The following is a 71,901-nucleotide window of genomic DNA, read 5'->3' on the forward strand; positions in this document are numbered from 1 at the left end:
AAATCTTCAACCTGACACCTTATTAAATCTGATTCTTTGGAGTATTTTTTGGATATAGAGTGGCACCTCTCCCTCCCCAGCTTCGGGGCAGACAAGCCATTGTCTGTAGTTCCTTCCTAGATACTGATGTTTTTGATGCTGGCCTGCATTGGGGAGCGGCGGGGTGGGTAGGTTGGTGACTTTATCAGTTGGCATCACAAAGAAGAATGCAGACCCGCTGAGCTCCGTTTTACTGGCAGAAATGGGAAAAGGATCAAGAGAATAATACTTATTAATTGTGCCATGCTGAGTGTATATTGCTTTTTATTTGCCATCCTTTGAATTCCCTGTGATTGCAGAAATTGTAAGGCTTTCTTCTGGTGACGGATTGTATTGACACCCCTCCCTCGTGCCGTGGGCGTGAAAAGTGTTATGTAAATGATTGCTACTTCTAGGAGCTAGCAACCCCTCCACTTTAGTGAGGACACAGGAAAAGTGAATCTGGGAAGGACGTAATTCATGTCAAACATTTTTCAAATCCACAACATGCCAACCCAGTTAAGATATTCTGCTGTAAAAAAGGACTGATCAGTTTGCAACAATTCACCGCGTAATGACTTGAAACAGTTCTTGCGCATTTTATGTTTTTTTTTTTTTTCTTTTAACGTGAGTCTGTTGAGATGGTACTGCATACCTAGCTCTGTAGGAAAACCACATAGGACCGGTCTCAAAGGCGGATGCACGCCCCCTCATTTGGTGCAAGTGAGTTTTGGGTGTCTTTCAGCACCCATCTCAGTGCCTAGCGAGAGAGTCGTGCCACCCAGGAAAGTAGGAAATGCTGCCGAGGAACAACACCCACATTCCAGCAGACATTAATCCTGGAGGCTGGCAACCCTTCTCCAAATGCCTGTAAAACAGCACTCTCTGCTGGGAACCGGTGGCCAGGGAGGCAAGTCATGCACCTGAGGAGGAAGCCCAGGTCAGTGATGCACCTAAGGCCCGATGCCAAGGTGCCCAGGGCAAGCGTGGTCCTCAGGTCATTTCTGTGTCATTCAGTTATGAAAAGCTGGCTTTATTGAATTCATTTTAATTATGAGGGCTGCTCCCACCCCTTGGCAGAAGACGCTGTCAGTGGGTGCAGAGTGAGGACGGGGACCAGGAAGCAAAAGTGCCACCTCCCTTGCATCTGTCGCTCACGACTGAAATGGCACCATGGCACTCCCCTTGTTACGCTTCATGAGTTACAGTCCGAAGAACGCCAGAGGCAGGGCATTACCGGGGCCTCCTGGGTGCGCAAGGAGGAGGTGTGAGGGGAAGGAATGTGTTTACATGACACAAAGGACAATTGGTCTCATTCCCTCTTGAATGTACATTTCTTGAGGGCAAAGGGTTTTGTGTCTTCTCTGGGTTCACCCAGAACCCAGCCTGGCACATCGCCAGAGCTCAGTAAGTATTTGCTAAATGAGTAATTCTCAAATGTTGAGCTGAGCTGGTCTTTCCAATGAAGTGGCCGCTTCACTGCGAAACCCTGTGGAGAACAAAGTGGTATAAGGCTGGGTGCCTGTCCCATGGTCGTGTGCTGCCCTGGATCCCCTTGTTATTCATCCATTCATGGAACATCCATCTCTTCTGTAATATACTGTGTCTAATAGTCACTGGGGTACAATGATGAATGTCAACCAGTATTTTTGAATACCCTCCCTGAGTGGGGCTCCAGGGGTACCATGGTGACTCAGGTTGAGACCACATCCTTGGGAGGAAACACACAATGCACAAACCACAGATGGTGAGCGTCTCACACCATCTGGAAACAGAGGTGCTGGGAAAAGCTTCTCAGAGGTGGGCACATGTGGGCTGCATCTTGATGGCAGGGTAGGCATTTGTGAGGCTGGGGCGAGACCAGGGGGAGCATTCAAGATGGCTGTGTGAAGGTCTGCCATCTCCCAAAGGCAGGCTGAGCTACCCTCCAGCCGTACTTCCCCACTCCCAGCTTCCTCACCACCCAAACCCACTGATAGTATCTTTTCTTCTTACTAACTCCTTCATCATTCACTGCCAGCCAGGCTCACCCGAGGGCCTGACTCCATAGTAAATGTATGGCACAGATGTAGTTATTATTAGTAGTAATTTCTATTTATTTATTTAAATTTTTCCTTTATATTGGAGTAGAGTTGTTGACAATAGTGTGCTAGTTTCAGATGTACAGTAAAGTGACTCAGTTATACATATACCTATATCTACTCTTTTTCAGATTCTTCCCCATATAGGTTATGATATGTGTTATTATTAACCCTAGTAGATGTAGGAACTGTCCCCAGATCTTGGTGACATTATTGGTGCTGGCATGGCTTGGGGACAGCAAATCCCATTGAGCTGTCCTTGGTTGGTCTGGCTTACTTGGGGACTTGTGTAAGGGAGAAAAGGCTGGCAGGGTTAGGGCATTCTTGGGCTCTCTGTACCCATGACTTCCTACCAGGCCCCACCCAGGACCAGTGGATGGTGAGCCTGTCCACGCTGTCTAGCATAACACAGAGCTAATGTCAGTGGGGCTGCCTGGATACACTGACAGCACCTACTCTTCATTTAGAGGCGTCCAGACTCAGGCTGGAGACCCTCTGAAAGAGCAATAGAGTGGTACACTGGACCTATGGGCACCTCCACCCCCAAGTTGGTTCTGATCTAGCAGTTCTTCAGGTCTCGAGTCTGAAACGTCAGAACCCAGTCACGTGTCTTTGACCAGAGGACGCTCTTAAAATGCCACTTGAAGAATGTTGTTTGGGTACTTTTACACATCAGCTGTTAATCTATACAGGATTTTCCCCTTCCCAGGGTAAAGTGAAAGAAGAGGAAGTGAAAACAGGAGGGGGAGAATTTAGTATAGCATCTCTCGCCTTACAGATAACAACCGAAAACCCCCTAGGCGTTGAACAGAGCCTTGTACTTTCTATAGCTCACCTGCATCCATGGATTGCCTCATTTGGTTCTCAGAGCTCCCCCAGGTGGGAGGCAGGATTCTGAGCCGCCTGATTTCACTCTCATTTGCAGAGGGTAGGTGCTCCTTAGGCAGGAGGCAAGGGCTGGGGACTGGCTATCCTGATAGTAGTTCTTCAGAGCCATTCTAGAGAGGTGCTTTGGGTTTCTGAGTTTCTTCAGGGAATCTGGATTGAAGCTGATCCGTATCTGGTGGAGAAAGGTCTCTGTGACTAGGGATCTGAGCCAACAGTCCTTTGGCCAGAGCTCTTTGGCCAAACAGGACAGAAACATTGGTCTTCCTAGTGCTGAGTCACCACCATCTGCTGACCTTTCCAGCCACGGGACTCTCCTGGGTGCTGGGGATTCCCTACCTCAAAGCCCAGGGCCTCTGAGAAATTTTGATTGCATTATCTCCTACTGAGAAAGGGGTGGTCTTACCAGAGTCCAGTAGGCATGTTTTAACCTGTCTTGTTGCTTTAATAGTCTCCCATAACAACTCATTCCTATACCTCCCAGCCAGGAGGACCAAGTGGAGGCTGAGATTCAGCCTGGGTTTGGAATCAGAACCCTCCAGAGTATCCCCCCTCCACTTGAGCAACTGGCTTATTGTGTGATCAAACCCAACTTGAATCTGAAGTCAATCTCCTGACCCCAGGTTGTGGTGAAGGAAAGTGCAGGGTTTATTGCAGGGCACCAAGAAAGAAGTACAGGTGGCTAAAGCTCAAAACCCCCAAACCCCACGATGGCTTTCAAGGAAAGATTTTTAAAGAAAGGGTGAGGGAGAGGGTTGCATGGTATATGATCAACTTGTGGACATTCTGATTGGTTGGTGGTGAGATAATCAGGGATTAACATCATCAACCTTCTGGTTCCAACCAGTCTGGGGTTATGCGCTTGTGGTCAGCATGTAGTTAGCATCTTCCATCTGGTGGGGGTTTCAGTTATCTGTGAAATAGCTCAAGGACATGGCTCAGAACATGACCTATAGCCCTTGAGGAGGGACTAAGTGTCCTTGACTTTGTTTAATTGCTAAGCTAGTGTTATTTTGTCTTACTTGACTGTTTTCCTTGATTTTTGCATTTTCTCACTTCTCTAATTAAATTTGTTATTTGGGAAAGTCTAGGAGGCTGAAGTTTTTCTACAGCTGAGAGGCAGGTAGAGGACATGTTGTGGGGGGTCTTCCCAGGAAGGCCCCATTGGGTCCTGCTTGGTTATAATCCCCCCTTTTTTTTGATACTCCTCAATCTGGAAGGGTAACAGGTGTAGGACAAGAAAGGGGATGAAATTTTGGATAAGGAGGTTAACCATAAGCTTGGCAGAAGAACTCAGTTTTAGGGGAATTCAGTTTTAGTTGCTGCCCCTTTCTGTCTCTGTGCCAAACTTTCCACAGGTCCTTCCTTGCCTCCCACAGTGCCCTCTCTCTATCTCCCACTGCCCTTTCAGAACCAGCTCAGATACCACACTTCTGAAGCCTTCCCTAGTGTCTGCACACAGGAAAGTTTGTTTCCCTCCCCCGATTCATGGGACCATGCAGGTGGCCTTTGGTAGAGACAGTCAGTGCGTTTCTCTCCTCTTTCTCCAAGGGCCCAGGACCCCTCATCTCTGAGTGTGCTCCATCACAGAACTCTCAAACCGTCCGTAAGCGTTGAATGAATGGGTGGAGATCTGTCACTGGCTCCTCCACCTCTATCTACCATCTTTTCTGGAGGAAAGGCAGTTTGTTCGTGTATTTCTGAGTAAGAGGTTCGAGAGGGAGCCAGGGAGAAATGTTCAGGGTAAATCCTGCCCCTCCCCCATCCTACCCCAAGATCTAGGAGAGCAGAATCTTATCAGGATTAGGGTCAAGGGCACCCAGTCAGGGTGATTTGAAAATGACAGAGCGATTAACTGATCTGGGCAGGAGGAAGGGGGCAGAAATCTTTGCCAGCAGGGTCTGGGCCCTGGAGGAATTTGTTGGCCTGCAGACATGGGGGAAGGGAGAAGTCAGTTTCCAGATGAGGCCAGGGAGGCTCCATCCAGGTGTGTTCCAGCTTCTTCTGGCTTTCTAGGGCCAGAGATGGAGGTAAATACAAGGAGCCAGGGTGCTGGGCAACCTCCAAGGGGGCCCCCTTTGACCCTAGAACCATGTTTCCAAATGGATAAAGCTCAGGGACAGAGTCAGTTCAACCACTAGTCAAATGTCCTAGTTAATTACCTACTTCCTTCTCTTCAGTCCACGGGAAGCCTAGGGTCCTGGGATGGGCACTGGCTGGAGACAGTGTGATGGGGATTCATTGGCATCCCTGGAGTCTTGAAACTGGACGAACAGGAAGCATCCTGTTTAAAACTGAAACAATCTCACACCTTTTGTGAAGTACCAAGGAGGAGGTGGTGGAGCCTGTGGTATGTGGGAGGAGCTATGAGGTACTGGACCCACCTTCCCACCCCCTGAGCTCGGCCCTCACCCTGAGGACCCTCCCTCCTTAGTCATCTTCACACCTGCCTCAGGGATATAGCAAGTTGTCACTCAGCTTAGCTCAGCCCAGGAGCTGAATCTGTCTCCATCTCTTCATTTTGATGGCAGCCTGGGATTGTTTTCCTTCAGAGATCATCTCTTGGAAGGACACCAGCTCTTATTACATCTCCCAGCTTGCCTGGAGGCCAGCTCAGCTAATCCAGCATCTTTGGCTACTGGATTTGCTTCTGGCCTGCGAAGCAACCTCTGGCACCAGTTGGGTGGGAAGACGGACAAAATAATTAAGCCCCATGAGTTGAAAGGAGAATTAATTCCCCTGTACAGGCTTTTGTTTCTTCTCTTCCTGGGTAACTTCAGATGTGTTAATCCAGGACTGTTCTTTTTTTCTTTTGTAACAGGTTTAATTTATAGCAGCACTGTTATTTTTTTTTTAAACTACAGTTTTTCATTAGAATGTAGTCCATGTGACTTTATAACACTAAAGATATTTCCCTTGTTTATGGTGAAAATGACTTAACTATATGAAACCCAGTTTTGCCAAGAGGAATAAAAGATCACCCCTAATCTTACTACAAATTCACTGGATCCGGTTTCTGTGTTTTTCCTTCTAGTTTTTCTCTGGATGCGTATTTAATTGTATGGGAATATGACTCCAACACCGAGAAGGCAATGGCAACCCACTCCAGTACTCTTGCCTGGAAAATCCCATGGATGGAGGAGCCTGGTAGGCTGCAGTCCATGGGGTCGCAAAGAGTCGGACACGACTGAGCGACTTCACTTTCACTTTTCACTTTCATGCATTGGAGAAGGAAATGGCAACCCACTCCAGTGTTCTTGCCTGAAGAATCCCAGGGACGGGGGAGCCTGGTGGGCTGCTGTCTCTGGGGTTGCACAGAGTCGGACACGACTGAAGCAACTTAGCAGCAGCAGCAGCAGTCTGAGAGTGTTGGCTACCCAGGTGGCTCAGTGGTAAAGAATCCACTGAGGAATCCAATGCAGGAAACGTGGGTTAGATCTCTGGGTTGGGAAGGTCCCCTGGAGGAGGAAATGGCAACCCACTCCAATATTCTTGCCTGGGAAATTCCATGAACAGAGGGGCCCGGTGGGCTGCAGTACATGGGGTTGCAAAAAGTCAGACACAGCTGAGTGACTGAGACATAGGAAGCAATCTGAGAGTGTATGTATAGCCCCACCTTGCTACATGTTCTTTCTTACCAGCATTAACTCGGAAAATACTTTCAGTATCATTATTTACTTAGCCAACCTCCTCTGGCTAGAAATTTCCTGGGCTCTGTCAGTCCCTGGGGGTCAGGCAGAATGAGCTAGCTTCAGAGCAGAGTTCAAAGGACTCCAATGAGCCATCTTATGCTCCTCTGCCCCCTGGCCCTGGGCCTGACTCCTGCCAGTCAGTTACTGCCATGCTCAAGTACCCACTGAAAGGAATGCCTCACTCATTGCTCTGTAGGGAGAAGGCCTTTCCAGGGCACATTTTTGCAACGTCTTTGATTCATGCAGGTGTGCATCCGCTGGGCTCTGACCATTTGGACAGACATCTCCTTTACCAGACAAAAGGCAAGGGGCCATGTCGTGTTGGATCTTTATTACTGGTGCCCAGGACTTAGTAGCAGCAGCAGGAGGGTTCTTGGAACATAACAGATTTCAGCAGCTGTTTGTCAAGTGAATGAAAATCAAAAGAATGATTCACAGCTCACGAGGAAAAATGTAAGTCTCCAGTCCCCTGTTCTTTCCCCAGCCTGGGCTGTAGAATCTGATACATGGCTCTGCTTTAGGGCTGAGAGCTTTGACTCAGGGTAAAGAGCCTCATTATTCAACAGCTTATTTCTCCCTGCTAGGTAACCTCTGCACCTCTTTCCTTAGAATCCAGGTCTGTGTTGTCCCTTCCCCATCCCTGGACTTCAGCCATAACATAATGACCACGATCATGCCCCTACAACCAGATTTAGGTTCCCATTTATTTAATGGAGTGGCCAGTGTATCTCAGCTTGCCCAGGACTTTCCCAGTTTTAGCCCTGAAATCCCTACTCAGTCCCAAGTAAAGGGGGCCGGTTTTGTCCTAGTTCCCAGCATCCAGTTCTTAACATGTCCTGTAGAGGGCGCCAGAGGCACAGCACAGGTGCGCGATGGATGGACCGTCTGTCTGCTCTCCAAGTTGGGAGGTAATATCACTCGGACACCATCGGACAAAGGGGTTCTGCCTCCGGCCAGAGTGAGTCAGAAAACAGCCCCTCCCCGCCAAGTGTCAGGGAGCAGACCCCTGCTGGAGAAGAGGGAGTTAGGTGGTCCACAAGCCTGCTGCTGAGAGCCCTCTCTGTTTCTTGCTCCTGAGAAAGCAAATCATGGATTAATAAACTGCGGTTTAGTTTCAGGCTCTCAAGCCTCCCAGCACTAATTGTCCTGATGGCAGGACACCCAGGTTGCATGGACCCAGAACACTTTCAGCCACAGCAGAACAAACGTGTCTGTCAACTTCCACCTGGTTTACAGACCTACCTTAGGAGGGCTTCCCTGGTGGCTCAGGTGGTAAAGAATCTCTGCAACTGAGGAGACCCAGGGTCCATCCCTGGGTCAGGAAGTTCCCCTGGAGAAGGGAACTGGCCACCCACTCCAGTATTCTTGCCTGGAGAATTTCATGGAAGGAGGAGCCTGGTACGCAACTGTCCATAGGGCCAGAAAGAGTCAGACATGACTGAGCGACTAACGCTTTCACTTTCACAGGAGCTTAAGTCAGAAATCATAAAATGTACCTTCAAAGTGGGTGGTGAGAGTAAAAAAAAAAAAAAAAAATCTTGCTACAATAATTCTAGTATCAATACAAGGGGAGGTCTTCCCTGGTGGCTTAGTGGTCAAGAATCCGCCTGCCAAACCGGGGTTCAATCCCTGGTCGAGGAAGATCCCACATACCTTGGAGCAGTGGAGCCTGAGAGCCACAACTATCAAGCCTGCGCTCCAGAGCCCGGAAGCCAAGCTACTGAAGCCTATGCATCCCAGAGCCTGTGGCCTGCAACAAGGGAACTCACTGTGATGCCAAACGTGCGCAGCGCAACGGGGGAGCAGCCCCTGCTCGCTGCCACCAGAGAAAACCCTCACAGCAGTGAAGACCCAGCACAGCCAGAAATAAAATAAAGAAATAAATTATTTAAAAAAAGAACACAAGGGGAGACCTGTTCAGATCCTCCTTTTTGCATTAGCATGGCTGCAGCCAACTCAAAGCAGCTATTCTGATAAGCACGAGTTTCCCGGTGCCTCATTTGCATCAGCCCCCTGCTTCCACGTACAACGCCTATTGCTGATGTGTTGGGTTCAGCTGGGTTGCAGAGTGTTCAGGACAGATACCATCCTGGTGGGATCTTTTACCAGTCATCTCACGTGCTCCCCGTTTGTTGTGAAGTTATGTACTTTGGACGATGGTTATGGTTCATTAGGTATGCTGTGAGAACTGTTTTGTAAGGCTGAGAAAACCAACAAAATGATTTAAACACACAGAGCTGCTGTTTTTGACTTGGAATGCCCTATGTGTGGATGTTTCCATCTACACAAATATCTGGGAGATGACTAGATTATCAGTCTGTTTGTGCATGTGTGTGTGTGTCTTAGTTGCTAAGTCATGTCTAACTCTTTGTGACTCCATGGACTGTAGTCCACCAGGCTCCCTCTCCATGGAATTCTCCAGGCAGGGATACTGGAGTAGGTTGCCATTCCCTTCTCCAGGAGATCTTCCTGACCCAGGGATCGAACTCTGGTCTGCTGCTTGCGGGCAGATTCTTTACTGTCTTCTTTAAAGAGAAGTTTACTGTGTTCTTTAAAGAGAAGTTATTTTCTTCTAATCCTTTCTCCTTAAAAAATCATTTTAAGGTTTAGGAGAAAAGCATTGGTGCTTAAAAAGAGTTGAAGAGAGGAGGCCAGTTGGCAATGAATTTGTATCTCACGGGTAGAATTTTATTTATCACCCATGGTAGTGGAGTCAGACAGATCTAGGTAGGAATCCTGTCTCCACCATAAATTACCTGTGTGATCTTGGATAAGTTATTTAACTTCCCTGAACTTCAGAGTCTCCATCTTTAAAATAAGGATGATAGAATATCCTATAGTTAGGGGGTTTGGGATTGACATGTACAGACTGCTATATTTAAAGTGGATAACTGACAAGGACCTGCTGCTGCTGCTGCTAAGTCGCTTCAGTCATGTCCAACTCTGTGCGACCCTATAGACGGCAGCCCACCAGGCTTCCCCGTCCCTGGGATTCTCCAGGCAAGTATACTGGAGTGGGTTGCCATTTCCTTCTCCACCTACTGTATGGCAAAAAAAGAAAAAGATATCCTATTATCTTCTCATAAGGCTGTGGTCAGGGATAAACGAGATGATGTGTTCAAAAGTCCTAGCTCTGAGCCTGGCATCAGGTAAGCATTCAACAGTTTGAGTGGCTTGTTTTTTCTTAACTCCAAGCTGACTGTGTGGTCTATTAACCCAGCTTTGCTTTAGCTAGAATGCTATTTCAATTGATCAAGTTGTGAGTTTCTTTGGATTTAGATGCACCTATTGAACGGGTTTAGATGTTTCCAAGTTTGCTCAGGTAGTCTGTCTTGAATTATCATCATCATCAACACACCAGCTTTTATTGAGTGTTTACTACATACTTGAACCCAAAACTGCATGAAGGTCTGTGTTCTTAGCCACCCCTCCCCACTGCCTTTCAACATGGCTAATTCCATCCTTTATAGGATGGAATTTAGGAGTTTTCCTAGGTTAGATTTTACAAGTTTTTGTTTTTGGAGAGCGTATCAAACTCTAGGCTCCTGGTTGCTGGTCACAACTGGTTTTTGGATTTCTGATGACACTGGCAATGATAAGACAAGTAACGGTTTAGCCGGATGAGGTCTACTAAGTCAAGTGGCATAAAGAGAAACATGGAAAAGTACCACACGGTGGGGATGTCAAACTCTTGGCAGGGTTCAGTCCAGCTGGACTGGGAGGGGTGTTTGACTATCCTGAGGATCTGTTGCGAGGAACAATTCTTGTCCTGATGCTGAGACAGCTGGATCTTAGGTGAGTCATTTACTTCTCTTGGGCCTCAGTTTCCCCTTTTGGAAAATGAGGGGATTAAACCAAATTGCTGGTTCTCAAAACTTTGATGTGCTAGATTCCTAGGCTCCACCCTGGTAGACTCTAATTCAGTAGGCTTGGGTGGGGCCTGGCAGCCTCCCTGGGGATAATCTAATCCCCATTAATCTGAGAAATGTCCACCTAGACTGTGACTGGCATTTGACTTTAAGGCTAATGTCCCAGGAAATGCGGAGTGTCTTTTGAGGAGGAGGAAGATCCATTCAAGGGGCCCACACAGGAAGAGACAAGTGGAGTTCAGAGAGTCAGTGGGTGTGGGTGCTTAGTTGTTGTGTCTGATTCTTTGCGATCCTTTGGACTGTAGCCCATCAGGCTCTTCTGTCCACGGGGGATTTCAGGCAAGAATACTGGAGTGGGTTGCCATTTCCTTCTCCAGGGAATCTTCCTGACCCAGGGACTGAACCCTCATCTTCTGTGTCTCTTGCACTGCAGGCTGATTCTTTACTCGCTGAGCCATCAGTAACTCTGCGTAACAGACATCTGAGGTTGGTGCTTGCTAAAATCTGTGAGACTCAACCAAGGAGGTCTTCTAGAAGTTTCCCCAAGGCTCACAGATTGACAGGAAACCACAACAGGGGTAAAATGCAAACATAACACACCCTATCAGACTTGACAGCAGTTCCGTATGTAGTACAATAACTCGTATCACGGAAAAGTTTATAAGTCATTTGTTTTAAATCTGTGTGTGTATCACTGCTATGTTTAAAATAGATAACCACTAGGACCTACTGTATAGCACGGGCAACTCTGATCAATATTCTGTAATAACCTTAAATGGGAAAGGAATCTGAAAAAGAACAGATACACGTGTGTATATAACTGAATCACTTTACTATCCATCTGAAACTAACACAACATTGCTAATCAACTGAACGCCAATATAAAGTAAAAATCAGAAAAAAAATGTGTGTATATGTCTATGTATTTTTTTATTTTGGGAGTATGGAGAGTTCTGGAGGAAAAGGAGGTGAGGCTTCAAACAAGATTGCTTTTTATATGTACATCTACCTTTTATAAGAACACTGATCTCTGAGTAGATTCTCTTCTCTTGAGCCTTTTTGATTACTGCTCCACAGTGATGAAATCCCTAAGACAAATCTTCAATTTCCATAACATTTATATTGTGCTACAACTTGTGGCTAGGTTTTTTTTTTTTTTTCACAAGAAAAAATATTTGTAGGAGTTGATTGAGTCCAAGATTGTAAATATAGACTTCAATGGTAAAGTGATCAACTCTTATCTAGACTTCAGGAATTAGATAAGACTCAAAGGTATGAAAAGAACAAGGGCTACAGTAAGTGCTCAACAAATGTTGGCTTTTATTATTATTCAGCATTAGGTGATCAAGGGATTGGCATTCACTAATTTGCTCTTGAGTTACAAACTGCTATTGACCCAGGGAGAGTTTCTAAGAAAACAAAGTTCTTGACACTCCAGGGATTATAAGGGAACTATAACTTCATCACTGACTCAATGGACATGAATCTGAGCAAACTCTGGGAGACAGTGAAGGACAGGGAAGCCTTGCATGCTGCAGTCCATGGGGTTGTAAAGAGTTGGACACGACTTAGGGAGTGAATGACAACAACAAAAATCACCTCCCTTTATTACAGTTGAATCCAAAGAGCTTTATCCCACACTGCTATGTGGGATCCTTCAGGTGCTTTTATTTTTATTTATTTATTTGGCCTCTCCATGTGGCATGTGAGATCTTAGTTCCCTGACCAGGGATTGAACCCTCACACCCCCAAACTGGAAGCATGGAGTCTTAACTACTGAACTGCCAGGGAAGTCCCTTTCAGGTTACTTTAGATGACGTTCTTAAATAATGTTCTTTAAAATACTTTATATTTAAGCATAAACATAATTGTGTTTATGCTTAAATAAATATCTGTACTTAAATATATTTTTATGACAGGCAATGGTTTTGCTGATATAAAATTTTCTTGTAAAATAAATTATTCAAGTGGAATAAATAAGTTGATTCAAAGAAAGCTGTTAAGTAATCATAGTACAGGCAGTACCCAGAAATGATAAAAATTATGGCAGTGGAATGCAAATGATCAAGGCTTGAGAAGTGTTGTGTGATGAACTGAATCTGCCTGTTCCCTGTTTTGTTACATATGAAAATACTGACCCTTTTTTTAATAGAGTTTGCATGTGTTACACAGTTATAAAATTTTCATTTTGGGCGACACTGTAAGATCATCACAGAACAACCCTCCTTGCTTCAGACAGGTGGTTTCTGAGGTCTAGAGATGCTGTGCCTTGATTAAGTGCAGTACACTGCAGAGGAACTGGAGTTTGATCCTGTTAGAGAAAACGTTTTTACTTTCTGGTGGTTTAGACCTCAAGAGTAGAAGAGGGATAGTCCTTTACCCCCAGTTCATCAACAGAGACATTGGAAGAGAGACAGTGTGTTCTATGGCAGGACCTCAAGGGGCACCAGTCTTGAAATATTCCAAGGTCTTTTGGTACACCTGAAACTAACACGATATTGTCAATCAACTACACTTCAATTTAAAAAAAAGGAAAATAAGAACAACAAAAATAAATCATCCTATCAACATGAAGATGCCTAAATGCCTAAAACAGTGTTATCATATGCATTCACTTCATTTTTTTCTCTCTTTTCTTTTTCGTAGATTTATTTTCTCTTTGCTTTAGATTATTCATTGAAACCAGTGCTACTTCTCAACCACAACTGTCCACAGAAGTATTACTAATCATTTGAGATGACTCAGGAAAAAAACAACAACCCATAATCCATCTAGACTCAACTGTCTTAAGAAATCCATAGGATCATATGTCTATTCAGTTATTTAGGAAGAAAAAAAGAGAAATATTTAGAGATCTTTTATTTGGAAGAGGATTACATTGATTCTCTTTGACTTCAAGGTATAGAAGCAGAACCAGGAGGGTGAGATAATGGAAAGACAAGTTTTAGCTCAATGAGAGGAAATACTTTTAGTTAATTCAAGAAGTGAGCTGTCCTAAAAGAGGATGGACCCTACACCCTCCCCTCCCTACACCCTCCCTGCCTGACCCCCTACCCCCGCCAAGACTAGAAGTGTTCATTTTAGGTGACAATCCTAGAGGACTTGTGGGAGGGAATGGTCTTATCTAAGGGGTTGATGGGTGGGTGAGTTGGCTGACCCAAGGTCTTTGCCACTTCTGAAGGTCAAGTCTGAGGTGGCCTTCCTTGCCTTTCAAATGGCTCACATAGGGAGGTGGCCATGATCTGCAGTCACTGTCTCAGTTCTATGTAAAAAGCAATTAAATCATTTGAGAACTTTCCCTCCCTGTATGTCTTGAATACATGCAAAAAATTACATGTTTTTGTTGCTAAATGGGAAAACATGTGAACACAAGCCAGCTAATTTAACTATCTGTTATTGTGTTATATTTTAAAAATCAGGCTGTTAAATACTTGATAGTTCAGGATTTGCATCTTAATCTGGATTTTAATAATAGGCAGTAATTTTTAGAGAAGTGTCAGCCTGGGAAGTCCAAAGTTTTATCATTTCACACTTAGAAAACTGTTATTAAGAGCTTATAATTTGGACTATAAAATGCAGAATTATTATGTTAGACCAGGTGAAATTGTCATCTTGTAGATAAAAACTTACATTGGCAATTTCATACCAGTCCATCTTAAAGGAAATCGGTCCTGAATATTCATTGGAAGGACTCATGCTGAAGCTGAAACTCCAATACTTTGGCCACCTGATGCGAAGAATTGACTCATTTGAAAAGACCCTGATGCTGGGAAAGACTGAGGGCAGGAGGAGAAGGGGACAACAGAGGATGAGATGGTTGATCACTGACTCAATGGACATGAGTTTGAGTAAGCTCCAGGAGTTGGTGATGGACAGGGAAGCCTGGCATACTGCAGTCCATGGGGCCGCACAGAGTCAGACACGACTGATCGACTGAACTGAACTTAATATTAAGATGTTTATAAACAGTTTTATGATTACTAAGATCTGTAGATATTCTTGACTATATTCAGAATTTCCCCTACTGTGTTGATTAAAGAAACAACATTGTAAGCCAGATAACAATCCAGCATGATTTCTTCTAAAAAGCCTCAAGAGTTCCTTTCAGCTTGTTACAGTGTGGTTTTTTTTTTTTTTGGTAAAGACACTGAGCCCTCTAATGTGCAAATCATTAAGAAGGTAATTGTTGTTCCAGCAAGTTTTGCCCAGCAATGAGAAGCAATAGGCTAGAACTCCTGCCCTTGTTGAAGCCAGGCAGGGAGACTGTGTGTGGTAGTGCTTCGGAGCAGAAGGAAGTGATTTCTGAAGTGAGGATTTAACACAGTATAATCCCAGCTTCATTGCCTGCTCACACGAGAAGCCGCAGCTTCAATTTAATGGCAGACAATAGGAATTTCACACTGTCAGCACCAATTGTTCAAAACCTAAACTAGTCTAAAAGGGAAGGACCAAAACTAAAAATGTGGAGGGATTTAAGCTCCAGATTCTCAAATATAGTGAATCAAGTATCTTATCTTTTCCATAGGATGTTTCTATGTTAAAACGAGCTTCCTTCCAGTTACGCTCCTGAAAGCTCTGCTCTACAGAGTATGTCATTTTCATGTACTGCAGGAGAGGTACTTAAAAAGTCATGCTTGTTGATAAATGGGGAGATATGACATTTGAAACGCCTTTAAAAAAAACTGGGAGACTGTTGGGGATTCCCCTCTGCCATTTGTTGTTAAAAATGAATAAAAATGTAAGCCCTCAAACTTTATATGCATTCATACTCAAAACAAATGCATTAAAAATAATGGCTGTGGGACTTCCCTGGTTGTCCAGAGGCTCAATACAAGGGGCTCAGGTTTGATCCCTGGTCAGGGAACTAGATCTTACCTGCTGCAACTAAAAATCCTGCATTCTACAATTAAGAAACAGTGCAGCCAAAAAAAAAAAAAAAAGAAAAAATCATGTCTATGTGGAGAAGTAAGGGGACTGAAAGTAGTTCAGTCTATTTTATGTTGAAAGAGGCTCAGAGAGTTTCGGTGACATGCCTACTGGGATATGGAAGACAAGGACATTGACCATATGCCACCTTCTTAAAGAAACTAGGAAAACAACTCCGTGTTTTCTGCATGATCACTCTGACAGGAAAGAATTTTGATTTTCCTGCCGTGGTTGAAAGCTGCCAAATCCCATCTTAGTTTCTGCCTGTTGCTCTAGCATTGCATGTGCAGGCTCGGTCTAGATAGACTTGTTTTCCCTGTCATCTCCAGCTTAGCGAAGGAACCACTTCCATCTTTTTGAGAGACTTCAGTACCAGAGCAATCTTGATCTAGCACTGTTTACCACCTACATTAACCACTCCTCTGCCCAGATTTGACAATGTACTAAAAAGGATACCAAGTTTGTCGGGGATGAGCCGGTTGAAGTTCTTAGCCCTACAATACCCTACACTGAGAACTAGTACATTGTTTTTTGAAAACTTTATTTTTGAAGTTAGCTGTGCTGGGTCTTCACCGCAGTGCTCAGGCTCTGGAGAGTGCGGGCCAGTAGCTGCAGTGAGGGTTCAGTTGCCTCCGGGCACGTGGGACCTGCTTGCTGACCAGGGATCGAACTTGTGTCCCCTGCTTTGGAAGGTGGATTCTTAACTGCTGGACCACCCACCAAAAGTCCCTGATAAATTAGTTTTTGATTCAGAAAGAAACAGGAGAAAGATTTCATGTGTTTTTAAGAAAAAAACAGGTACCAAGGGGTGTTCCCAGCTTTGTTTCCTCTCCTGCTCTCACTCTCAGGAGGCTGGACAAAGTCATAGTCACTGTGGGCTGTGAGCTCAGTCGCAGTGAATTCACTATAAATCAAGTCTTGTCCATATAGACAAGCTATCTACATGTAACTAAAGGGTTTACCTTTATTTGGACTTTTTTTTCAGTGCAAAACTTTTTTCTCATATGTGAATGCAGAAATTTACTACTTTTGGGGTTGAAGACCATGTGACATGACTACAATATAAGGAAACGAATTTTCTCAAGTGTCTTGCACAAATGAACTTACAGCAGTTTACGTACTTTGGTGAGACAGGACCTTATCCGGATAAGCAAATTCATTAACAGCTGTGAAAGGTCACTCCATATTGTCACTACATTATAATAACAAAATTATAAGCTTGCCTTACATAAGAATATTTAGTGCATTAAAAACACTGAGACTCTTTTTTCCAATTTTTTATTACATTTGGACCTTTAAGAAACATATACCATCAGTTATACCACTATTCAGTAAAAATCTATTCTAGTTTTTAGAATGCTTATGTGTCACAAACTATCTTGCTTCTAGTCTCTAAGACTTTACTAAGTTTATCAAAAAGGTTGGCTCTGACCTATGGGATCCTGAGCCTTGAGGTTTTAAATGTTTTGATTATTGTAAAACAATTTCCAGTGGGTGAACCTTAATTCCCAGCTGTTTTCTTTCTAGCATGGGCTAATCATTTTGAAGTTACATATTCCATTACAAGAATATTTACTTCTTTCAGTTTTGTGATCTATTCCGTCTTTGGAAAACTCAGGGAAAAAAAGTATTTTTTCCCCCTGTACAATAAAGATGGGTTCTCACCAGAACATATCTGATATTAATTATAGCAAAAGGTGTATAGATAACTGTATATGTGCCATGTTCACTTTAACGACTATTTCATAAGCCAGCAACTAACTATGGAGACTATTTCTGGACCAATACAATCCAAGTGTGGCTGTAGGTACACTCAACACATTAACACAACTCTTGGTATCTGACACTGACGAAAAATAAAAAAGGGTAAGTGAACAAATACATACTCATACATGATTACGTTCTCAAGAAGCTGCTCTTTGTGGAAGGAAGCAAGAAAGCAGGCCTTCAGGAAGCTATTGATGGGGACTGGGAAGGCTTAAAGCTATGGCTTTGGTAAGCACCCAAGTGAGCTGTAGGAAGGCATTTGTACAAGTAGATTCTGCAGCATCAAAGGAGAATTCTCTAAAAGAGGTGGGCATTTTCTCAGTTAATCTAAATTCTGAGGCTCTCAGCAGTTGAGGGCTAGAAACAAGATCCAAGGAACCATCTTTGCAACCGCTTACGAAAGGTGACTGTGCCATTCAGCTCGTGATGCTAAATGGTCCAAAAGCCTTTGGTGGTGTGATATGGACAAGAACAATACTAATACACAAACCACATAACACCATTAAAACTCAAAAAACATTTTTTCATTTAAAAAAGTTATTTAGAACACATAAAACAAGGCAACATTTATTCTTTTTTCTCGTCTTCTGGTACGGGATCTGTCGGTGGCTCCTCCACGGCTGCGCTGTTGCTTTCGGAGCCAGTGTTGCTATCACTGGTCCCTTCCTCTGCCAGACTGTCCACCCCTTCCTGCCCGCTCTCCTTGTCCTCAGGAGTAGACGTGCCTTCTTCACCATTCTGTTGGCTTTCTGTCGTATCTTCAAGGTGTGTCTCCTCTGTAATCACACATTTGTCACTGTTAGTTCCCAGACAAAAATTTACACTTCTGTGTTGACAGTCCAGAGCTGCAGCATCCAGTGATAAGGCAGCCACTCACTACATATGAATACACATATCAAGCACCTGAGATGGGCTAGTGTGACCAAGGAACTTTCAGCAGGTTTAAAACAAGCTGGAATTTGGAAAAAAAAAAAATCCACTTTTTAACTGTAAATTTTGAATCTCAATACAGATCAAGGGTTTCTGCTGAAAATTTAGCTTCCAAATTTCAATGTGCTCTAAGTCTAAAGTGCACACTGGTGTTTGAAGACTTATTAAAATTAATTTCACTTAAATTTCATTAAAAAGGCTCAGTAGCAGAACATTTCTAATTACACAGGGACATATTTCTTTGGACAATGCTGTGTGAAGTGCTCGGATTTAATGAGTGAGAAAGCAGGTAAGGAAATGGTGGTATAAGACTGATAAAGTATTTTGTTATAAGTCATGGTAGGCTGTTTTCTGTTATTGCTCCAATAGTCTGAAACGATTTTCTTCAGTTAGGAGGATAAAAATTTGAGTAAAGACCTATGGTGGTGGTGGTGTAGTTGCTAAGTTGTGTCTGGCTCTTTGTGACCCCATGTACTGCAGTCTGCCAGTCTCTCCTGTCCAGAGGACTTCTCAGGCATGAATACTGGAATGGGTTGCCATTTCTTTCTCCAGGGGATTTTCCTGACCCAGCAATCGAACCCAGGTCTCCTGCTTGGCAGGAGGATTCTTTACCACTGCGCCACCTGTGAAGCCCAAAGACCTACAGGCACACTCTCCTACAGGCATACTCTATTCATAGATGACAAAACAGCGGCAGAGGACCAAGTAGTGTTCCAGTTGCCAAGTGAGTGAAGGAGCCGTACTTTCATCCTCAGGCTCTCGCTTTAACCACAGAATGTGTTCATGCTCCAAATTTGTTACGATAAAAAACATGTTCACACAAAACAGAAAATGATTCAGATAATTAAACTTAAAATCTGACTATCTGAAATGTTAATCTGCTGAATTACATTCTGTAGAAATATCTGGTAAAGATAGCATATCCCACTTAATGTTTTCCAAATGTCAAATCAGAAGTTGTCAGCAGAGCACCAAGGGTGACCGTGGTCCCTCTCAGCTCTCGTAATGACAGTCCAGGGAGCTTTTGGTTGTGTTTCCCATGCTTCCTCCAGCTCAGTTCTGTTTACTACACAGCACACTGAGCAGGGTCAAAACCGCGCGCAGGGCGATCCCAAGATTTCAACCAATAATTGATTTAATCAGTACTTCCCGTAAGCTTTGCACGCTGTTTGCCTTGAGGCATGTTTTTAGTCAGGAAAATCAGTAAAACTGCAAGTATGAATTTTTCTAGGATGGAATCAATAAACACTTTCTGTGAGACTAGATAGAAAATTTTCAGGTTTTGTGAGTCAGGCTGTCTTAGTTGCAACTACTCAACTACACTGCTGGAGCCCCAAGGCAGCCACAGATAATGTGTAAACAAATGGTTCCAATAAAACTTTATTTATAAAAACAGGTGGCAGGCAGGATTTGGCCTGCAGGTTTTATTTGCCCAACTCTGTTCTAGGACACCAAAGATGACTGATCTTAAGGGCAAGGACCACATGCTGTTTAAACAATTTTAGCAATAAAGGTTAAAATACTGAGTGCCAATACCATGCCAAATCCAGTAATGATGATTTTATGTACATCTGCTTCTTTATCCTTGGGAATTCAATTTCAAGAGGTAGGTGCTAGAATATTTACTAAGGAGGAAACTGAAATTAACTTACCTAGACTGAAGGTCACAGTGCTAGTATGGGGTGGAACAGTACCCAAATCTGTGGGCCCTCCAGGCCAGTACCCTTAACCGTTAAACCACTACATTCAATACTTTATATCCCAAGTAAGGGAATGATATGACTCAATCTGGGCAAATACCCAAGACCTCAAACAGCCAGACTAAAGGCAACACATCACTGCTATTTTGTACCAATACCAACACTTTAAGTGAATCTATTATAAGAGATTAAGATTTGGGAAGAAAGAATGCATATCTCATATGAAGAATAATTCAAGAGGCAAGATTAACAGAGTGACCTCCAGAAAGCACTGAGAAAGGGAAGTCAGAATTAAAGACAGCTGTAAAAGCCCTCAACATTTACTCTGCGATCACCTGGCAGGCTACCTGTCTCCATCGGCATGCTCTCGTCCTCCTTCTTGTCTTCGGTCTTGCTCGCTGCTGGCTCCTCTTCAGGAACGATACTGCTCTGGCTGCGGTCGGCTTGCTCTGCTGCCTCTTTTTCCCTTTCCTCCTGCCTTTTTCGAGCCTGCTCCTCAGCTTGTGCAATTTCAGCGGCAATTTTTTCCATATCCACTTCTACTTTCAAACCACACAACTAGTAGTCAGAAAACAAAACACTCTCTTAGTCATGTTCTTTTCTTACAATCTCTGAATCAGAGAAATTATTCACAAGTGGGTTTTCTTGGCTAAGAACTATATTCATATATATGGCAGGAAAAAAACCAAGCTCTTGTGTCTACAGGAAAGTTGCCCTAGCAGCCATGTAGTAGCAAGTGTTCCAGAATAGTTGGTGAAGCAAAGCTGAAAGCCCTGGCTTATACTCAAAGTTTCTATTTTATATTTCAGGCTGCTAAACACTCTATTTACTTGTTTTCATGTGAAGTGCAAACTGTGAGCTACAGCTAAGACATTTGATGAGTAAGTTGCAATGAAAATAATTCACAAGTGTATGAGAGTTTAAAATATCAGAGGGTTCTAGAGTCTCAGGCCTAGTTCATGGAACGTGTATACTATACAATGTTTCAAACCTATTGCAACGTTGCCAGAAAATGGAAATTATTTTATAAAGTAAAGATCTTACCAGCTACAGCAAAGTTAACCCTGTTTCAAAGTGAATGACACTACATAAAAACACTATTTTGGAAAAAAGAATGAGAAAAAAAAGTAACAGACACAGTGATACAAGTATACGTAACACATTCGATACCCTTTTAAGCTCATTGTTAAATGAGTCTGTGCTTTCCAGGAATTTCCTCTTCTTTTCTTGGTGTCGCTCCTCTATTTGAAGAAGTTCAGCTTCTAATTTTCGCTGTAAAAGATAAGACCAGGCTTTGTTATTTACTACTAAATTATCTTCTCTAAAGCTAATGTCAAACACAGAAAATATGTCTCTTTTTTTTAATGGTCCACACTTTTTCACAGTGTGATAAGTGTTTCACTTTTTAAATTTAAATTACTTATTATATAATGTGCTAAAATTTAAAAAATGTAAAAATGCAGCACAGAGAGGATAACTCATTAACAAGAGTAAGTCAGACAATACTGTCAGCTCTCAGCAATGTTTTGGAAGAAAAATATTTAGTAGGCTAGTGAAAGTTGATAGGATATCTCAAAATTCTTAACAAATACACTTTCTGTCAAAAGGTTCCCTGTTACAGTTTTAATGACAAACTTACTAAATCTCTGGGAAGGGTCTACACCCTCCAGCCTCTTCCCTGAATCAGGAACGGGTTAGATTGGACATAAATATTTAATAGGCACACTCATGCATGGTACACAATCAGGTTACCGGGCACCTATGGCACAGGCCCATCTTACCATAACAAATGTTTTCTGTCTTTACCTGATGAACCATTAAGGACTGGACCTGTCGTTTAAGAACCTGCATTCTAGCTGTTGTGACAACTGACCGAACGTCTGGCACCACACTTTCACTAAGGATTTCACTGATGAGGCGGTGGTTTCTCTGGAAACGGGCGGTGGCTGTATGCTTCATTGAAAAGCCATCATCATAATCTGGAAGAAACAACATGATCTGGAAATCAGGTCACCAATTACCATAATTAGCACTTAGTTACCAAGAAGCCATGGTCCTCACTGGTCGAATAAGTGGGTTTAAAGGGCGTCAAAGGAGCACCAGGGCAGTCACTTGATAAAAACCATACAGAGGATACAATGTGTTCACCCGCCAAGATGCTGGTTTTTCTCACAAAATCTTTTAAGTGAGGATGTGCATCTGATATTTGGCTGAAACACAAATCAGATATAACCAAGTGTCTTTGGCCTGGAAATCAACATGAAGGCTGCACGTGATAGCAGTACAGATTTTGCCAAATATTTCACTCTCTGGATATAATTCAAAGCTTTTACAGCTGATGATGCAAAGGAACTTTCTGGTGTCTTTGTCACTGTAGCACTTCAAAGTAAGGAAAATGCCCACTGCAGAGAAAACATTACCTCTAGTAATAGCAGTTTCCCAGATGGGCATATATATTTTATCAGATTAAAATAACACTAAGGCCTTAAAAAATGTTTAGTTCTAAATTTCACTTTTAATGTTTATCAATTTATACATGTATACATTTGTTACCAGTGTATAAGGGTATCACACATTATTTCTATTCACTCAAGTTCATATACATATAGTATGGGTCTAGTTTACAAGCTTATTTTTAGTAGCTATTACCTTTGCTCTTACACTATTACACTTTGCCTAAGTGGGTCTTAGGAAGCATCACTACGAACAAAGCTAGTGGAGGTAGTGGAATTCCAGTTGAGCTATTTCAAATCCCAAAAGATGATGTTGTGAAAAGTGCTGCACTCAATCTGCCAGGAAATTTGGAAAACTCAGCAGTGGCCACAGGACTGGAAAAGGTCAGTTTTCATTCCAATCACAAAGCAAGGCAATGCCAAAGAATGCTCAAACTACCACACAATTGCACTCATCTCACACGCTAGTAAAGTAATGCTCAAAATTCTCCAAGCCAGGCTTCAGCAATACGTGAACCATGAACTTCCTTATGTTCAAGCTGGTTTTAGAAAAGGCACAGGAACCAGAGATCAAATTGCCAACATCTGTTGGATCATCAAAAAAGTAAGCGAGTTCCAGAAAAACATCTATTTCTGCTTTATGACTATGCCAAAGGCTTTGACTGTATGGATCACAACAAACTGTGGAAAATTCTTAAAGAGATGGTAATACCAGACCACCTGACCTGCCTCCTGAGAAATCTGTATACAGGTCAGGAAGCAACAGTTAGAACTGGACATGGAACAACAGACTGGTTCCAAATAGGAAAAGGAGTATGTCAAGGCCGTATATTGTCACCCTGCTTATTTAACTTACATGCAGAGTACATTATGAGAAATGCTGGGCTGGATGAAGCACAAACTGGAATCCAGATTGCTGGGAGAAATATCAATAACCTCAGATATGCAGATGGTACCACCCTTATGGCAGAAAGTGAAGAAGAACTAAAGAGCCCCTTGATGAAAGTGAAAGAGGAGAGTGAAAAAGTTGGCTTAAAGCTCAACATTCAGAAAACTAAGATCATGGCATCCGGTCTCATTATTTCATGGCAAATAGATGGGGAAAACAGTGAAAACAGCGGCAGACTTCATTTTTTGGGGGCTCCAAAATCACTGCAGATGGTGATTGCAGCCATGAAATTAAAAAGACGCTTACTCCTTGGAAGAAAATTTATGACAATCTAGACAGCATATTAAAAAGCAGAGACATTACTTTGCCAACAAAGGTCTGTCTAGTCAAGGCTATGGTTTTTCCAGTGGTCATGTATGGATGTGAGAGTTGGACTATAAAGAAAGCTGAGCAATGAAGATGCTTTTAAACTGTGGTGTTGGAGAAGACTCTTGTGGTGTTGGAGAGTCCCTTGGACTGCAAGGAGATCCAGCCAGTCGATCCTAAGGGAAATCAGTCCTGAATATTCATTGGAAGGACTGATGTTGAAGCTGAAATTCCAATACTTTGGGCACCTGATGCGAAGAACGGACTCATTGGAAAAGACCCTGATGCTGGGAAAGATTGAAGGCGGGAGGAGAAGGGGACGACAGAGGATGAGATGGTTGGATGGGATCACCTACTCAATGGACATGAGTTTGAGTAAACTCCAGGAGTTAGTGATGGACAGGGAGGCCTGGCGTGCTGCAGTCCATGGGGTCCAAAGAGTCGTACACAACTGAGTGACTGAACTGAACTGAACCTTCGGTCTTATCACTACCAGTTTCTGACATATCTGCTAATAACATGTGCTATTTTTTGTTAATATTTTTATTTAAATCAACTGACTTTTTAAAAAAGTGCTTCCTCTTAAGCAATACACATTAAAACCAAAGTTCCTCTATCAGAGGCGGGGGACCATACTGTAGCAAACTCTACTGCAAAGGCCCTAACTGTGTTGCTGTGTCATTTTAGCACGTCCCTTCATATCTGGTACTTGAGTAGTTACTGAAACTCGGATTATCAGAAATACCACCACTATGAACTGTTGTGCCGATTATTTTTGTTTCAAGTAGTTTCTGTAGGATATTACTTCTGAAATTAAAATTACTGGGACAAAAGATACCATTAAAAAATTCTGTGACTTTTTTTTTACTTAAGGGAGTTTTTCATATTCACACTTAGGATTATGTACATTTGTGCTAGGTTATCCATCCAGGTTTCCTTTTTATTACTGTTCTTCTTTCATATGTCCCCAGTGTTGATCACTGACAAATAAAGTCTTAGCAATACGGGCTTGTCTTTCCTTTTTTAAAAAATGTATTATTTTTTTGGCCATGCTGAATAGCACGTGGGATCTTAGTTCCCCGAACAGAGCTCAAACCATTGCATTGGGAGGGCACAAACTTAACCAAGGAAGTCTGCACCTGTCTTTCCTTGCACTTTAGTTGGCTGATTTATTTTTGGGTAAGGGGAGGGTAGGTTTATATTTTCTAACTCACCAGGTATTTACTTGATCTCATGAATATTCTCTTTCTAAAAAAAAAAGAGCCTACACTATTTTGTGAGGATAACTGCCTATGTCCTGCAGGCTTGTAGGTCTTCTCTCTTAAGAGAGCAGCTGCTGTACTTGTGGACCTTCGGCCTTCCTCTTGGTTTTATGTACATTTCCACCCCCCACAAGTCTTCCTCTTGCTACTCTGTTCTGGGGGTAAAGTCTAAGGTCTAAAGTCATCCTTATCCTGGCATCTTAATTATTACTGTCCTTTCTTACTGCCAGCTCTAGTTCTAATATCCTATTTTCAACTTAAAAAACATAATGGGCAGAAGCCTGAGAAACAGAGAAGGGCTCTCTTTTCAAGACTATTCCTTAGTGAGTCTCCTTCAGGCCCACTCCACGTTCATGCTGTTTGTTACCTTCACCTAGTGAAAACTTCGTCTGATTCCTACTTATGGCTTCTACATCCCAAGTCTTTGTTCCCACTTATTACTGACCTCCCATCCTTCCAATAGTTTGTAAACTGGATCTTCTATTTGTTTAGTTCTGTGCTTTTTTCTTGCATTAGTCATTCAATCTGACCAATTAAGAGTTTGCATGTGCCCGTGTGTCTGTAGCACAGCTGACTGCTTAACATGCTTGATTCTCTCTATTCCCTATTCTAGTCTCCATGTTTATTAGATTTGTATTTATGAGGATATTTGTCAATATTCCAGTCCTTTCTTTTAAAAACTCATTTGTGCTTTTTCTCGAAGTATTTCAGTTTATTCATGTCTTTAGGTGGTATTAGTGCTTCTTTTCTTAAAGGTCTCTTCTTTAAGGCCTTATAAGCTTCTTTGTTATTACTACTTTAAAATGGGATCTTAAATTATTTTCCTAATGTTTCTGTTGCTTGCAGCTAGAGCTTCCAACCTCTTCCACATCACAGCAGCACATGAGGAAGATGATTTGTATAGCATGCGTGCTATGTGGATGAGCACACTCAGCGGGAGGTGGCTAGCTCTGAAGCTCCTTGCAGCCTCAGACCCCGCCTGGCTGCAGAGAAGCGGAAGCGCACGAGCACACCTGCAGACTCTTCATGGAATGCCGATTAGGAAGCTCTGCTCCACGTGCGTGTGTGTGCATAACATTTGTAGGTGTGCACCCTCGTAGGGCTTCTTAGGTGGCTCAGTGGTAAAGAACGTGCCTGCCAAGCAGAGACGTGGGTTTGATCCCTGGGTCAGGAAGATCCCGTGGAGGAAATGGCAACCCACTCCAGTATTCTTGCCTGGGAAATCCCATGGACAGAGTCTGGCGGGCTACAGTCCATGGGGTTGCCAAAGATCCAGCGTGACTTGGCGACTAGGCAGTAAAGCATCCTTGTAAGCATCATTATGAGTTGTATTTATGAATTCTAGTTGGATTTCAGAATTAACTAGAGTTCAAAATGTCTCTTCCCACTCATTTACTTTGTAGCTTAAGAGCCTTTAACTCAGCTGATTTAAGGAACCAATAACAGTAACCTGAAGGCATTTAACTTTTAAAAGCAGCTGAGGTAAGGAGCACAAAGATTTTGATAAACAATAGGTAGTTTTTGCTATTGTCTGCAAAAAGGGTATTTCTTTTTCTTTGGGAAATTTACACACAAATCTTAATCAAAATAATTATTTAAAATATTGAAATGGCACTTAAATTATGCTCTGTTTGCCATTTCGGATAGGAAATAAAACTTCAACTTAAGAGATTTCTCATATTTTAATTCTCAGAGAAAGCATAAACAAAGCTCCACTTTTTTTTTTTTTTTTTACCGTCTGGGTCTTCAGCAGGCTGAATGCTCATGTAAGGTTCTCCTTTCTCCATGCGAGACTGTCTCTGTCGACTTTCTTCCTCTAAAGCAGCTTCTGCACGACTTTTCGCATTTATGTAAGCAAGGTACGCGGGGGAATTATGGTAGGCCTTCATAGATTCATTGTATTCTATCTGAAATTCAAATGTTTCTCTGTTTTAGAATTAATATTTTGCAGGTTATAATGAATACTTACATTATCTCATTTGAACATCAAAAGACAGGATAACTATCTCCTTCTTACAGACAAGAAATCTGAAGTCTAGAGAAACTGAGTGACTTGACCCAGGCAGATGAAGGCTCAGCTGTCTGATTAGATTGTATGTTTCTTTTATAGGTAATAAGCAAGTGTTTACGAACTTTATCTTGTACCTGTCCCACCGTAGTTCCCATCCTACCTTTTCTGCTTCGTATTCGTTTAAATATTCTTGTTTTTCTTCATCGGTGAGATCTCGCCACATGCCACCAATAATCTTGCCAATCTCCCACAACTTTAGGTCAGGGTTGGAAGCCTTTACTTGGTCCCAGACCTTGAAAAAGAAACAGTTCAGATTTTAGTACTGATGCCTAAAAATACAGACTTTACAAATACTTTTTAATATAGAAACCTTTACTTTAATCATCAACAAAGGCACAAGGAATAGTCCATCAGCCTGCTGCAACAATTATCAAGGGTCCTCCGCTGGGTTACTTTAAGGCAGATTTCAGAAACCTCCAAACACTGCAGACACTTATCATGAAATAACTCTACACAGTCTGTCTTTCTAAAAATTCACGAGTTTACAAGGAATGAGGTTACGGCGTGTAATACAACATAACATATCGTCAAATTACACATAGAGTAATTATGACCAAAAATTTCAAAATTTCTAAGTAGTGGTGAAATAGGTAAATGCTCATCTTTAATAAAGATATCAGCTATACTTGTTATTTTGAGAGTCATGGAGGTTCATCATCTGTTCCCCCCACCAAAAAATAGAAAAATTCAAGAAAAGTATGAAGAAAATAAAAAGAACCATAAGTTGATTGTTTATAGATAACCACTGTCTTCTAGGCTTTTTTTAAAAAATTCAAACTAACATGTATTTCCTATTATTTTTATAAAAATAAGATACCAGTACTTGTAGTCTCGCATTCCTTTTTTTCACCTAACATGTTTCTCACGTCATTAAATATTCTCCAAAAGACTATACAATGCTGGCTACACAACTTGATCTTAAGTACTGTAACTGTTTATCATGTACACATGTACATTATTATTATTTTCTGGCTATGCTGGGTCTTCACTGCTGCGCAGGCTTTTCCCAGCTGCCCTGAGAGGGGGATACTTTCTGGCTGCAGCGTGTGGGCTGCTCGTTGTGGTGGCTTCTCCTGCTGCGGAGCACACGTTCCAGGCACGTGTGCTTTAGTAGTTGCTGCTCGGTGGCACGTGGGATCTTTCTGGACCAGGGCTCGAACCCTTGTCCCCTGCACTGGAAGGATGATTCTCGACCACTGGAACACAAGGGAAGCCCTTAACTGTTTACGGAATCATTTTCTTGTTGGATTTTAGTTCTGGAATTTTGAAATCAGAACTAATGTCTTTAACAACTGTAATCCTGTATCCTCTCCTCTGACTATGCACTAAATGGCTGGCTAAGTCCGTCGAACCTTGATGTAAAGCAAAGAGCAAAGACTGTGGTCCTCGGTCCTTTCTGGCTCCAGGGCACCTACCTTTCTGCTGTACCTCATGTAGGGCATCAGCGGCTTATCTGGTGGCTTTGGGGGTTTTGGAATCGTGATACCAGAGGACGCCTAGAAAAGAGTTAAATACGTTCATTACTCAATTGCTAGAAGTTCGCCAGCAAACTGAAAAGAGAGTCCCTTTAAAAATTCTAATGCGCCTTTCTTCTACTCGTCCATGGATACAAGATTCTTATATTTTCTCCACTGAAAATAGCTATCACTGCAAATTCAGAAACGTTCACATCAAAAGAAAATAAAGAAAATGACTTTAAGCACAGAGCTTTTTAATACGTTACTTAGCAGTTTATTGCCACTGCTTTGACAACCTGGCTGTAAGAACAAATGAAATATTACACAATTATCCATACAGCAAAAATATATGGTTATACATCAGATGTCCCACATTTAGGACATTACCTGGCATCCTTTTATTTTGCTTAATTTACCATTACATATACAGTCAACACTTGATTATCTCACCAGAAGCTGAACCTGATCAGCACTTACCACATCTCACACTGCCCACTGGGGACTATTTACTATTTGTACCATTTCAGGAACAAATTTCCACATGAACAACTACTACCACCACAAAACCTACTCCCTAGATTCAACAATGAAAAACAAACAAACAAAAAACCTTCTTACTCCTTTGATATCACTAGAGATTTTATTCTTAAGGTTCTATACCCATATCCAGTTTGTTTTTTTTTTTAAATAAAGGAGATTAGGAAGTGTGCACTGAAGTCACGCCTTTTTTGCACTCTTAGTCACAGCAGAGGAGTCAACAAGTTAACCAGGAACAGAGAAATGACAGAAACAGGGCCTGATTAAGTTATTTTGAGACCATATGTTAAGAAACTCCTCTTAATTTTTTAAAAATGCTGATTTTTTGGGGGGAAGACAGAGAAAAAAGAAATGGGAAACAGAAGGTGAGGAAACTAAAAAATAGTTTTTAAAAAGGTAAAGACGAAAGTGGGTGAGAAAAAGGCAAAAGGGAGAGAAACAGAGGAGATGAGCTCTTTCTAAAGGCTAAATCCAGGCAGGAGACCAAGCAGCCCCGTGGGCACCCCCCCATACACCTCCAGTACAGGAGAGCTGCTTCTGAACCTACTCACATCTCTGCATACACTGCTGCATTTGATCAGGGCCCAGCATCAAATCATGGCTGAATTACATTTGTTTCCCCCACATTTCTGGAAGACTCCTGATATTGATTTTCCTGACAGGCCGGGAAGGAAGAAGGCTTCCTTCTAATTATCAAAAGATAGGAATCAACAAATCTTTATAAGAAAACTAAGGTGACATTTTGCTCCCTTGCCCTTATGTGTTGTTGTGGTAAAACCAGATGGAAACCCCCCACCCCAATTCTCAGCTGAGACCCCAAGTCTAACCTTATTTTTCATCCAAGGGCTCAGGGAAGAGTGTGTCTGTACCCCTTCCACCACTTTCAAACAATGCTTCTTCTTCCTATGAGAAGGGTCTCCCTCCAGCCCTATATACTTGTCAGTAACTCTGCTTCTTTATACATGAACTTATGAGAAAGCATTTCATCTCTGCAGCAGTATTCCTCTCTTTCCACATCGCCCATGTATTCTTACCACACAGGATGCTATTACCTGTGTAGACAAACCCTGCTTTTAGCCAGCAGTGGGCAGCAGGGTGAAGTGAGACACGGGGGATGGACACTGTCAACACAGGCGGTACGAACAGCCAACAGGAGATCTGTCTGAGGGCTGCAGGAGTTCTCTGGTGGGTGGGTGTGGATTTCTACAAAGCTAACCTTCTGTCAGGAATTCAGAGCAAGAAACACATGAAAGTCTGAGTCTTCATACATAAAGTTACTAGAAAGCACTTCCAACTCACAGCCAACACAAACCTTCAGAATTTCATGGAGTGGGTTCCAAATGAATTAAAACACTAAAAACAAATTACAATAATATTTGCTCCTTGAAGTTTTTCAAAGAGCTGCATTTTATAACAATGAATTTGCTTCTCTTTTTTTCTCCCAAAGGAAGGTATCTGGATCATTTGCATGTTGAGGTCATATTTTCATTACATTGACCAATTTACAAATACAAACAGAACCAAACCAAAACAATAACAACAACGTTAAATTCTAGCTGGTTTTCAGGACATTAAAGGTTAATATCACTCAACAGTCTTAATTTATTAACCATCTCAAACAGACATCTTTCTAAAATGTCTCAAACATTACTCTTCACCGCCCTCCCCCCTAAAAAAAGCAGTTTGCACTGGACATAATTATAACCACTGCTTTGCTATAATCCCCTGGTTTGAGGTATGAAAAACTGTCAGTTCCTTTATTAAATGACCTGATAGTTATGATTTTGGAAGGCATGCCTCCTTTTTCAGCTGTTTCCATCCTTGCTGCTGTCAGGAAACCTACCTCCAGCAGCAACTGTCCCCCTCTCCAAATGGCAATGAGTCGGGGGAAGACAACTAATTATTCTAGTTAAAACTGCTTACAACAGAGGAAGGTCCCCTGTGAATAATAAAGTCTATGGTTTAGTGAAATTTTGGCTACTTGAGAGATTTGTGTTATTTCTTCCCAATTTTCAGCTGCTTCTCTGGTAAGATCTTATCTAAGGTTTTCTTCTGGGATGAAATTCCCATTAAAGCACAGAAATGAACTGTTCTTAACATTCTGTCTCAATCTGTTTTCACATAGGTACTTAAGAGAATGTTAATCAGCATCTGATGAAGAACTGACCAGAAGTGAATTCCACTTTATAGCTACCATAAGCACTCCAAAAAGATTTCAACATGCTTATATCTATAAAGTGTTTATTGTCTGAAAACTCTTCAAGTTTTCTGGAGTCATCGGGAAAACCACGTGTTCATGGATCCTATGGGAAGCTACTTCACAGGGTGTCATCAAATCACTGCTTCAAATCAATGACTTCAGGTGATTTGCAGACAATAACACCAGAGAAGCTCCCCCACAAAGTAACACATACATGGGGTCATATTAAAATAACACTTTTATAAAGGTCAAAATCAGAGCTTAAATTAAATATACAGACAAAAAGAAAAAGGTAGTTTAAAATTTTAGGCCTAATTTTTGTAAAGAATGATTACCCGAGAGGTCACTAAAAGCTGAAGGAGTAACACAGGCTAAAAGCCCCCACATTTCCTTCAAGTCTACACAGCACCTGGATTACCCTTCAATATGGTGTTGAGAGGACAATAATACAAATAAAACAACTATAAAGAACCAGAACATCAACATTTCCATGCCCAACAGCCTTCCCATACTAATCTACCCTAAAGCTAGTGCTTACTCCAAATACTGGGCTCCAACAGCCCCAGGAAGGAATGGGGAGAAACAGATAACTGGCCAAGGCTGAGACAGCGACTGTACCCTCCTGTTCCTGGTAAGTCTCCACTGAATGACACCACTTTATTAACAAAGGATTCCCAGATACATCCCAGCTGAGAACAGAATGCTTACAGAAAATAAAATACAAATGATTCTAATACTACCGTTACCACCATTACTTTTCTATCAACATAGATAATCAAGAGCTGACTGTATAGAGCTATTAAAATGTAATCATTCTTTTGATTATTACCCATGAATAATTTTCTGTATTAACATAAATGATCCAAAATTGATTCTGCCCCTTAATTAAAATAAATGTTCTTTATCATTTGATAACTTTGCCACCCATTACACTTGTCAAACACCACATTCAGGCCAGGGGAAAAACAAGTACCAATGCACATAAAAACTGTATGCATTGTAAAATGCATACATACACACACTTTGTCAGAATTCTTTTCAGATACCATGAAATATGCATGGCACATAAAACTTGATATGCTTATGAAGTACAAATTATGCGGAAACAATGAAATATTTAGACAAACAAAACCTATCAAGCTAAGCAATATGCTTACCAAGATAGACATATAGTTTGGTAGTTACAAGCTTTCTGTTCTAGCTTGACTACAGGGTGAGAGGGCTTTTCTGAAGTCACACTAATTGAATTATTTTTGAATACAGCAAACAAAAATCAGGTATTAAAAAGTTTACAGCCATTCTGGGTTGTATAAATTCTTACCAATATCACATTCCAATGTATGTTGGCATTTGGCTTTTGGATTTATTCATCTATTTTTGGTAAATAATTTTTACAGTTATTTGTTTTTTTGGTACCTTAAATTTCCTTAAATGAAGTTAAAGACAATTTTAAAATAAAAAGTCTGACGTTAAAAAAAAAGTTTGAAGTACATCATCCAATTTTGGTATCTCAGGCTGATTATTTAAGTGAAACATCTAAGTTTCAGAAACCGTATCCTTTATCCTCTGAACTATAAATGTACTTCCGGTTGTAGATATGTATAGTCTGGTAACAAATTAATTTTGTTCAGCTTTCATTCTGCAATTCTTTGAATTGGCACAAGTATCTTTTTAACTAGAGAGAAACGAATCTCAGTTACGACAACTGTTAAATCCAAAAGACAAATAATTGTGTGCAGCAGTTCAAACTGGTAGAATAGCCCAAAAAGGCCAGGTCTATAAGCCCAGTCTTTATTAAGAAAATAGTTCTTGAGCCTAATGCCAAATACCTTAAATGAAAGATACTCTTTGCCTCAAAAAGGGCATCTTAACCATAGGAAATCCTAGGTTTGTCTACATAGAGCACTACCATTAAGTGCCCAAGGCTTTGTCTCTACCAATCACCAAACAGAATGGATTCTCCTTTTCTTCTATATACATACCCAGATCTCACTATTTTTTTGTTTGTTTGTTTTTCAGTATAAGATTATACAATGAATATTTAAAATAATCTAAAAGCCAGGTTAATTTTTTTTTTTAAATGGCTGTGCTGATGATTCAAAAGGACCTAAACCTGAAGGCATTTCTGGTCAATTCCAGTTGTTTGCTGGATGCTGTAATAGTTGATTCTCCTACCGTGACCCGGCTGTTGGTGCCCGGGTTCCCTCCCAGCCTGTAGTTGTTGTAGGCGAGATGACTGTATGGATTGTATCCCACAAACCCTGGTGTGCTGGGCATTTGCTGATGGAAACAAATGAGACAAAAACACGAATGAGAAATGAGCTCAAACGAGGAAAACACAGAAATGAAAAATGATCTGCATATGGCATGCAAAAGCAACCTGAATTTAAACAAGCAATGATGTGTTGTAATTGTTCTTTTTTTTTCACTGAAAAACCAGTCTGCAAGTGGTTTTTGTTTTTTTTTTGTCTCTTTCTGTCTCTTTGCAGGGGCCAGTGGTGTTTGTATGTGTGAATGTGTGTTTGTCTTTCAGGATAAGCAATACACTGAAGTGTCGCGAACATTCAGGATCACTTTATGGTCAATATATGGAATAACAACTTAGCGATATATGTCTGAGATTGGAAAGCTTGAAATGTGATAAACTGGGAGTCTGAAAACACTTCACATGCAAAACAAAACATGATTTATTTGACAGTCATGTGAATGCCACCGATGCACTTATCTACCAAAAACAAAAACAAGAAGTGGACTGCTTCCGAAGACAGCTTGAAATCATTTCATGTAGTGTGAGAAATGAGAAGAGATCCAAATCAGGAAGCCAGCAGTCATCAATAGAAAAAAACATATGTGGGAGTCAATGGATGTCACATACATGATTTCAAAACAAAGACTCGTAAGAAATGCATGGATTTCATTCTGGGGGTACTGTCTGATCTTTTTAACCCAGTCATTCTTTTAAAGGCTTTCTCTTCCATCTCTTCTTTGATCCATCTTCCACAGGTCAATCACGAACAATCTCTGCATTTAGTTTTAATGTGAACTACTTCTCTAGTAGACAGACTTGAACTTTTTTTTTTCTCAGCTGATTTCCTGATAGCCCTACCTCTTTCCAACCACAATTGCTTGTTGGAGCAACAGAATTTTCAGCTTTTGTAAATTATGTGTTGATGTGATCACAAATGGGCTCTTATATAGCAGTGCCCTTCGTGGCTAATAAAATGACATCCAATGTTCATGAGAATCAAAGTCTAGTGCATAAGAAGGATGTGGCAAAGAGAGACCAAAAGTAAGGCATTTGACCTAATGAAAGTCAATCAAAACAAGGGACAGTGATTTCATTTTAACATGCAATTAGTACCAATGCTGAATTGTATAATGTAAAGTAAACAACACATCCCAACTAAGCTGTAGCTATTATCAACACAATTTTCTAAAACATGCCACTGCACATATCCTTAGTGTCCAAAAAAAAAGGCATTCAAGCAGATCAATCATTTGATATTCTTTACAAGAGAACAAGTGATCAATTTCTAGTCTATGTAGTTATAGAAGACGCAAATCAAGCATATATAAGTAGGCAAAACACAGATGAAGTATCAAAGGCACAAAAGAAGTGTATGTTACTTGGAGTGGTGGTACGTTTGGGTGGTAGTGGTGGGTGGAGGTGGTGGTGGTGGTGATGGTGGTGGAAGAAGAAATGGAAATAAAATAAAGGAGGATAACTCATTCAATATCCATTCTGTTGGATGTACTAACCCCTAGTCTTCTGTATATTATGTGTAATGTAAAATTATAATGGTACAGAAGTATGATTGAAGAAAGGTAAAAATATCTCTTTCTATATTTAAGAAATCATAGGGTTGGTTTCTGAGCTATTTCTATTATCTCAAAAAAGTTAATGTCTTCAAGATAATATACGCTGTTAGAGGCAGTATTTGCGTCAAAATGACACCTTCAAAGGTTGCGTACGCAATGATAATCCCTGTTCAATATTATGAGGCAATAATGTAAGAAAATTAAGTAAGGGAACTTAAAAAAAAAATTGAAACTAAAACACTGCAATTATACCATTTCCAAAAATGAAGTACATGGTTAGCTCTTTGAGGTCAGGAATCTCAATTGTTCAACTCCACCTGTATAGCCACTAGCAGAGTGCCAAGGAGATGGTAGTAAGAAATGTTCTTTAAGAAAGGAAATAAACCAAACACAGGACTTTAAGATCTACTGGAAGTAACTTTAGAAACTGTACATTATAGAAAGTTGAGATGTGATACAGTATCCCTTTTTAAAAGCATCTTACTAAGGAAAAACAAATTGTTGATAAACTGAAACATACAGCAGGTTAGTAAATAAAAGTTAATCTAGTGGAGAAAACAAAGTTACACAAGACCCTAATTAGTTAGCTAGCCTGAAATTTAGGGGTGGGGAGTATGGAAGGAGGGCTAACAGCTTTAGTTAAAGAACTTCTTTTGTAGGATATGGTCAATGTTAACAGTGTTTTTTGTTTTTAAATAAAAAAAATAACAAGGAATCCATTTCAGCAAGGCTTGAAGAGTTACTGTTAAATCTGTTTTGTGGATTGGGCAATTATTTTACATGCTGACCAAGCTGGGCCAGAGCTTGCTTGGTGAAAAAAACTAGTTCACTATTATTTATACACTTTGAAACGTATCAAGGGCATAAAACTCAATAGCAGGATCTGACCCACAGATAATGAAATCCTTACTTGAACAGCTTGAAAATAAAGATTTACAATAAGGTAGTATAGAACTGGAAGCTTTATTGTTTGATTTAACGTGAAAATTATATACAGAGAGGAAGAGAAAAATGTAACCAATTGAAGGTTAGGTTTAAAAACAATAAATGCCAGAATGAGCATTTATTTCATATTAGCTTTCAAGAATCTTAATAGAGATGAACAAGAAAAGTGTTAAACTTGCCACTTATTTCTAATTAAAAAAAGAACTGAGCATAGGAGGTTGGCATTTCAGTAGTATGTTTCTTTAAATGTTGGGGTTGGTTCAAGGTAAGATGCAGAGTTATTTTATTTAGTAGGAAGTGCTGTTTTTTAGCTGAATTTTTCATCCTGTTGCTGTGATGATTGAGTGACTGTCACTGGAAGACATCTGGGTTTTTGTATCAAGGCCAGACTTGGCTATTACATTAACAAGAAAATTAAAACTTACTGTTGCAGGAGCTGGGGTGGGAGGTGGGGCATAAGATGGTCTTTCTGTTTGAAAGAAAATAAATAACTTCTTGTAAACAACTGAGATATAATACTATGCAACAAAACTACCAATGGTCCTGTTTTGAAGAAAAAAAAATGAGAGTATTTTGGAATTCCCATTTGCTAGGGCATTAGTCTCTTATTAATATAGATTGATAAATATAAAAAATGAAACTTACTTGACATTTTGGAAGATTAAGTTCTCAGTTCCTTAAGAATGAATCTGAGACACTAAAATAAAAAAAAGGAAAAAAAAAGAAAAATAAAGATAATCAAAACTCAGCAAGCATAAGAGAATGTTTTTCTAAAGAATAGGGTAGTTTGATATTTCTTTGTAAAATTACATTATCTTCTAGTAATCAAGCCTTTTAAATATTTTACTAGTTCTTTAGGTCACTCAGTTGATCAGAATTAAATGACTAAAACAAATGACAGGGGATATTAAAAAGTAAGATTAGACATGTACTTCCAAGTTTTTGGTTTTTTTTGATACTGAGCCACCTCTTGTATGGAAAACGTTTCGCTGATGCCATGTAAACATTTAATCAAATCGGCAAAAATACAATGACAAAAGAATATGATGTATTATTGGGGCCTACCTCAACAAGGCCTACCAGACACTGACAGCTCCCTGATCAGCCACAGCTCTGCCTTCCTTTTAGGATAACAACTTCTTTCTAGTAAAACAGCAATTTACTCCTGAAGGCAGTGGAAAAGGTAACTGGTGTGACAAGAAACTTCACATTCTCTTATAGTAGTAATGGAGCTTCCCTGGTGGCTCAGCGGTAAAAGAACCCGCCTGCCAATGCAGAAGACCTGAGTTCAATCCCTGGGTTGGGAAGATCTCCTGGAGAAGGAAATGGGAACCCACTCCAGTACTCTTGCTTGGGGAATCCCACCGAGAGAGGAGCCTGGTACCCTATAGTCCATGGGGTCGCAAGAGTCAGACACAACTGAGCCACTAAAAAACAACATGATGGTAAACAGCTTCATAACCGCTGGGAATAAATTTCGAGAGTCTACTGGAAAAAACTCTTATTGATCTTTCTTAGCTCAACTCAAAATGTATCTCCTCAATGGAGACTTCTGGACCTATCTGTACAAAATTAAAATGTTTCCTCATTTGTACTCCAATTTACACAGATCAATATCATATTACACCTGCTAATATGGGGGCTGAATGGAGACAGGGACCAGCTAGTTCATTATTGCTGTCCTAGCACCTAGCTCAATTCTTACCAACTTCAGTCCTAGTAACACTAGCTCAGGACATGACCACACACACGTGAACTTGTTCCTTACCTCACTATACATTACACACCGTGTGTACAAAGAGATGAACATTCATTTTCAGAAAAAAAGGCAAATAACTTCTATGACTACTAGAGTATTTTCATCCGACATTATGAGAAACAAACATGATTTTTTTTTTTGCTCCTGTTTTGTATTTTAAGGGCATTTCTGGAGCATTATGAGTAAGAGGCCTGGTGTGGAAAGAAAGAAATCATTTATTTTCTCAATGGCCCAACCTAAGTCTCCCTCTCTCCTTAAGGTACATGCAGGAAACCAGAGTCTGATGCAGATTTCCTTCCTGCTCAAGCTTGGGTGGGCTGTCAACATCCAGTAGGCCTTGCTGTGGGGGGCCCTGATAATATCTGCCACAAACTCCCAGGTGTGTCACATTTTATTGTTAACACTTTAAAATTACTGATCTCTTTTGCTATACCATAAATTTCAAGAGTAATCTCGTACAATTGTCCACCACTGTATGCATCTCCGGTGCCTGGCATAAAATCCTGGAGAAGTTATTTGTTGAATACCTTATACGGGACAGGTTTACTACTTTACCACCATCTGGTTTAACAGTCACACTACCAACGAGGTGTGTACTGCTATTGCCATTTTACAGAGGGAAAAAAGGAGTCTCGTTCAGTATAAGTAACTTGACTCAAGACACAGAGTCAGGAAGTGTCAGAGTTGGGTTTCAAACCCAGGCCAAACTGTTGCCGAGTTTTCGCTTTTCACTCCAAGCCACACCGTGAGTCCTCAGATCGCTGCCTGGACAAGGGGAAACCACCCTCCTGGGGGTGAGGACCAAGGGCTTAGCTTGCCCCAAGGGCTTCCTCTGAGATCGATTTTCTGTTTGGTTTGATGTGAAGGTGCACTTTACCGGCTACTCTACTGAAGAGGGGCATGCAGAAGCGCTTTGACCACTTCCGTGGGGTTAGTGGAAGGGGCACTTCTGGCCGCCCAAGAGGAGCCCCAGATGGGACTCTCTCCCCACCCTCGCTCCGCTAGGCCTCGAAGAGGCCGCAGCCGGCCCCCGGCCCTGGTCCCGCGGCCAAGCCTGAACCCCAGCGACCCTCAGCAACCCCAGCCAAGCCGGGACCCCACGCCTCTCCACCCTCCCGACCCAGCCGGGCCCAGTCGGAAACACTCACCCGCGGGCAGAAAAAGCGCCCGCAGCTCCGGCCTCGCTTCCCTTTGTCCCGCGCACGCCCCGCCCCTCGCGTCCCGAGCTTCCGCGCTCGCACTTTCAACACTCTTCTTAATTCCTTTCCAGGCCCCACCCGACTCTCTGCAGAAAAATAAGCGTTCTAGTGGGGACGCGGTGGTGTTTAGCACAGTCGAGGATTTTTTTCAGGCTCCATACGTTCCTCAAAACTCCCCGAAAGTCAGTACTTTGCCAGCCGGGCGCCGATTCGTCACTCCGGAGAGGGAGGAGGTGGCCCGACCGCGGGTAGGCCCGGCCGCGCGGCCCCCAGCGAGCCGGAGCGGGGACGGGAGGCGCGGCGGGAGGCGCGAGGCTGAGCCGCGGGGAGGCGCGAGCGCGGCCTCAGCTTCCCCGCGCGGGGCCGGAAGGCGGCGGGGAGCGCGCCGGGTCGCCAGTCCCGGAACCACTGTGGCCGCGCGGCCCGCGCACCACCCCGGCCGGACTCAGGCCGCGCACGCCCCCCGTCCCTGCCCCCGAGAGTTTCTGGTTTTTTTTTTTCCTTCCGGTCTTTTTCTTTACTCTTTCTCTGGGAGCTGGAGTGTATATACTTCACCAAGCCGAGGATGGAGGTGTGGAGAGCCGGGTTTACAGTTTCCGTCCTCCTGCGCGCCTCCCAGGGCTTCCTACCTTAACCGCGGGCAAGAGCTTTGGCGAAAGCAGCACAGATCTATCCAGCTGTTCCCAAGCGCAAGGCTGGTGTAATTGTCACAGGTTTCTGAGCCAAGACCCGGAGATGTAAATCTCCTTGCCCCCGGTTGTGTGTCCCTGCAGCGCTGGGCAAGCGGTCTGTGTCCTAAAGCGCCTTGGCTCATTCGGTTTCCTCTGCCAGGAACGACAGTCCTTCACTTTTGGGGTTAAACTCATCTGTCCTTCCGGATCCAGCTCAAATTCTGTCCCTGATGCCCTCCGGGAACTCCCCGCCTCACGCTCCCCTCTTCCTCCCAAATTCCTTCTTCTGAACGCCCAAGAGTCTTTGATAACAATTATGGCCTTTACCTAATACATTGTATCAGACTGTGTTTGTTATTCTCAGTACTCTATGAGAGCCTTCAAAGCAAAAATTCAGCCGTCTGCATTGGTCATCTTCCTATAGCCAGTGCCCAGTAAGGCCTTGAACCATTGTAAGAAGCTCAGTAAATGTATATTGAGGCAGGCTATGGTCTAGTCCAGGACTCTTTTCACTAAATCATGACCACGTTGATGTACTAGATAGCAGCCTCTCCTTGGATATATAAACACTTGACCGACGTGCGCCACTGCAGAGAGGGGAAGGATCTGAAATCACTTGAGAATGGTGTTGACGTTTAGAATGACTGGATTCTTCAGCTACCCTTAGCCACCATCCTGGGTGTGCCAGCTGGGACTAGGGTATCTCCAGAAGTATGCAAAGCCGGGGACAAGTGACCCTCTGTCCAGTTCTTCCACCTCCAATATTTTCATGTTCATGATTAGAGATTAGTGAAACTAAAGAGCATATGAAAGGGAAAAGAGGTCATCAAAGGATAATGGGCAGCCTGAGTGGGGCTTGAGATAATGTATCTGAAATGGCTTTTTTTAAAAATAAAAGCATCAGATATATGGATTAATGTAAGATACACGAAGGCTTCAGCAGGGAATCCCAGTACCTTCTTCCACTGGCTTTTACGGTGGAGGATTGGGCAGGCACCATGCTGGGGCAGGTGCTTGGTTATGTCATCTCTAGGCAGTCTTCTGCAGAAAAAGTTCTGGGTGTTAGCAACAAAGCATACTGTAGTGGGAAAGGGAGGACTCAAAAATAGTAGGAAAGGAAAGGAGTGGTGACACTGATACACTGTCTCATCTCCTGATCTTTACTCAAATGTCACCTTCTAAGTACACTTTTCCTGATCTGTATAAAACTGTAACTCATTCCCCAACCTCCTAGTCATGTTTTTTTTTTCTATATTATATATTACCACCTAACATACTCTATTTGTTATATTTTTATGTTGTTATCTTTTTCTTCCCATCAAGAATGAAAGCTTCTAGGGCTGGGGGATTCAACATCTGTCAATGCGCATTCTCATGCCCATATCTGTGGAGTGAAAAAATGATCAGCGATCTTATTTTCTTCCCTTTAGTTCTTTCTCTGCTCTGAAGATTTGAAAAATTAAGAAAGGAAGAATATAGGCAAAATATAATAGAGAAAGTCCTAGAAATTAAGACTGAAGAGTGAAATATCCAACAGGATGGACTCTACTTACACTGAGTTGCTGTTGATTTTTTCCCCAAGCAGACATTAGGACAAATGATCTTGCATGGGCAGGGATATTTATGGGGCCTGCAGGACAGGTTATTTTGAATGGTGATTATTCCTGGAAGATGTGGGATGAACAGTTAATATGACTGTTCATATTACATGTAAAGATATTGGGAACCCTCACAGGCACCTAATGGTAAACCCCAGAGATAGGACCAAGTAGTTTAGTTTTCTTTCTGGCAGCGAGATCCAGGAACTTTACCTGTGTTGCTCTTTGACACTAATACTTCCTCGAGGTTCTTCTTCCTCCCCCAATTAATAAGTGATTAAGCTGGGATTGAAATCTCTTTGATTTCTTTCCCTCCTGCTGTGGGAAGATGCTGGGAAGGAAGAAACAGGGGTAGAACAAGACCATGACTGGGAAGGAAGAAAGAGGAGAACATGGGAGAGAATAAGGAAACACTCATAGTCCTTGGACACCTACTAGTCTGTGAATTGGCTCCAGGAGGTTTATTGCTTTATAACCTTTTAAGATTGTACACAATTTTCAGGTGCTTTCTCCCAACCCTCTTCCAGATAGAGGTTGTGACCTTTAACAGATTTTCAGAGAGGTTTGTGACTCAAAAAGGTTTTGAATCCAACGCTGAGCCATGCAGTTTGTCTAGAGTTTGTTGTAATGAAGCATTTTTAAATGGATCCCCCGCTCACCACCACTTAAAGTAAGGAAAGGGAGGACAGAACTCTGTCTGAACTACTTATAAAAGTCTGGCTAATAAAAACAAAATGTGGCTATAAGAAAGATGGTGAAATAAGCTAGTTTTCTCAGGCCTTTCTGTGAAAGCAGAAGTTATGGCTGTTCAGTTGCTATTACTAGAAGTCATTGTGAAATACTGAAGTCCAGCAGATTTCCAGGTCTGAGTGATTCACCATGTTGTGTAGACTTTGACACAGTGTGGATTGCTTTTACAGTCGTCTGCCTCACCTTCAAAATATCTGGGGATTTGGGACATGCACATGAATTCTTCTCTCCCAGTGACTGTTTTCATCCATATATTCTTGTATATTTGAGTAGTGCTTTGCCACGTATTTTTACATGTGTGTTATTTCAAACAGCTCTGTAAAGTAGGCAGGGCAGGAATGATGATCAAGTGCCACCTTTCTCTTCATTTTCAGGTGTGAAAACAGAGACCTAGAGAATTTAGGTGACTCCTTCCTGGTTGCATGGGTCTTGAGTGGTTGCGTGGTTGCATGGTTGCAGGGCTGAGATTGTGCAGTTGTTGGTAACTGAACTTATTATTTACTTTTCCCCCCCCCAAACTTTAAACTTTTGATTTTGTATTGGGTTGTAGCCAGTTAACAATGTTGTGGTAGTTTCGGGTGAACAGTGAAGGGATTCGTAGCATTTACTTTTGTATTTTGTTATGGAAGCGTGCATTTGAACCAATTCAGAGAGACTGAAGAATGTTAGTTTCTATTCATCCATTACATGAGGATGATACTGTTCATCTTGTAGGATTGCTGTGAGGATTAGAGATTGAGTTTGAGGATGCTGATTACAGGACCAGGAGCAGAGTGAGCCCTCTGCAAATTGTGGCTGCTGTTATTATACTTTTCCCAGGACTATGAGATTATTTTTATTTTTTAATTAGAATATATCATATATTAGCATATACCATTCTTAATTTTTCTGTTGTTAAATAAAAGTATAACAATTGTGCTTTTATGCACCTTGGTTGTAGTTTTCTCCATTCTGCAATGAAGCTAACAATATTGGAATAATTCTGCTCAATACAATGTATCAAACTCAAATACAATACAGGTTTGCAAGTTCATGTTTCAGTTTTTTTTTTTTATTGTAGTGGTATCATTTACTTTGGTAAACTCATATCCCAATTTAAAATGCAAATACTGAAGCAAATAAAGCTGTTATAAATTCAGGTACTGTATTTTAAAATGTACATGTTATACATACAAGAGCTGCATAGTGGAATTACTATCACGAGCAGTTACATTCATGATGCCGGGTACTGTTTTTAACACTGTGTATAGATGACACTAGATATATTCCTTTATTTATGATACTGTTGCTTAGTACAGTAACTTTTAGTACAATAGCTTATATGATTGCATTTCCAAAGCTTTAATAAAGTTAGTAGCATCTAACTAATATTGAATGAAAACACTTTGATATACAGGATGTATTTTAGGTCAGATGCTTATGCAAAAAGAAGCAATTCACATGCTGTTGTGTCGTTGACAAAACAAAATCATCCCTTTCACAGAATAGAATAAGCCAGGCTAAAATAAATCCGAACTAACCAAAAGAACATTTAAATGTTATTCCCTGTATTATGCTAAAGATTATTTAACATAATTTTCTTCTGGTATTTAAAATTACTTTTTTGTTGTTGTTGTTGTTGAAAGAAGAGAGAGAGAGAGAGTTCCAAAGGTTGTATTAATGTGCTAACAGCTGTAGCCCTTTAGGTGATACTTTAGCTGGGAAAAAAAGTATGGAGAGTTGTACTCAATGTTTTTTCTGCTTAGAAAAAAATTGATAGCCTATAAATTTCTAATGCTTTAAAACAAGTATTTATTATTTAAGGTCTTTAAATATACCTGTATTAAACAAATTAGGCTGTTTAAAAAACTTTGCAACAATACTTGACTTATTCACAAATATATTTTCTTTCTATATTTATTAGGGTTTGAACAACTTACAAACATAAATCCTGCAAATACTCTTTGCTTAGATAACAATACTGTTATCTTAATTCACATGAATGTTTTCAAGAAATATTTACAATACTTTATATAGTATCTTTATCTAATGCTCACATCAGAGACTCAAATTAAAATCATATTTAACTTTATACAGATGGAAAAGTTGGAATGATGAGAGGTTGGATCCTGTTCCAGTAATTGTAGTAACTAGATTTCCTCTTTTGCTTGTGCAGCTGGCCCTCTGATTTTTTGTGTGGGAGGATACAACCTTTACAGTTCTTTGAGTAAAGTTACTCTTCAGGAAATCAGATAATGATGACAGAAAACTTTCAGATGAAGATTAATTTAATCATCAGATGCTCCTGGGGGTGTCTTCTATTGTTTGTTCAAAACATCTGGTAGAAAATAACTCTTATTTTCTACCTGCACAAATTATCTCAAAAGGAAAGAATTCGGTTAAGTGATTTCTCTTTAAAGGTTTGTTTATAATGCTTTCTTTTTTAAGTAGAAAAATCCTTTTAGATGTGATCAGTGATGGAATAATGATGACTCAATGTGTTTCTTGATATAATACAATCATATTTAAACAGACCCTTCCCTTTTCCTTAGAATATTCAGCCATTGAGTGAAATTCTGAAGACTTAACTAAACCATTTTAATGCTTACAATTTCTGACAAAAATTTAAGGGAAAAGGAAGACTATTTGGATAATAAATAAAATAGAACCTGTACTTAATTTCTGATTTTAAGCTCCCTTTGTCCAAAAAAAAAAAAAACCACCTACAATTATATTCAGAGACATTTTGTCCCTCCCTCTTTTTTTTTTTTCTGACGAGTCATACATTGGTCATAACATACATACTTAATAACTTACATTTTGGAACAGAAGGTGGCCAGCAGGCCTACCCTGGTCCATCCTAATGTCATTTTCACATCAAGTCAAATACTGTCTTTGGATTAATTAGTTGTTGATGGACGTTTGATAGAGGGGATACTGCATGATCTTCTCATGATAAGCCTGACTTCTATATCTGGTAGATTATCCTGCTTAGTCTGTGAACACCCTTCATCAGTGGCTGCTAAATGAAGATCAAATCGAAGAGAAACTGATTTTTTCCTTAATCGAGGGTTATCTTTAAAGAAGGAGCCTTCCCATTCTTTAATAACTTCATCCACTTTCTCTGTCCTGAAATGATAAAATAAATCTTCCTATATGAAGAAGTACAGCTATAGTAAAAAACATGTAATATGTATTGTATATGAATAATAAAAATGTATATACCTTATATTAAATTTTAAATTACAATTTATAATTTACATTGTGACAGTTAAATGTGTATTCTTTAAAAATCATATGAATAAAATTTCTAAGGGGTTCTATGGAATTTTCATGTCGGCTATATTTTTTGGAAAAATGATGAATTAAGGATTGAATACTTCATCTGAGTTTTTATATATTTTATTCATGTCTGATTAAAAATCAAAATATGTGAAATTATGTTTAGATACATTCAAAGATTACTGAGATTACTCAATTGAAGTTAATTTTTTTTGCATGTGTTCATTATTATTTCTAAGTGAAAATTATTTTACTTACTGGATAGTGCCATGAGCTTCAGTGCTTTCTTTCACAATATTTCCATTTAATATTGCCTGTTTGGTCACTGTTTCCACTTTTTCATCCTCATACTTTTGTGGGACTTTTGTTGAAAAAGATATTTCATTTATAATGGCTGTGAAAATATTATTTATGAAATATTAAATTACAACATTCACAGTACTATTCACAGTACTATTATATACTAAGTACTAGTCACAATGTGTATGTCAGACTTTATTCAAATATTGCTGTTTTTGCTACTTTAGAATATTTATTTATAATAAATTCTTATTAAATATATAATATATTATTATATAATATATACTTTATATTATTTTAAATAATATATATAAAATTACATATCATATTATTAATAAATAATAATAAAAATATAATAAAGAAAGTGAAGTGCCTAAATGGCACTTCACTTTTCAGGTTAGTTAAATCACAAACTCACCTGAAGGTAAAACAAAACCGACTCTACTTGTGGTAGGTTTTTGTTCTTTTTTCCCACCTTGGATACTACCATAATATCTGAAATTGGAAACAAAATTTTAGGAGCAACATTGTATTTGCATGTAATTGAAACAAATGCTCTCCAATAAGAGAATGGATAAACTGTAGCTTAGTTGGTAAAGAATCTGCCTGCAATGCAGGAGACCTGGGTTTGATCCTGGGTCGGGAAAATCCCCTGGAGAAGGAAATGGCAACCCACTCCAGTATTCTTGCCTGGAGAATCGCATGGACAGAGGAGCCTGCCAGGCTACAGTCCATGGGGTCACAAGAATTGGACAGGACTTAGCGACTAAACCATCACTAATACAAAGGAAGTACTATCTAACAGTGAAAATAAGTGAAATAAAGATACACTGTATCTGTAGGGAACAATCTCCCAAGTATAACATTGAGTGGGGGGAAGAAAGATTGTAGCTAGCTAATTTTACAAAGATTAAAATATATGCAAAACAATTCCCCATTTTGCTTAGGGATATAAATATAATGAGACTTATAAGCATCAGACCTGGGAGCCAGGTTAGACTGATGGAGGGGGATAAAATGGGTCGGGGTGTGGTTTAGGTGCTGGGGTGGGGATTAGGGGGACTTCAGTAACATTATAAATGTTTCACTTCTTAAACATAGGAGTTCATTATATTTTTCTTGATAGCTATTGTAACTTTATCTTAAATAAATTTAAGTGAATGTTGCTCAGTCATGTCTGACTCTGTGACCCCATGGACTGTAGCTTGCCAGGCTTATATGTCCATGGAATTCTCCAGGCCAGAATACTGGAGAGGGTAGCTGTTCCTTTCTTCAGGGGATCTTCCCAACCCAGGGATCGAACCACGTCTCCCACATTGCAGGCAGGTTCTTTGCCATCTGAGCCATCAGGGAAGCCCAAATACCTGTGTATCTTAAATATAGGATAATAAAACTTTAAAAATTGTGTTAAAGGAATGTTAAAGACCACTTTATCAACATCTTGAATGATTAGGCATTAAACCAAATCTACAACCATTTTATTTCATAATAAATGAATATGTATACAGCTATATAATTTATTTACATAGCACTGTTTTAAGCACTTTACAAACATTAATTCATTTAATCCTCAGCAATTCTGAGGTAAGCATTTTATAGATGAGAAACTGAGACAAAGAGAGATTCAATAATTTGCCCAGCATCACTTAACTACTAAATGGTATTTTAAATTCAATTTGTGTTTTTCAAAGATTTGGTAAATGTTAAAACTTATTATAGATGATAGTAGTTTCACCCAGTTTTATAGAGGACTCAGAATTCTGACAGAGAAGGCAACGGCACCCCACTCCAATACTCTTGCCTGGAAAATCCCATGGACGAAGGAGCCTGGTGGGCTGCAGTCCATGGGGTCGCTAAGAGTCGACTGAGCGACTTGACTTTCACTTTTCACTTTCATGCACTGGAGAAGGAAATGGCAACCCACTCCAATGTTCTTGCCTGGAGAATCCCAAGGACGGGGGAGCTTGGTGGGCTGTCATCTATGGGGTCACACAGAGTCGGACATGACTGAAGCGACTTAGCAGCAGCAGCAGCAGAATTCTGAAGCAAGCACAAATAAAGCTTTATTTTCCTGGGAATATTGAAAATTGTAGGTTGTGCTGTGCTCCAAGTCATATGACCTTACAAGTGATTGCAGATTATGAAACTGTGTGTGAATTATTAAGAATCCCTCTTTTGATGCCTTTTGTTGTCAGAGCATCTGGAAGTCTTTCAAACCGTGTACGTAGAACAACATTGCTTTCCATGGTTGTAATATAATAATAGTAACAACAGTATTACTAATAGTATTATTATTTTGGAGTTTGATGTGTGCCTGGAGGGAGGGGGAAAAGCAGTAATGTGTGAATTTTTCAAACTTTCTTCGTGGGTGGTCTATTGGAGGCACTAATTCTATAAGGGGTGAATGGCAGGGAAAGTGAGAATGTTAAGGAAGGTCTTCTTTGTAGTGATGGAGGATCATTTCCATTTTGTTCCAGGCTTGCTTGTACTCTTTCTTGTAGCTCAAGTCCCTGATTTTGGCTCGTCTATTCATAATTTGGTGTGTGCTTAGTCGCTCAGCCATGTTTGACTCTTTGCGACCCCACAGATTATAACTTGCCAGACTCCTCTGTCCATGGGATTTTTCAGGCAAGAATATTAGAGTGAGTTGCCATTTTCCTCTCCAGGGGATCAGTCCCACCCCGCCCCCCCCGCCCCCCCCCCCCCCCCCCCCCCCCCCGCCGCCCAGGGATCAAACCCATGTCTCCTGTATTGCAGAATGATTCTTTCCCTGGCTGAGCCATCGAGAAAGTCCCTGATAATTTGAGGGGGCTGGAACTAGTTCTCCCACTTATTTTTTTTGCAGGGCCTATGTTTGGTAGGAACTCAGTGATCATGCCTTGGTAATGGTAGGTTTTTAGATTTAATTCTTCCGACTACATCAGTGACCTAAGTGGCTCTATATTTCTGGTCATTCACTATATGGAAAGTAGGTACCTGATTTCTTCCTTTTCTAGGAGGCGGCGATATGTTGCGATTTCCTGTTCCAGCCTCATCTTGGTGTTGAGGAGCATTTCATGCTCTTGAAGCTGCCTTTCAATGCCGCGCCTTACTTCCTGTAGCTCTTTTTCTAGTCCTTCAATCACTGCCTCTAGGTCTTGCAGCTGCATCTGGTAATGTTGCTCACTGGCGTGTAGGGAGTTTTCAAGACCCCTTTCCTGTTTTATACAGATCTTCATCAGTGAATCAAGGAAACAAACTGTGTCTCTGAAATCTGATTTGCAATGTCTTCATTCGGTTGAGTTCTTTCTTTAAAAGGTTGCAATAATTGTATAGCACTTATGCAAGAGGTATTTCCTTACAGCTTTAGGTATGGCCCAACTTTTAAAAAGTTGTGTTTTCTCTCTACAGCTAGAGAGTTTTCTATTTCCAAGGAAACCTGTGATCATTCTTATGCCCTCCCCCAAAGGAATCTATAGTATGATTAGTTTATTATCACCCTGATTTATTTGATTTCTTAAATATTGAAAAGTGTAGAATGTTAAATATTAAAGCCAGAGCAGACTCCTTATAAAAGGCATTTTTGGAAAGTGTTTAATATTTTTCTATTAGAAGTCTTTGTAGCTTGGACAAAAGAATCCTCCACTGTTAGGACTTTGGATAATGACAAAAGCTCTTTGCCCTCATTCTAACATTTAGAGAACCCCAGGGTTCTGGAGTAAGGATTATTTCATTATTGTAAGTGTGAACTAAACCTTCAGTGAACTGATGATCGGCATGGCCATGATGGAGGCGGGGTGCTAGTTGAACTAGGTCAAATGGATAGAATTCAGTGCCCTGATTTTTAGTTTTTCACTGTCCAGTAATGGATATTACTCCTTCCCTCTCCTAATCAGATAACATCTGGGGACTCAATGGGCCAGCCGCCTTGAGGTCATTCTCACCACGGCATGGAGAGATTCAATTTCCACTTGCAGGTGGTGCCACTGGCGTCGGGCTTCCTTGAGCTCTGCTTGAGCTGCCTTTAAAGCCTCTTCATCTTTGTCCATTTTTTTGCTTAGATCTTCTTCCAGCTAGAAGAAAGCCAACAACAACAATAATAGCAGCAACAACAACAAAAAGGGCACTTTTGAAAATGAGACCTTTAAAAGCAGTTATAGACAAATAGTATAGGAATCAAATCTTTTTTCTTTAAATTACAGATGTATGTTCTGGTTGCTGCTCAGTCACTAGTTAAACACATGCGTGAGTTAATTGCACTCGGTTTTCTCAGATGTAAAACGAACCTCGAAAGTCCTTTCCTACCATGATCGTCTATGAAATGCAGAAAAATACATTTTAATGAGAAGTAAGTTTGCAAGGCCTAAGTTTGAGACCTCTGATTCTTAACTTTCCACTATTTATGGCATCATTAAAGAAGAAAGATGGAATTTAGCTACTAGTTCCCCCTTCCCCCACTTTTTTCTTATAAGCTGCTTTATGAATTGCTTATTTCTGGGACTGGATATATGAACAGGAAGTAAATACTACTAGAAAATATATTATGAATAATTTAGAGAGTTAAGTTATCATAGGCATCAGAGATTCTAAAATAGACTTCTATATTAAATGAATCCACTGTTGGTTCACCTTTTTCAAAATGATCTTTTTAGAAGGCATGCTAACTTTGGGTAGCAAAATGGCTTCTTTAAAAACTGCTCTCTAAATGTTCTCATATTAAATAATGAGTTAATTATCTTATATTCAACTGTAAGTGTTCTTATGCTGATTCTGGGATTGAATGAAAGTATCTTTTGACAGAATTCTCAACATTTGGCCCAAAGAACAGTAGGAGCAGTGTATGGAATTGATTGTACTATTTTGAGGCAAAAATTAGAACTTTCTAATGTTCATATAAAAATACATTTTAAAACACACAAAAATTAATTTGGTGGTACAATAGATTTTTTTAAAGGAAATATTGGATTAAATGAAAGTCAATAAAGTATAGTTCAAGGAATTAGATGACAAAATTCATTTGCCTGTCACTTATCCTTAGTGTTAGGTTGGCAAAACAAAGCAGCAACACGTATTAGAGAAACCGCAAAAGAGGAGGACAAGAACCTCAGAAACGGAAGAGCATAAGAATTCTGATATCTACTGGATTTTGAGTGGGGAGCTGGCAGCTAGGCTTGTGTGGTAGCTAGATTCCGAGATGGCTCTCAGTGAATCACACCTCCCCAAATTCATGTCCTTGTTTGGCCCTGTTCCACACTGAATCTGGGATGACTTGTGTCTTGCCTTAGTCAGCAGAATATAGAAGATGTGCCAGTTGTAGGCCTTAGGAAGCCCTGACAACTTCCACTTCTGTGCTTTCGGGGGCCCTGGTTATACTTTGGGAGCCTCAATGCATAAGAGGTCCAGATACCCTGTTGGAGAGATTGTGTAGAGGCCAGATGGAGAGAAACAGGCCCAGCTGTCTCAGCTGAGCCAGCGTTCCAGAAATGTCCTGCCAAGGTGCCAGACGCAGGAGTAAGCCACGTTGGCTGTCCCAACCTAGTTGTGCCCCAAGATGCCTGTGGTCTGGGCCAATGTCATGCGCGGAATCACCCCCCGTTGAACCCAGTTAACCCATAGCAGTATAAAAGACAATACAATTATCTTTTTAATTTACCAAGTTCTAGAGTGGTTTGTTATATAGCTGTAAATAACTAAAATAGCTTACATTTATTTTGTAATAATTAAGTAATCATGCTTTCTCAAATTTATTCTAGTTGATTTTCTGAATTCTTTGGGAAAAAATGAAGTCCCCTAAAGTAGTTTTATGTTAAAAGGAAACAAAACTTACTGTAGTCTTGCTTTTTCACTTTAGTCTTTCAGCATTGTGACTTGTAAACTAAGTAACTTGTATTTCTATTATTGCACAATAAAATGTTTATTTGGTTTATAATTTTCAGAAATTGTCATCTATTAATTGTTTTCTTCTCTTTGTAAAAGGTGAGTGAATTCTTGCAACACTTCAAATACCTCAGTGAATTTGCTTCATTTGAGATGCTGATCATTCTTTATGAAGACTGAAAATGTTACCTAGAGGTTAAATTTATGATATTACTAAAAATGAATTACTAATGCGATAACATCCTATGATTTTCCAACAATATTTTTTTCCTTTTTGGTGATGTTCTTAAGTAAACTCTTTGCTGTGTTTGGGTGCTTGGAATAGAACGTGAACTCAGATATGATAGGTAAACTAAAAAAAAAAAACAAAACCCTGAATTTCTGAAGCTTTGTTTCTAAAATAGATGTTTTTCCATTTGTTTAGAGATGAGACCTTAATTAACTGCTAAGGGTGATTGTCATTTTAAAGTGTCTATGAAATGAAGATTTAGCTCTTATTTAATTTGGCTCTTTTTCTAAACAACACTTAAATATTACATGCTTAGTAATAGAGATAAACATTTCTCACCTTTTAGTACAAAAGCAAAAAAAATCTATAGTCAAAGTGAAAAGTCCTTATTGATTTGGAGAATTTTGATTGTCCCAATTTATATCATTGTTTCTGAATACCATGTTCACATACTCACATGACTTCTGTTTGTAACAGTCTGGTATAAAATCAAACTCATGAAAAAATGGTAGAAACCTTTTAGAAATATTTTACTTAGTTTTATCTTGCAAAGTGTACAAGATGATAAATTCACTATAAAGCCTGTCATTTTAAAGGTGTTATTTAAATTATTTCTATAAGTAAATCCGTGATATCTTACAAGGGTATCTGAAATGCTTCCTTCCTATAAGATGTCTAAAAGAGATTACTGTGCATCATTTTATTGTATACTGATCCGATGTTTTGTTAATGACAGTAACCTCATGATTTATATAAAAATCAAATGCATCAATCAACATTCATTTAATGGTCATTTAACAGTAATAAACACAGCCTTTCCCCCTATAGTCCCTGTCACATTGCAGTAAAACCTAAATTCCTTCCCCAGTATATGCTGCATTGAAAAGGAAATACTGTACCTCAGAGAGGCCGGGACAGGAATTGGATAGACATGGATTGTCTCCTTATCCTGGAAGATGCCTGTCTGTATGAAATCATTACCTGGATCCTTGTTGAGAGCACGGTCTCTATCTGATTTCTGGTGAGGAGCTTTTCATAGTTTGCCCTGATCTCATTGAGTAGCTGGGACAGCTCCATTCTTTTCCCATCCTCCACCTTGGCTAACAGAACCTTATCGATAGGATGAGTCTCTGCGGCAGAACCTGCTCTGTCTGCATCGCGAGCAGAGAGAGCGCCACGGAGTCTTAAAGATACAGAGCTCCCTTTTTTCCGAAGCCATGGAAAGCCCTGGGTTTCTCATCAATTATGCAAATATTTGGTAAACCCTTTTCTCCTATTGTTGATCTGGTAGAAGTGTCAGTCTCTCCATAAAGGAACCAAAAAAGGAAGACAGTCTCAGTATTTGTGGATTGGGTCTCTATAAAACTGAGCACATTTGGCAGAGGGAAGTTAATATAGCTTGTGGAAAGAAAATGGGGCATAACATAAAGAAAATTGTGTTTTGTTTTCCCAAAATATTACATGGAAATAAACCTGGGCTTAAAACATGGTACCTAAGCTTTTCTTTTATGACTTTCCTCACCATTTGGATTATTTAAACAGAAATGCTATGGGAGGGCATTAGAATATGTTGTAAACCTTGAATATTCTGACAGTTATGGAAAAAGTGACCATTATATTCAGCTGACGGCTGTCATAAGCTGCAAGATTGACTGATTGTATTTCTCTTAAATACATACTGCTTGACTTGTGGTGGGCGGCTGGCCTGATGGCAGAGTTTGCTATATTGAGGTGAATTCCTGAAGGCATATTACAGATGAAGCTATGGCTGGAGGTAAGTGCTAATAGAGGATGAGAACTGACAGTTAACATTTCCAACATTTCAACAAGGTTGAAGAAATACAACAAGCACCCTGTGCTGGGTGTATTAAGAAATAAGATATATTGTTGGGTTACTCTTTCATGAGTAAACAGAGTTGATGACAACTCCTGCGTACTCATACATTTGTGCAGCTCTTCTAACTTTATAAAGCACCTTTACGTCTGTCATTCTGTTTAACTGTCACAATCCCTGTCATTTTGTAAACTGTAAAGATGATAAGTCTGTGCAGGAGGGGTTAAGGCGTCTTTCCCAAGGTCATATGGTGATTGGTGATGTAATGGCCTCCTTGGGACTGGGCTTTGATCCCTTGGCTGTATTCCAAATACTATCTAGTCTGCCTCCGCGTAATGTCTCTCCCCACCTAAATTCCCTGTTTAGCCTGAAAAGCTGGCTGCTGGATATGATTGAAATATTTTAAAGGCTAGATCTATCACTGTTATTTGTAGAGTGGCTTGGCTCAAATCGTATCTGGAGTGTAGTTCAGGAAATAATCGATCTTTGGCTCTGGTGCTCACAGGGCCTTTGAATGTACATTATGCTCTTTTAATTTCTGAATTAACTCACTGCTGGCTAGTCCAGTCTGTGCCGGGCATTCTCACAGTCCCCTCCAAACAAAGCTGGGCACCCAGAACTCCTGCTGAGAGGTGAGGTTCCAGGTCATTCCTCTGCTCTGTTTAATTTGGCCCTCGCCTCCTCCACCCTCCCCATTGATCACAGTGGATTGGTCTAGGGGTGGACACTTTACCCAAGGAGAGTCAATCTGTAGGTCAGAGACCTGTGAGGTAGCCTGACCCTAAAGCTCTGACTAAAGAGCATTGCTTATGATTATTTAGGCCAAACTGATTCTCTTTTTTGGGTAATTGCAACTGAGAAATGGGAAGAGAAACAGGCATTGATAGTGCAAGGAGAATCAGGAAAGAATTAAACTCTTATTACTTTATGCAGTTCTTGCTAATCTTCGCCTAAAATACAGAGAGCTGAACTAGATTCCAGGCCTGGCAATCTGCATCTGAAACAAACCTCTCAGGTAGTTCTACATTATAGCAGTGCTTTCCAATAAAGAAACAGAATGTGGGCCACGAATTTAAACCGCATATGTAATTTAATACTTTCTAGTCATCATATCAAAAGAGAGAAACAAGTGAAATGAATTTTCAAATATTTTATTTAACCTTAAATATCTAAGATACATCATGTAGTTGTTATTGTTGTTCAGCTGCCAAGTCGTGTCCGACTCTTTGCAACCCCATGGACTGTAGCATGCCAGGCTTCCCTGTCCCTCACCATCTCCCAGAGTTTGCCCAAGTTCCTGCCCATTGAACTGGTGATGTCATGCAGCCATCTCATCCTCTGTCACCCTCTTCCCACTCTGCCTTCAATTTTTGCCAGCATCAGGGTCTTTTCCAATGAATTGGCTCTTTGTGTCAGGTGCCCAAAGTGCTGGAGCTTCAGTTTCATCATCAGCCCTTCCAATGAATATTCAGGGTTGATTTCCTTTAGGATTGACTGGTTTGATCTCTTTGCTGTCCAAGGGATGCTCAAGAGTCTCCTCCAGCACCACAGTTTGAAAGCATCAATTCTTTGGCACTCTGCCTTCTCATTAGGAAAGCTATAACAAACCTAGACAGTGTGTTAAAAAGCAAAGACATCACTTCGCCAACGAAGGTCTGTATAGTCAAGGCTATGGTTTTTCCAGTAGTCCTGTATGGATGTGAGAGCTGGACCATATACCATATAATAAATATAAAGTATTAATGAGATAGTTTACATTCTTTTTTTGTGATACTGTCTTTGAGATCCAATGCGTATTTTTATGCTGATTTCAATTTGGGCAAGCTACTCTTGAAGTGCTTAGAACCCGCATGGCTAGTAGCTACTGTGTTAAACACTGCAGCTTTAATATTTGGGCCCTGCTGGCCCACACAAATGGGAGTTCCATGTCTGGAACATTCCACATACATACTAGATTAAAAGAAATAGTGCCAGATTTTTTTTTTTTAATGAGAGAGGAGATGTATTTAAAAGTATTCTATAAGCATGTGAATCATGAAGTTATTTAATTCAAGATCTCAAATGTCACTTTTCAAGGAAAATTTTGCTAATTTGTTGTTAAAAACACTGTCTTTTATTAGAGAAATTGGCAATAATAGCTCATTACATGGATAGCTCATTAAATAGCTCATTAAAGACTATGACATATATAAAATTGCAGGATGCATGTAACTCTCAGTGCACTAGTTAGAGTTACATACTATTCTTTATGTTTTAGAAATCATAACAGAGTTCAAATAAGCAAAGACCTCCTTCCTTTTTATAGGGATCATTTTGAATCTACTCTAGTTATGAGAAAAAGAAATCATTTGGAAATGTGTTTTGTTACTAGAGACAAATTAATTATAACATAACTCACAAGAACCAAAATGATGTGGTTGAGAACACCAGTTGTAGGGACATTCACGAGAGTGAGCCCCCAGACCCTTCAGAATTAGAACTCAAGACTGAAGGTCATTCATTCATTCAGTTGGTTATTGGATGATTACTGTTTGCACAGAAGTGTGTTGGGTAAAGATAAAGTTCTAGAAGAGTTCTGAAGTGGAGAGGTGACCTTTTGGACCATATTGTGGGGAGAAAAGGTGGAGAAGGAATTGTAGGGGAAAGAGGAAAAAAAAGAGGGGGGTTCAGGGTCAGATCATAGAAAAGAGAAGCTACAAAGCCTAGATTTTATTTGGTTGGAAATGGAAAATCATTCCTGGTTTATGAAATGGGGAGTCACACGGTGAGATTAATTGGGGAGGAGTGCAGAAGATTTCAGAGTAAGGACACCAGTTAGAGAACCAGCGTTCGTGAAGAAAGAAGTAAAGTTATTTTCAAAGTTCTGGCTGGGCAATCATAGGAAACTGCATGTGAATAAGGCCATGGGCATAGAGGAGGGGGAGCATGTGTGAAATCAGCGAGTTTTAGCAAGTGGCAACTGATTTTGAAGGGAAGAGGAGGAGAGGGCAAAGATGATACAGATTTACACTCTCTGCAACTAGAACACGCATGCTTCTGTCCCAGGTTTCGAGTGAATCCCTGGGACTGGCCACCAATTGAGGGTCCTTGGCTTTGAGCAGGAAAGAATTCAAGAGTGAGCCATAGTTATGTTGAAAAACAAAGTGAAAATGTTAGATGCTCAGTTGTGTCTGACTCTTTGCGATCCCATGGACTGTAGCCCACCAGGCTCCTCTGTCCATGGGATTTTCCAGGCAAGAATACTGGAGTGGGTAGTCATTTCCCTTTTCAGGGGATCTTCCTGAGCCAGGAATTGAACCCAGGTCTCCTATGTTGAGGGCAGATTCTTTACTCTCTGAGCCACCAGGGAAGCTCACAAAGTGAGATGAAAGCAGGTTTATTTAGAGAGATACACACTCCGTAGACAGAAAGCAGTCTGTGTGAGAAGTGAGAAGAGCTCTGAAATGTGGGATATTTAGTTTTTATGTATGTGTGTGTGTGTGTGTGTGTGTGTGTGTGTGTGCGTGTGTGTTAGTCGCTCAGTCATGTCTGACTCTTTGTGACCCTCATGTGGGGTCAGGCTCTTCTGTCCATGAGAATTTCCAGGCAAGAATACTGGAGTGAGTTGCCATTTCCTTCTCCAGGGGATCTTCCCAACCCAGGGATCAAACCGGGATCTCCTGCATTGCAGGTGGATTCTTTACCATCTGAACCACCAGAGATGAGTAATTTCATAGGCTAATGAGTGGGAGAATTATTCCAACTAGTTTGGAGAAGCAGTGGAAATTTCTAGAAACTGAAGTCCAGTGAAGTGCAGAGCCAAGATCCAAAGCCAGGCAGTCTGACTCCAGAGTCTACCCTTTAGAACATAAGCTGGTAATGTCTTAGTAATCGATGTAAAACACTTGGCACATAAGGTGCATTCATGCTAAGTCACTTCAGTCGTGTCCCACTCTTTACAACCCCATGGACTATAGTTCACCGTGGACTATAGTTCACCAGGCTTCTCTGTCCATGGGATTTTCCAGGCAAGAACACTGGAGTGGGTTGCCATGGCCTTCTCCCAACCCAGGAAATCTTCCCAACCCAGGGATCGAACCTGCATCTCTTATGTCTCCAGCATTGGCAGGCGGGTTCTTTACCACTAGCGCCACCAGGGAGAATAAGACCTCCTAGTTCTTCACCATCTCCTGGAGTTTGCTCAAACTCACGTCCATTGAGTTGGTGATGCCATCCAGCCATCTCATCTGTTGCCCTCCTCTTCTCCTTCTGCCTTCAGTCTTTCCCAGCATCAAGGTCTTTTCCAATGAGTTGGCTCTTTGCATCAGGGGCCAAAGTATTGGAACTTCAGGTTCAGTATCAGTCTTTCCAATGAATATTCAGGATTGATTTCCTTTAAGATTGACTGTGATTTCCTTGATGTCTAACATGCAGCAAAGTCTGATAATCACTTGAGAATCACTGTTACAAATGTTAGGCTTCCTTTCACTCTTTTCCCCTCTATGCTTCACCCAGAGGAAATGGGTTTTTAGCACTAATGTCTGAAATAGGACTCCCAAAGTTAAACATTGGCAAGCCCCATTATTTGCTATAGTTGATATAAATCTGAGTCCATAGGCTAAGGTAGACAGGACACATAAGTTACTATATTTTTCTAAAACAAATTAGTCTTTACCTTGAGCTTTGATTCTGCACAGGATGTGTAATTAAATTTCATCATATGGACTTCCCACCTTTTTTCCCCCAAATTTTGCATCAAAGTTTTGGGGAACTTCGTAGTTGTGATTATGGGGCCCCTGTACTATCTTTGATGTCATCTAAGTCTGGGTTCCCTGAGTCAGTCTCTATCCTTCCTACTGGTTCCATTTGTGTTGTTGGGGGTTGGGAAAAAATTAACACAAAATCTCCCAACCCAGAAATCCTCTCCACAAAGACAGTAGAGAAAGAAAACACGTTGCTTTATATTAGAATGTGATGCACATCCCAGGAATCACTGAGTGCAAAGACAGGAGAAAATCTTCCCCTTCTAGAATCAAGCAGATACAATCTGTTACACCCCTGTTCTCAAGAGAAGCAGTAACTAGTCCTCCAGAAACAGGACTTGACATCACCATTTGTCACACACAGTTCATCTCGTAACTTTACCTGGTAATTGGGGTCACCATCTGTGTTCGCTAATGGGCGTCACATAAAGGAAAACTACACTTCTTGTAACAGGAGGTAGTTTTGGAGAGAGCCTCCTACTTTCCCACAGGAACTGGGAGACTGGTGTGCTAGTTCCCTTGGATGTTTACATTTCAAATTCAAAGACATTCATAGGTTGCAAAGCTGGACAAAATCTTACTTAGCTTTAAAAAAGATTCACTTACATTTCAAAGAAACAAAGAAAGAATTTACAATAACAAGGTTTCTAAAGTAAATGCTCTAAGAAAACGGAGTGTGTGGGTGTCTTACCTTGTTTCAACAGGGAAGATTAAGCCTCTTAGTTTGAATTTGTATTTATGCTTCTAGCCGCTTGCTTCCTGCTTGAGGCCTTGAGAACCATTCTGCTATATTAGTGTGCCACTGGCATGGATATACCAGGTGGGTTGTTTGTAGCTCCAGCTGCCAGATACCCCGTTCAACCATAACCTATTTGGCTGTTGTCCATTTCCTGGGGTCACAGTCCAAGAAGCAGGATGTAGTGCTCCTAAGCCATCAGGTCCCCAAGCTTACCTCCTGTTCTGCTACTTTGCAGGGGCTCTGACTCAGCAGCAGGGTCTGGGGCTCCTCTCTTGGAGACTTACCACTACCCCTGTCTCTTCATTCCTCCTTTCTCCCCTCTCCCTTCAGTCCCAGGGAAGCTCTTCTATCCTAAGGTTCTGTTCTAGAATATAAGCCCCAAGACCTGTCTGTCCTGTTCACGGCTCTTTCATCACTTTCTAGCTTTGTGCCTGGCAGTGAGGAGACAATCAGTTCAGTTCAGTTCAGTTCAGTCTCTCAGTCACGTCTGACTCTTTGTGACCCCATGAATTGCAGCATGTCAGTCCTCCCTGTCCGTCACCAACTCCTGGAGTTCACTCAAACTCAGGTCCATTGAGTTGGCGATGCCATCCAGCCATCTCATCCTCTGTCGTCCCCTTCTCCTCCTGCCCCCAATCCCTCTCAGCATCAGAGTCTTTTCCAATGAGTCAACTCTTCACATGAGGTGGCCAAAGTATTGGAGTTTCAGCTTTAGCATCATTCCTTCCAAAGAACACCCAGGACTGATCTCCTTTAGAATGGACTGGTTGGATCTCATTGCAGTCCAAAGGACTCTCAAGAGTCTTCTCCAACACCACAGTTCAAAAGCATCAATTCTTCGGCACTCAGCCTTCTTCACAGTCCAACTCTCACATCCATACATGACTACTGGAAAAACCATAGCTTTGACTAGGCGGACCTTTGTTGGCAAAGTAATGTCTCTGCTTTTGAATATGCTATCTAGGTTGATCATAACTTTTCTTACAAGGAGTAAACATCTTTTAATTTCATGGCCGCAATCACCATCTGCAGTGATTTTGGAGCCCAAAAAATAAAGTCTGACACTGTTTCCACTGTTTCCCCACCTATTTGCCATGAAGTGATGGGACCAGATGCCATGATCTTAGTTTTCTGAATGTTGAGCTTTAAGCCAACTTTTTCACTCTCCTCTTTCACTTTCATCAAGAGGCTTTTTAGTTCCTCTTCACTTTCTGCCATAAGGGTGTTGTCATCTGCATATCTGAGGTTATTAATATTTCTCCCAGCAATCTTATCCAGCTTGTGCTTCTTCCAGCCCAGCGTTTCTCATGATGCGCTCTGCATATAATGCATATAAAATGAATAATGCTTCTTCTGTTGTTTGGACCCTGAATCCTCTTTATTCCAAGACCAAGGATTCTACTTGCATTCTACTTCCCTGAGACAATGAACAGAGTCACTTATTTGCTTGAAGGAGGTGGGAGTGGGGGGTGATGAACTACCAGCAGACGGATACATAGTTCAAAACCATTACATTCCCCACATTTTTAGTGTTTATGAATCCAAGCAAGTCAGGCACATACCCATCCTCCATCTTGATGGATTTTTACTGAGTGATATGTTGGGATTTTGGCCTGAACCTTTGAAGGAAACAGTGTCTCTTCTAACCTGCTTGTACTTAAGACTGGATTTTTGCTTTCAGGATGAAAAAAAACATTGAAAGGAAAATAATAGGTTCATTTATTTTCAAGTAATGTACTTGGGCGCATATGTATGTGCTTTTAATATAACGTACTTGGGCATCTGTTCAAGTGCCTAATTTTGTTGCATGTGTGGGTCCTGAATCTTAGTCCACTTAGTATTTTGCCTGTCCTACATATAAGAGTTGTGATCAGGTTTTATTCTAAAAACTGTACTGTGTAGCACAGGGAACTCTGCTTAATACTTTGGTGGCCTGGATGAGAAGGAAGTCCAAAGGGAAGGGTTGGCTGATTCACTTTGCTGTGCAGTAAAAACCAACGCAACATTGTAAAGCAACTGCAGTGCAATAAAAATTAATTTGAAAAAAAGGTAAAAACCGTACCAGAGAGAACCAATGGCACATAAGTTTCTATCCAAGGGATTTCTCCTCCAGGCAGTTGTACATACGAATCTCTTTTCTTTAAACAGTCTAACTGATCCTTTAATTAGGGGGATAATCTCATAGAGCTTGGGTATTTTGCTTATTAAGAGTAATTTCTTTAGCTGCTTAAGATAGTGTGAGTTTCTTTTTTAATCAATCATGCTATTTGATATATTATAGATGCATAATTCATTAGCAAATAAAAATGTATTTTTTTGTACTAAAAAAAAAAGTTGGCATATGACAGAACTTCAGTTTACTGTTTTGTCCTCTTTCTGTCATATTGTTGATTTTTCTCACAGGAGCACGCCTCCACACGATCTGGTTTAATCTTATGTTTCATGTATCAGTTAAGAATATAATTAGACAGATTTGTGTTGGAGCATGTTTGTCAGCATTTCCCAGCCTGTTTTAAGGTGTGTGAGTGATACTGGCATTCATTTCTATTTGTCCTGCACATGCGTTTCACATGGAGTGATTTATCAGAGCATCGTACACGCGCCAGAGTGTCCTTGGTAAAATTCTTTGCTGTTGTAACTCAAGAGTGAAACGCAGGGCTATTTCTCTAATCAAAGATTTGGCATTTGGGTCCTATTTTTTCTGGCATTTTCCATAGCGCTTCCCCTTCCTAGCTTGTTCTTTGTAGCCCAGTACATGGATGTTTCGCGCTCCCAAAATGAGCATTATTAGAGAGTGAGGCCAATTTAGGATACCAATTATGTAGCGTTTCAGTGTATTACCAATATAACCCGTGTTATATTGTTAGCAGTGCAGACTGTAATCACTAACTAAACAAAACTCCGCAAGAATTCGATTTCCTGTTCTCCACGCCCTTTTCATTAGGAGACCCCAACCTCTGAAGTTATAATTCTTACGCTAAAACTGTGTGCCCATCCATTGCTCCCATTTGAGCCACAGCATTAGACTTTCTTTGTTGGGTCCCAGTACATCTTCTTCAACAGTTTGACAGGAATTCTTCTAGTTTCTCTTCCCGCCTTTGAAAAGCTGATTTTTCTAAACCTTCTTTCTCTAACTTTTGACATTGACCCTGCTGTCTTCTAGTAAGTGTCCCGGGGAGTCTTGTCTTAGTTAATTTCCCTTTGTCTTAGTTTATTTTAGACAATTTAATCCTTTTTGTTTGCATTCATCCTTTCTTGGATATTATCTTCTTGCCTTCTTTTTGTCTCTCTTTAAACATTAAATATACATATGTACATTCTTTTTCATGATGACTGATCACATGCTATTGAATAGAATTCCCTGTGCTATACAGTAGGACCTTATTGCTCATCCACTCAACATATAATGGTTTGCCTCTGCTATTCCCAAACTCACAACCCATTTCTCCCTCACCTTACCTCCTTGGCAACCACATGCTTAGTCTCTATGTCTGTGAGTATTTCTGTTTCATAGATAAGTTCATTTGTGTTATATTTTAGATCCCACATATAAGTGATAGAATATGGTATTTGTCTTCTTCTGACTTCACAAAGTATGATAATTTCTAGTTCATCCATGTTGCTAAACGTTTTAAATTTGTTAACTTTTTTTTTTTTGTTACCTAGTCCATTCTCAGAGCTTTCTGCTCTGCACAGCAGTTTTTAGCATCCTGGTTGATAGTCCCCATAGTAACCTAAAGGCATCCCTTAATTCTGCTCAACTCTTCCCCTGAATGCACCTGTCAATTTGCTTCCCTTCAGTCTGGTTTGTGTTTCTCTTTATAGTATTGCGTAACTGTTATTTGATAGTAATTCACATGTGTTTACTCATTCAAGGACGTTTAAAATTTTTAATTAAACTTTTGCGGTAATTTTAGATTTAGTTGTAAGAAATAGTAACAGCAAAAACTCACACGCCCTTTATTAAAATCCCCCAGTGGTAATATCATTTTTTGCCTTTTCATACTGTTCATGGGGTTCTCAAGGCAAGAATACTGAAGTGGTTTGCCATTCCCTTCTCCAGTGGACCGCGTTTTGTCAGAATTCTTCACCGTGACTCGTCCGTCTTGAATGGCCATACACGGCATGGCTCATAGTTTCATTGAATTAGACAAGGCTGTGGTCCATGTGATCAGTTTGATTAGTTTTCTGTGACTGTGGTTTTCATTCTGTCTGCCCTCTTGGGTAAGGATAAGAGGCTTACAGAAGCTTCCTGGTGGGAGAGACTGACCGTGGGGGAACTGGGTCTTGTTCTGATGAGTGGGGCTGTGTTCAGTTCAGTTCAGTCACTCAGTCGTGTCTAACTCTTTGTGACCCCATGGACTGCAGCATGCCAGGCTTCCCTGTCCTTCACCAACTCCCAGAACTTGCTCAAACTCATGTCCATTGAGTCGATGATGCCATCCAACCATCTCATCCTCTGTCATCCCCTTCTTCTCCTGCCTTCAATCTTTCCCAGCATCAGGGTCTTTTCCAAGGAGTCAGTTCTTCGCATCAGGTGGCCCAAGTATTGCAGTTTCAGCTTCAGCATGAGTCCTTCCAATGAATATTCAGGACTCATTTCCTTTAGGATTGACTGGTTTGATCTGTAATCCAGTTTTCTGTTGATGGGTGGGGCTGCCTTCCCTTCCTGTTGTTTGACCTGAGATCAAACTATGGTGGAGGTAGTGAAGATAATGGTGACCTCCTTTGAAAGGTCCTGTGCGTGCACTGCTGGACTCAGTGCCCCCGATACTGCGGCAGGCCACCACTGACCCATGCCTCCACCAGAGACTCCTGCACGCTCACAGGCAAGTCTGGGTCAGTCTCTTGTGGGGTCACTGCTCCCAGATTGCCGGGAGAAGTAACAATAACCTCAGATATGCAGATGCCACCACCCTTATGACAGAAAGCAAAGAAGAATGAAAGAACCTCTTGATGAAAGTGAAAGAGGAGAGGGAAAAAGTTGGCTTAAAACTCAACATTCAGAAAACTAAGATCATGGCATCCGGTCCCATCACTTCATGGCAAATGGATGGGGAAACAATGGAAACAGTTACAGACTATTTTCTTGGGCTCGAAAATCACTGCAGATGGTGGCCGCAGCTATGAAATTAAAAGATGGTTGCTCCTTGGAAGAAAAGCTATGACCAACCTAGAAAGCATATTAAAAAGCAGAGACATTACTTTGCTGACAAAGATTCGTCTAGTCAAAGATATGGTTTTTCCGGTAGTCATGTATGGATGTGAGAGTTGGACATAAAGAAAGCTGAGCACTGAAGAATTGATGCTTTTGAACTGCAGTGTTGGAGAAGACTCCTGAGAGTCTCTTGGACTGCAAGGAGATCAAACCAGTCAATCCTAAAGGAAATCAGTCCTGAATATTCATTGGAAGGACTCATGCCAAAGCTGAAACTCCAATACTTTGGCCACCTGATGTGAAGAACTGACTCATTGGAAAAGACCCTGATGCTGGGAAAGAATGAAGGCAGGAGGAGAAGGGGATGAGATGGTTGGATGGCATTACTGACTCGATGGATGTGAGTTTGAGCAAGCTCTGGGAGTTGATGATGCACAGGGAAGCCTGGCGTGCTGCAGTCCATGGGGTCGCAAAGGGTCTGACACGACTGAGTGGCTGAACTGAACTGAACTGATGGTAATATCTTATGAACAATGGGACAAAATGGCAACCAGGATATTGACACTGATGCAGTCAAGGTACAGGACATTTCCATCACCACAAGGTTCTCTCCTGTCATCCAGGGCCTTTTCTGAGTGTTGGCTCTGGGCAGTGTGCTGGGCACCAGGAGGGGCGCAGAAAGAAAACAGATACTGATCCTGTTGAAATTGCCTCAATTCGAAATACTAAGTGGGAAGTGCCACGGAAAGGCATCTTGAAAGAGGGACTAATTACTTTTTGCTGAGATCAGAGAAAATAAACACAAATGAAAAATGAGAGACTTAATTCTCCTTCTTGAAAATAAGGAAAGAGATACCCCCCCATCTCTCTTTTCTTGAAACAATTGCTTTAGAAATCTTGTAGATTCTTTCTCTGTCTCTTCAAAACATAAGTGCATACTTTAAAAAGGTCAATAAACCATTGGCCAGCTATATGACTCAGGAATGTTTTCCTCAGGGACCTGGGAACCATACTTTGGAATGTAAACATCCAAGGAAAACAGCACCCTGGTCTTCTAGTTCCTGAGGGAAGGAAGGAGCCTCTCTCCAAAACTACCTCCTGTTACAAGATATGTACTTGCCCTCTATATGAAGCCTATTAGTGAACACAGATAGTAACCCCAATCACTAGGTAAAGTCACCCGAATTACTAGGTGAACTATGTGTGACAAATGATGACGTCAGGTCCTCTTATTTGAGGACGGGTTTATCTTGAAAAGAAAGATGTAATGGATTTTAACTGCTTGGCTATAAAAGGGTAAGAGATCCTTCTGTCTGTGATTTTCTTAGTGGATTGAATGAAATGTCCATCACATTCTGGTTTAATGCTTATTCAATGCAAAAATGTCTTCTTTCTCTACTACCTTTGTGGAGAGGCTTTCTGAATGAGGAGAATATTTTATTTTTAATTGTATTTCCCCAACAAGTTCCAGTGAGTTTCCCTGGTAGCTCAGATGGTAAAGAATCTGCCTGCAGTGGAGACCTGGTTTGATCCCTGGGTCCGATCCCTGGGTCAGGAAGATCCCCTGCAGAAGGGCTTGGAAATCCACTCCAATATTCTTGCCTGGAAAGTTCTATGGACAGAGGAGCCTGGTGGGCTATAGTCCATGAGGTCACAAAGAATTGGACACTACTGAGTGACTAACACACACACACACACACACACACACACACACACAAAGCTTCAAAAAGCAGCTAGTGTCTGATCTTGGCTTTGAAAGACAACCTACATGTTACAGACAATCTATTTTAAACTATCTAACATTTCCTATTTGTAATTTAGCCCACACATAGGACCCTGATTTAGGCAGGTGGCAATGGAGGCTTTGACTTGCACTTTAAAAAAATTAATCGAGGGGAAATTCACGTAACATAAAATTAACCTTTAAAAATTGTACAGGACTTCCTGGCGGGGCAGTGGTTAAGAATCCTCCTGCCAATACAGGGGACACGGGTTAGATCCCATGTCCTGGTTCAGGGAGGTTACACATGGCCGCAGAGCAGCTAAGCCCTCGTGTGGCAGCTTCTGAAGCCTGCACACCTTGGAGCCTTGCTCTGCCCAAATCAAGAGAAGCCATTGCAATGAGAAGCTGCACACTGAAACTGGAGAAAAGCCAGTGCAACAATTAAGACCCCCTGCAGCCAAAAATAAATCAGTAATAAAACTGTACAGGTCATTCAGCACATTCACAGTGCTGGGTAACCGGCACATCCATCTAGTTCCAAAGCATTTTCAGAAGAAAAACCGCACCCATTAAGCAATCACTCCCCATTCCTCGACCCCCCAGCCTATGTAACCATCAATTTGCTTTCTGTCTTTATGAAGAGCAGCACTAATCATAATACCCCCCAAATGGAAATAACTCAAGCTTTCATCAACAGATGAGTGAGCAAACTGTGGTGTATCCATTCAATGGAATATTTAGCCACACTAAGGAATGAAGCACGGATACATGATACAACATGGATAAGCCTTGAAAACATCATACACAATCAAAGGAGCCAGGCCCACAAAAGGACACATACTGTCTGTATTAAACATCCAGAACTGGTTAAAAATATTTTTTTTGGAAGGAACGTTTTAACACATATGGAAAGACATTATACGCTAGACTTTGAGCTCTTACCGCAGATGATGTGGCCTTCATGTGAAGTGGTAATTGGTAGCAGCAAAGAGGGAGAGGTGGCAGGTAGAAAAATCAGAGGGTGGCTGACGGTAGGGGACACAAAAGTTTACAGAAATTCCTCTGTTTGACATTGAACATCCATCTTGCCTAAGCAAGCTGTGTCTCTGTATAAACCTTCTCTGACATTAGTGCTGGTTGCGTCCTAGTTCTGGATATACGCCTTGCATCACTATTATGGTTGTAATTGTCTAGTCCTCACAATTGAGCGTGTGTTTCAGACGCCTTGAATGCAGGGCTCAGTTTTACTTTTCCTCTTTTGTTGTCTCCAGCAGCTTTCCCAGGACAGATTGTGTGGGCAGCAGGAAAAGTGTGGATCACATGCAGAGGTACAACATAGCTCTTATTGGTAACCCAGATTTGTATATCTTTGGATATTATTTTGGCTTATTGGTCTTCACATAATAGCTTGAATTACTGAGTGGTGTTTTCAGGCTTAAATGCACTCACACTGCACAAACTGGCTAAATGAACATGCCTGCTCCAGAAGCAAGCTCTCCGTGTCCTGTGTCTCCCTCTGCCTTCTTACTTCCCCTTGGTGCTTATCACTGCCTCAGTTCCTTGCTGTCATGACAGAGTCCTCCGACTTTTTCTGGGCTGGACTCTGCTCCCTGCGAGCTGCTATCAGACGCATCTGTTTCTGTCGGTACCTTCCTTCTCTTCTTCCATTGCTTTCAATTTTCCAGTCCAGTTTCTGAGTGTCTGAGCACCCTTGGCTTCTTGGCACTGTTGTATAGCTTTGAAGGATGCAGTGTACATGGCTGGCAGTATGGTAGATCGTATTTATACATGGATCCCTTTTTAAGTAAGTTTATATATAAAAACCCGAGTCTCAGGAGTGGTACATTTAGGCTGTTTATAAAAAGATATTTTACAAAAGAAATTTTTAGCTGTACAGTTTTTTTTTTTTTTAAAGGATATTTCCCCACAGGCTTGGAAGAGGTAAACTCTGGCTATTAAATAAATGGAATGTTCATTGCAAGGCTCAGGTTTGTTTTGACTTTCTTATTGTATAACTAGGAGGGGAGTTGCTCCCTTAGGGATTACTGTTGTCTGTTTAGGACTGAATGATAATCTTTTCCTCTTGGGCGTGGGGCTGTGTTCTGATTAAAGACATGAATACAGGATACTGGCAGTTTTTGGTATAATGAGACTTAATTACACCTCTAGATTGTATCATTTTACATGAATATAATGCTTCTACTTCTGTCAACAACTTTGAGTGTTTGGAGGAAATAGTGGAGTCTCTAGATTTTAACCTTGAAAAATCATTATCTTTGAAATCTCTTCAAGCAGCCACAAGACTAACTACCCATGTCTTGAAAGAGATGTTCATTGAACGGAGCACTGTTTGAAAATTATTTTCTATTCTCTCTGATAAATTCTCAGTGTTAATCTCAAAGATTGAGTAAAACAGAACCCACTCTGTTTTCAACTGTATACTCTTATATGATACTATTGACGGTTTAGCTGTGCTACCTTTTTACTTTTAACTATAACTTGGTATATAGTTAATAATAATTTCTGAGCTGTCTTTGTAAGATAATCTGGTATTAAGGTGAAAGTGTTCAAGAATCATTTTCTGATTTGTGCTTAACACAATGGTTGATTTCTTTTTAAAGATTTATTTGTTTTTATTTGTGGCTGTGCTGGGTCTTCATTACTGTGAGGGCTTTCTCTAGTTGCTGAGGGTGGGGGCCACTCTCTAGCTGTGGTGTATGGGCTTCTTGTTGCTGTGGCTTCTCCTGGTGCAGAGCTCAGGATCTAGGCACATGAGCCCAGCAGCTGTGGCCCATGGGCTTAGTTGCCTTGTGGCACGTGGGATCTTCCTGGACCAGGGGTCGAACCCATGTCCCTGCATTGGCAAGAGGATTCTTAAGCACTGGCCCACTATGGAAACCCAGTTGTTGATTTCTGGAAGACTGTAGTCTGCAATACTGTTTGTGGTATTTGTGGACATTTGAAGATATCCTTTTCATTTTTTTTTGTCTTTCAATTTGACTTTTATTTCTCTTCTGGTTCTTACACCACTGGTGCATTCAGTAAAAAAAAAAAAAAAAATTCAGTACATTTAAAGATATCTTTTCGCTTAAAATACAAACCATTACATTGGGAAATTAATATACTTTCTGAAAATTTGTCCAGCCTATATGAAAACAAAATTGTCGGTTAGACAAGAATAGTTGCCTTTTAGTGATTCCATGTTCTGCTGCACCTCTTAGAAATATTTCCACACTGTTGCCCTCAGAAAATTCATTATACTAATCCATTAAGCTTTAACTTCTTTGGAATCATTTTTCCAAATGTCTCATCTTCCGAGAAGCTCACTTCCTCTATAATTTCTGACCCCAGCAGTGAAATTGGATGACATGTGGACCTACAAGTACCACAAGCCCAGTTACCCACAAAAATCATTATCTTTGAAACTTCTCCAGGTTGTTAGAAAACTGATGACTTTTGCCTTGAAAGAGATGTTCACTGAGGTCAGCACTGATTGAGAATTAGCAAATGTGTTCAGTTCTCTTTTGAGAATCCTAAATGTTAATCTTTTAGGATTAACTGTGATCTTTTTTCAACTGTATGATACGTTTAATAGTTTACCCTATTACTGTACTTGCCTATTCTGAACAGTCAGTACCTGTTTTTTGAGCTGAGTCGAACACCTACAAGACAGACATGATTCCATTCTGAATGTGTGTTTGAATATGTGACTCATTTCCAGAAAGGACCTCTCTCTTGTGGTTCTTGAGTTGAGATATTTCATACCTCCAAATATATTTAGCTCTGAATTTCTAGAGCTGTGTGAGTTGTACAGTGATTCTTACAACGTACTCTACAAATTTGACTGTTTATCACTTGGTTAGGATTTTTGCAGTACATAATAAATTTTGCATAACAATGAAAACACAGTTGTCTTTCGTGCTCTATGGATTTATCTCAGTGTGACTTGTAGGCAGTGTCCATTTGTATCTCTGGTTTTCTATTGGATATTTCCAGTTGGGCATTCCATTGTTACATCAAATTCAATTTAAGTACAACTTTCTCTATTATCTCTTCTTGCTCTCCCTCTCAACTTTCCAATTTTTATTCTACCTGGAAAACTAAAAGTTTTTGCTTACCGTCTTTTAGCTCTTTAAAGTCTAATAACTGACTAAATCCCAACTTTCAGATTCTTTACTACTCCCAGGATCATCTCCATTCAGAAAAATTTCAATGTATCCTTGAGTTGCTATAGTAACATGCTCACTTTTCCTCTAGTTTCTGTCCCCACCACTCCAAACCATCTTGCATACAGAGGTCATATTAATTTCCTTCTTCAAACCTTGAGAGGTTACTCCTAAGCCTAAAGCTTCTAAGAGTTCCTTGTGAAATTTAAGATTAGTGTCTTCTCAGAGAAGCTCTTAAGACTCTCCTGATTTGATGTATGCTGTTTTCTGTCGTTCTGGCGAATTCTTCACTCTGCCGGATTCAGCGTCATAGTCCCATATAAATAATGGTTAGTCCCATTGCTTTTCCTTCATTCATACTGGCTTCAAGTCTGCCTATTCAAATCTTTCCTTCAAAATTCAAGCCCTGTAGCTTTATTGAACTTAAAAACATTGTTGGGTAGATAAAAAGTAATAATTATTAACTATATACAAAGTATTGGGAAAAATAATGCAACAGATACGCGTGAACCACACTCACGTTAGGAATGAGACGCTGTCATAACCAGTGCCACTGAGCCTCTTGCGTGCCTCTTCTTCCTGCCCCTGAATTTTGTGTTTTTATTTTATTTGCTTTTCTTTTTAGTTTCACCTCTTTTGATTGCATCGCTAAACCATACATTGTTTCATAGTGGTACATGTTTTTCAACTTTACATAAATAGAATAATTCCTCCTTATGCAGCATTAATTAGGTAATGATTCTTTGAACGTGAAACATTCTTGTAAATAATGACCTTCTATAGTGTATTCAGCTAAAGTGATCTTTCATTTTTAGGATTTCATTTATTTCTAAACAGAAAAATACTCTTCATAACTGGTGACTCCAGTATAAAAGTAAGTATGGCCTCACGTAGTGTTTCTCTCATTGGCTTGTGTTTCCCTTGTGCCCAATAAAATAACCATGTGTTACTTTTGTCTGAAGCCCTTGGCTACTGGTTTTACATTGTCAGTCTGTAGAGTGAATACGGTGTTGTTAACAGTTGCATCTGATATGTGGGGAAGCAGGACCCCCAGAAGTTGTGTTTGTTACACTCGCTTTCTGAACTTCTGTGCGCTGATATTTAGCAATGCCAATTTCAGGGTCTTCAAAGAAATTATATATGTATATATATGATTCTCTAAAGACAAATACATTAGATAGTTGATGAAATATTTCTTTACAGCATTTATCTAGTATTTTGAGAAGGAAAAAATTGTATGCAATTTGCTTAGTCTAATTTTATTGAAACATTTGGAAACATTTTTAAAGCTCTTTCCATAAAACGAACTATATAAAAGTGAACAAATTAGAAAAAAAAAGCTAACATAGTTAAGAGGTAGATTTTGTTGCTTGTTGAATTCCTTAAACTGGTTAAATTGAGAAATGTATAGGTTATGTGTAAGATGTTCCCAATCTTTTAATATTTTGTGATTTTTTAGTGCAGTTCTTTCATCCAGCAGTAGCAAAGTTTCTTACTTTGTTTTGAAATTCCTCAATTATCTGATTAATACTTCTTATAGAACTGTTTTACTTCTTTCTCCCTTTTTTTGGCCACGTCATGTGTTTTGAGGGATCTTACTTCTCTGACCCGGGCCCAGACTCTTGGCAGTGAAAGTGTGGAGTCCTAACCACTGAACTGCGAGGTAATTCCCATGTAGTCCTGTTTTTCTCCTGGACCATCAGCCCCAGATCCAAAATTTTGTATACAATGCTATGATTTTATATTCAAGTGTACGTTTGCCTGCTCCAGAGTCCCACCTGGACTAGGGAAACTGTGAGATGGGCATTTAGATTTCTCTAAATGTTGTTGTTCCCTCACTTACTCCCCAGTTGGCACTCCTGAAGTTGGTGGGAAAAGCTCCCAAGAAGCCACTTAAGCCACATTTTCCCCTACAATTCTTCTTTTCCCTTGAAGAGAGTCTAATTGCCATACACTTGATTTTTGGGCAATGTGTGACACGAAGAAAGGCTTCAACACTGCAAAACCCAATGTTTCAAGGGAGTGTTGAGAGAGTTATCAATTAGTAAC

The 71,901-nt window shown here is 40.7% G+C and overlaps 2 protein-coding genes across 5 annotated transcripts; both read right to left on the minus strand.

Moving 5' to 3' along the window:
• Window positions 16,734-39,347, minus strand: SMARCE1 (SWI/SNF related, matrix associated, actin dependent regulator of chromatin, subfamily e, member 1). 3 transcript variants are annotated; one of them, XM_018065038.1, is made up of 11 exons: window positions 38,775-39,347; window positions 36,513-36,564; window positions 36,293-36,336; window positions 33,279-33,383; window positions 28,325-28,405; window positions 27,010-27,141; window positions 26,574-26,745; window positions 21,675-21,847; window positions 21,039-21,140; window positions 20,216-20,426; window positions 16,734-18,014 (listed from the first exon to the last, which is right to left on the minus strand). In XM_018065038.1, exons 2-11 carry the CDS (start codon window positions 36,517-36,519, stop codon window positions 17,806-17,808), a joined length of 1,236 nt encoding a protein of 411 aa, XP_017920527.1. In that variant the 5' UTR covers window positions 36,520-36,564; window positions 38,775-39,347; the 3' UTR covers window positions 16,734-17,805. The 3 variants fall into 3 exon arrangements, with proteins under 3 accessions (XP_017920527.1, XP_017920526.1, XP_017920528.1); XM_018065037.1 differs by having other exon boundaries at window positions 20,204-20,426; XM_018065039.1 differs by lacking the exon at window positions 36,293-36,336 and having other exon boundaries at window positions 20,204-20,426; window positions 38,775-39,113.
• KRT222 (keratin 222) lies at window positions 42,872-52,639 on the minus strand. Of its 2 annotated transcripts, none has more exons than XM_005693786.3 (6): window positions 52,472-52,639; window positions 49,329-49,457; window positions 48,382-48,602; window positions 45,824-45,900; window positions 45,364-45,499; window positions 42,872-44,952 (listed from the first exon to the last, which is right to left on the minus strand). In XM_005693786.3, the coding sequence occupies exons 1-6, from the start codon at window positions 52,565-52,567 to the stop codon at window positions 44,724-44,726; spliced, it is 888 nt and encodes a 295-aa protein (XP_005693843.1). In that variant the 5' UTR covers window positions 52,568-52,639; the 3' UTR covers window positions 42,872-44,723. The 2 variants fall into 2 exon arrangements, with proteins under 2 accessions (XP_005693843.1, XP_013828072.1); XM_013972618.2 differs by having other exon boundaries at window positions 52,390-52,613.

The sequence above is a fragment of the Capra hircus genome, chromosome 19 (assembly GCF_001704415.2).
Source record: "Capra hircus breed San Clemente chromosome 19, ASM170441v1, whole genome shotgun sequence".
NCBI lineage: Eukaryota > Metazoa > Chordata > Mammalia > Artiodactyla > Bovidae > Capra > Capra hircus.

What these genes read in the sequence shown, in the direction of transcription:
- SMARCE1 (XM_018065037.1), bottom strand. An exon ending in ACATGAGGTACAGCAGAAAG is followed by an intron (nt 27,142 to 28,324) that starts GTAGGTGCCCTG and finishes TTCTTTTTCAAG; the next exon opens with GTCTGGGACCAAGTAAAGGC. An exon ending in TTAACAATGAGCTTAAAAGG is followed by an intron (nt 20,427 to 21,038) that starts GTATCGAATGTG and finishes TCTGACTACTAG; the next exon opens with TTGTGTGGTTTGAAAGTAGA.
- KRT222 (XM_005693786.3), bottom strand. Translation starts at nt 52,567, where the DNA reads ATGGAGCTGTCCCAGCTACTCAATGAGATCAGGGCAAACTATGAAAAG. An exon ending in TTGAATCTCTCCATGCCGTG is followed by an intron (nt 48,603 to 49,328) that starts GTGAGAATGACC and finishes TGTATAAAACAG; the next exon opens with GAAAGGGGTCTTGAAAACTC. An exon ending in CGGTTTTGTTTTACCTTCAG is followed by an intron (nt 45,500 to 45,823) that starts GTGAGTTTGTGA and finishes ATATTTTCACAG; the next exon opens with CCATTATAAATGAAATATCT.